Source organism: Falco biarmicus, chromosome 2, assembly GCF_023638135.1.
Source record: "Falco biarmicus isolate bFalBia1 chromosome 2, bFalBia1.pri, whole genome shotgun sequence".
NCBI classification, from domain to species: domain Eukaryota; kingdom Metazoa; phylum Chordata; class Aves; order Falconiformes; family Falconidae; genus Falco; species Falco biarmicus.
Window position 1 is genome coordinate 32,478,433 of NC_079289.1, and position 71,305 is coordinate 32,549,737.

The window sequence follows — 71,305 nt, forward strand, 5'->3', positions numbered from 1 at the left end:
CAGAAATTATACTGCATACATATAAACCTGTATTTATGTACAGACATAGAATCAGAGAAATAAAAGCACTGGGTGGACATAAAAGCTGCCATTTGCTTGACTGGAGCTCCTGCTGGGTAGTATGAACTCAATGTCCTGCCCATTAACTTAAAGGGGATTTTTTCACTGCCTTCAGGCCAGGCTCAGCAAGAATATTCCATGGCAGCCGATAGGGGAAAACTTGCCAACTCCATTGCAAGATCAAATCCAGAGATCCTTAAAATAATACTGATTTTAATTAATTATTTTTATGCTAACAAAAAACCTCAAAACAACAACCAATGTTTTAAAGTAGCAAATTTACGTTACCTTTTTTACACCAGTACTTTCCTTTTCAGTTTAGTTGTAGTACAGATGATCCTACCTAACGGAGTACTTACAGACAAGGAAAAATAGTTAACCATTAGGGTATTTATTTTGCATACAAATATTTACAGAAAAATACTTATAAAATTAAGTATTCAAAGTTTAATTGACTTCAAAAAAGCTTCATGCTTTTATGTTATAAAAACATATTGCCTTTACTGTGCTCAAATTTACTATTCAGATCTCTGGATTTTCTTATAAGAGCTTTCTTTTGTGCTTCATCAAATCGATTGACTTTGAGATCCTGGTCTCGGTCAAATGGCCTTCTTTCTTGAGGTTTGTTCTTTTCTTCAAATGCTTTGCTCTTTAGCTTTTTCTGATGCATGTCCATGAGAGATTCTGACCTCTTTGACTCCTGGGAGAGTGGGAAGAAGGAAGAAGAAATAAAGTATTACAAAGTATCAACCACATAGAAAATCCAAATGGAAAGACTGGAATCGGGAAGGCTAAAAATTCCAGAAAAAGACAACAGCTTAGTAACTGGAAAATAGAGTGATAAATTTACACATGCTTTCTGCTCTGTGTATGCTAATCTTATCTACACTGAATAAAATACTAATAATTCAATGATGTTAAAGGTACCCATAAAGTTGTTGAATATCCGCAGTGGAGGTAAATTATAAAATAATGCAATAGAAATATGAAAGTTGCTCTGCCATTATTAGCAGAGACAAATGAAGACAACAAGAGAAATATCTCAAAGTACAGGCCTGGTTTCTTACATGCTTCTCCTAAGCATCTGTTTTCGGTCACTGCTAGGGGCAGGAATGAGCTAGATATCCTTTCAATCTTACCCTCATGAACTGTTGTTTTTAACGTCTGCTCATAACTTTTCAGTATTTGAATAATCTGTTGCAAGACCACAGGACAAAGCCACAGGTTTGAGCTAAATCATGTCTTTTGTGCTATGTTAAGGACTTTAGTTGCATTTATTAAAGAGTGTGATCCAGCCCAAATACAACATAAAACTTTTGCTGATTTCACACAGGAGATAGTCTTGTGAGAACTAATCTATGTGCCCCTCCTTTGCTCGGGTAAAGCATACTTGTGTTTCCTTAATCAGTTTCTCAGACTCTCAAATCATTACAAACCAGCCAAAACATCAGTCCAAACCAATTCTCTCATCATAAAGAGCAAAAGATGAGCAGCCCTGTTTTCTCTTATCTGAGAACACGAGATCTTTATCCTGAAGGTTCATCTTCCTTCACTCCCTGTGCAAAAACTTACTTCATCACACATACAAATAATTATGAATACATGACATAAGAAATGATGCTCATGGAAAAATAGGAAATGGACAACACTTCTTCATGATGTAACTACATCAGTGTTGACAGAACTGCACCAGAGAAAGTATAAGGCACCAGCACTGAAAGAATTAACTGTAAGAAACTATTTTAAGAGTTAAAGCTCCTGTTCAATGAAAAGTATCCTTGATAAAGGTCAGTGCAGGAAGAAACAGGAAAGGAGAGAGCAAAAAACTTTAAAAGAAAAAAACCAAACACACACAAAACACCTGAAAATCAGAAAAGAGCTGATTTAAGAAAAACCAAAACAAAACCTAACAACCCAAGAAACATTGTTCTTAAATAAGATATCCTCTTCAATTTTTCTTGAGAGAACTCTATTAACCTTAGAAACAGTAAAGGCCTATATATGTCTTATTCTGGCAATGGTACAGAGCAAAACCTGTATTTTTACATTAAAATTGTTCTATTCTACTCACAGTAACATAGACAATACAGAAAAAATTTAAGACATTATGCTAACAGCTCTGGATTTACAAGGCTCTAAGTCAAGAGGGACACGTGATTTCATGAACTACAAATAAATTATTTAAACTGTCAGATAAACTTCAATCATGTAATATAAGCCAAGGCTGCAATTCTCAAGTTAATGATACTCTCAAGAGACCAGACTGCCTTCCATAAGACTTCAGGCCATGAATCAGGGAAGAACTGCCACAAACGCCTGCAAGGCAGGCAACAGTCCGTATACTCTGGTGGATGGGGTTGGCAGACAGAAAAGCGAGATGGAACTTGACATGGAGTTCAGACTTCTAGTAATCAACATCTGCCTATGAAAATTATTGCCTTCTGCAGAGACTTGAGAAAAATTTAATATAATAAAGCTGTTGTAATGAGCAGTTGATGTAATTAATTACATGGTCTAATTAATGCATCAATCCGCTTAGCCCATCAAGCTTATTTTGGGTTAATGCATACTTTGTCTGAAAAGTTAAACCTGTACTACTGTTCTGTTCTTGGGATGTTGGTAATTTGGTGAAGCAAGCTAATATTTGAATTAAGGTTGCCTGCTCCCAGCAACCATGTCCTGACATGAGGATGACTTAAGGAAAACACTACCTAAAACTGGGACAATATACACAAATCCCAGTTCTGTCACATTGTTTTCAGCAGCAGCTGGAGGACCCAGTCCTGCTCTTGTTGAAGTGAAATGTTTTAATGACTTAAACAGCAGTAGGTTTGGGCACTAAAAGGGAAGACTATAACAGCATCACCATGGAAACCAGCAGCCCTGGAAATCAGAACCAGAAGAGTGAAGAATTAAGGGAAACGCAGGAAGAGGAAATATTTTGCTATTACACTTACATTGTATGAAGTCACCTGCTCAACAAGTCTCTTTTCTCTCCCAGATAATACAGTTTCTTCATTATCCTTACAGGTTGACTTTTTTGCCTCTTCTCTTTCCTGATAAGTAGAAGAAATCACATGCTATAACAATCACAGTGTCTGAAGTAAAAAGCAGGGAAATCTATATTTATTTTTTAATTAAATCTGAAGGGTAGAGGCCACCAGGTATTTTTTGCTCAAAGAAGAAACTGGACACACTGTAATCGTGAATTACACATTGGACACACTGTATGTAATTCAATGAGCTGATACAGAGTACCAGATTACTGTAGAAAGGAGAGGGAATAAATGATTATTAATGCAAATATAAATCATTATTTCCTTGCTTTTACCTTTAAGCCTTGAATTCATAAGTTTTGACAACAAAGAAAAATCTGGGAAAAAAAAATAATCACCGAACAACTCGGGGTATCTTTGTTTTCACATACCTGCTGCCTGCAGGTGTATATGAATGAATAAACACTCACCTTGGCTTTTCTTTCTCTGTCAGCTGGAGTATCTGTCCAAATAGATCTATCACCTGATTTGTCATCAGCTCTTCTCTTGAATGTTCTTGGGCCAAATCCAAAGCTTTTCAATTCAGGTGGAAGTTCTGTCATCCATAATTCCCTGGTAACTTGCTTGGATTCATCCTTTACAAAAGAAATAGGGGCAGGGGGAACAGTAAAAAAAGCATAATCAAAAATTGCTGTCTGAATTTCTTGGCTACCAGCAGAAATCATGGATTTTTCCTTGTCTTGACAACCGCAAACACTGAGCATCCTGAGCAACTGCAACTGTGTCACACAGAAAACAGGCAAAGAAAAACAAATACACTCCAGCAACAAAATACTGGAAATAAAGAAATCCAACTTACGCTGTCTGCTGAAGTAAGTTTTTCCTTCATTCTCTGAGCTCTGCGTTCAAAGTCTTTAGTCACATCAGACTCTACTGGTCCTTTTGCAGGCATTGGGCCTATGAGATTGTCTTCTTCCTCACTACTATCTGTAACCTTCCAAAAATAAAACATTTCTCTCAACCATAGTGCTAAGACCATCAAGGAACACTTTAGCTTCATAGGATTAGAATGACTTTTGTCTGTAAGAGCCCACAAACCTAACACAATGCATCTGGCAGTCACACAACAAAAACCTGGATTAACACTCCAGATTAGAGCTGCTCCAACACTTTAACATGGATACTTAAGTCTCCATGTTTTCATAAACACCATCTCTTGTCTGAGGCAAAACCGCTGGTAAACATAGTGGCAGCACAAAGTCCTGCTACTTTACATCTGTGGCCATATGCAAATCTGAAACACACAAGCATACATCTTTGATACTTTGGGGTTTACCATCATTATTGGACGTATTTCCATAATAAGGATCGCAGTTTCACATGACAAGACCTGTTTCAAGCTCAGATTCTGTAAGGATGCTAGAAAGATGAACATGCAAGCTAGAGTACAGTGGTATACATGGTTCTACACTCCTGGGTGCATAGTATCTGCCAGTCTGCTCTCTTGGTTCTGACATTTGCTTCTTCGAACCCTTTTGGCACTGCATTTTAAGCAATTATTTGGAGGACAGCTCAAAAAAACCTAGTTTGAAAGGGACTAGATGTTAACAATAATCTCTGTGGATGCCAGGAGTTGTACAGAAATCTCACGGGTCCCTCCAAGTTAAAACAGTACAGACGTGGACAGAGGCAGGACTAGACAGAAAATGGCGATGCCACAGTGCCCTGGAAGCAAAACTAAGGTGCCCAATATCTACAAAAGTGAAAAGAATTAGCTACAGCCTGAATGTGGGCGATGAAGCAATGGGAGTAGGATGACAAGAAGGCTGTATACTCAGGAAGCACAGAGCTTTACTTGAAAATACAAGGTGGTGGCGAAGAAGTTTTAAGTGAAGGGTGAAGAAGGTGGGGGCGAATGGCTTGTTTTTGTCATGCCAAACTTTGGTTATCAGGCAGACAGCCTAGAGAGAAGATAAGGGCTCAAGAGCAATGAGCAGCGTAAAAACATTATTAGGAGCCTTCCATGTAAAGTAAGGCACCTGAGGCAGAGGTGATCAGTGGAAGATGCAAGAACAGAGCACAGAACCTCACTAGAAGTCAACTAATGGGTGCACAGGGGACGCAGGATGAGTGAAAGGAGGAGGAGAGCAGGAACGTATCCTGCTACACTGAGTTCAAGCCTAATACTTCAGGCTGCTCGCAGTTGGCACCCCACTGCTGTTGAGGGATTTGGGCTAAGGAAGACAGCAGGTGTGAAATAAGCTACTTTACTCCTATGTGGGCCACTTGCTACAGAAACTGGCATGCTTTAATGACACTGCTCTGAGCTAGCTAAGCCAGTTGGCCCTGTCTGCCTCTAGGAGTCAGCAAAGGTATAAATAGTGGGGAAGGCAAGCTTCAGGTAGCTAAAGACACGGCTGTGGACCACAAGGTGCAAGAAGCAGCTTAGCAAATTTAATGGCTGTATGACCAGTTGCATGAAACTGATCTGAAAGACTGAGGAGGGTGAGAAACAGCTGGTCATTTATAAACACCACCAAAACAAGGTGGTAATACCAATTTCTCTCATAATTTTTCTCAAAAACATTTACATAGTCAAGCTTTCACTCATTATCTACCACTGCAATATTGCTTCAGCTTTTAGAGAATGGGGTGACTGCATTCTCTCTCTTTTTTAAAAGGAAGGAAAGAGCTGGTGGGAAAGAGGAATAACTGTCTTGAGAAACCAAGGCAGAAGACCACCATCCTCTCTCTGTGTACAAACAAATAAAAAATGCAAAGATATGATTTTCATGATAAATTGTATTGTAAAGTAGTTAAGGATGAAAGACAAATTCCATGTTGAGTTTTAATTGAAGAAGCATGTCTCATTTCCTTTCTCATTAGTCTTAAGTTCAATTCACTCCATTACCACCTACCTCAAACAAGATGAAATTAAACAAACATTGAGAAATACTGCCTTCAAGTTTGAAGGGGAAATCAATATAAAGTGAAGAATCAGCATGGAATAAGCTGCCTCTAAAGATGTACTAGAATACAAAATAAATAAATTAAACCAAAATAAACAGAAAAATTACTCATCATGTTCAAAGGTAAAAGATTAGAGTATCATTAAGAAGAGGAAAAAAATAAGGTAAGATAAGTTCTGTAGTATCTGTAACAAAGCTGAAGCTAGATCTATTTAGGACAAAAGAGACTTTTTTGTTTGTAAAATACATAAGCAGATCAGTTTTGACATTCCTGCCTCAAGAGATCTGTCATTATGATAAATTGCTTAATCATTATTTGGAGTTATAAGATGACAAGGATCTTAAAAATGTCAGACTGATTCTTCATGAAGGATTATGACAACACTCGCTGTAGGAGGCTGAAGAATGATGTACTTTGCAACTACTAATCAAAAAAGTGAAGTTCCAAAGCAACCTTTGCCTCATCCCTTCCTAGCATGTCCCACAGTGTCTGGAGTTAAACTTAAAACTTAAGTATTTTAGAAATAAACAGAGTAACTGTTAATTCTCACAAGGAATTAATATTCACTATACCATAGCATGAGAGAGATCTAATTGCTTAAAAACTGGTATCCAGCACCATTTTTCATGTCTTAGGGTATCCTGCCTGGGTTAAGTGGTGCTGTTCAAGAAGGATGCAAGCTTCTCTAAGTCATTACTCCCCATCTGCCAGCCTGCTGCAGATGATTCAGATCCCTCAGAATGATACTACAGGCCCATGTTTAGGGTGCTGAATCTTCCCCATACTTCTAGCTGTATTTTATCACACATCTTACTCTTGAATGTTCTTTGGTAGTACATATAACCACAGAATAATATGGATTACACTATAGGACTTGCAGGTTAGGTAAAAAACTAGGTTTCTACCTAGTTTTTTACCTAACCTGAGAAGAACTGTCAAAAAACACAAAATACTGCATCAGTGTCACTGTTCTGCTCTGCCTTACTCCTAGTTACAGGTATCATCTTACTATTGATACAAACAGTTAGTGATACTGTAGCGTCATTCTTGATTGCGTTCTTTTGAATAAATGTATTTAACACATTCACTAATAAACATTTTAAAAGAGTGAAGATATGTGAAATATTCAATCATTTTGCTCCCTTTTCAGCAACAGAGTAAAAGCTTGAATTACAGGTAAATATTTTCATTCTAACAGGTTGCGTTACTTCTTTGACATCTTCAAAAAATCTGAACTTTGCCAAGATGTCCACTCGTGAAGGATGTCACACCAGAAGAATGGAAAAACATTGGGAAGAATTACTGTGACTGCAGTTTAGGATGCCTAGATCTCTTGCACTTGGTGAGTGCCTCATATGTCTAACAGCAAAATCACAACAAACCAGACCAGCCACCTTCTTTTTTTTAAGGCTTATTTATGCTTCAGTATTTGACTCAGGCAAAAATATGCCAGACACTTTCTGGTCTAAAATTAAACTGTGATGCTGAAAAGTATGTCTAGTAGACTTTTTCAGGCTCCTACTTGTTATAGCATTTCAGATAGACTGTACTAAAACAAAAAGTCTTCTGTTTTCACAAACCTGGGTACGGAACTCTGATGAAAGAGATGGTCCTATGGAACATCTGCTACTCCCAGTGTCCTGCGAAGGTTTCCTAAAGCCAGGTGGTAATGCAGGACCTATAATGGGCCTGAGGGGGAAAAAAAATAATTATCTTCATTTTCAGTTGAGGAGGAAAAAAAGGAAGTAACATAACCAACAAGGACAGTACATTAAATGATAGCCTTCTACTATTTGCTGCAGGGAAAATTAAATGGATTAATATAAAAATAAAAATCAAATGTTGATAAGAAGCGATTCTCCTTCCTCCCCATACCAAGTGTGCCCCCTACACACACACTATAAAAATAACTGAGTAAGAGCTTCTCTGTCTTCCAGGAGGACCTCTGCAGATAGCTGGGGTGCAAGAAAACTGGGGAAGTTGCAGCATGTAGTCATGGAAATCCACTTTTTTCTTCCCTACCTTCCTTCACCAGATTCAAGAGCAATGAAAGGTGAGAGGTCAAATATATGCTACTTTTTCTCTAGCAACAAAGTCAATTTTGTTCATTCTTGCTTTGCACCACAGTTTCACTGTCCTTCAATAAACAGAATCAGTGAACTGCTCTGATTTCAAGTTTATTTTCCCTTGGAATGGGGATGGGAGAAGAAAAGTTTTGTGATCCCAGGCAACTTCACTGATTTGTTCTTATGCAACAGCTCTGCAAGCAGTATAATTCAATTGTCTCCAGGAGCCACAGAAAGGTGAGAAACGCTTTTCAATGGTGAAAACAGTTCAAAGCACACTAGAAACTGTGCTTGCAGTACTGAAAAGACTTTTGTATACCATTTCCTCTTAATAATCTAGCATCATATTCTTTAAAGCTAATAAAAGCTAATTAAAAACTCAAGTAATTATCACCTAAAGAAATAGCCAAGTGACAGCATCCTCACAATGTATCAGCAGAGACTTCATTTATTACTATCTTCCATTTGAACTTTAGGGAAATAAAACATAACACAATGTAAACTGAATTATGCTAATTATTGTCTTCTACTAAATCCCTCATAATCTAATCAGTACAGTCCTGCTGTAATGATATTAATGTCAGCATTTGAAAAGGGGAATTAAAAAGCAGAAAGTCCTGCCAGAAAGCCAACCACAGACAGACAGACAAAAGCAATAAAACTGAGCTCAGGCCAGGACAAGGGCACTGGTGAGGTTTCAAACCCAGGCAAGAGGTCTGGGTTGAATCTGAAGTTCCACCCCCACCTAACTGCTGCAAAAAAGAAACAGCTTTTATTTTCCTCTTCTCCTTTCTGAGTGCTTTCTCGTTGAGATGATATTTTAAATTCCCAATATAATTCAAAGAGATTGAATTTAAACCTATACAGATATGTCCAAAATAATATTTTATTTTAGTACACAAATAGCTTTATTTTGCATGGAGAGACAGTTAAACCAAACTATAAAAAAGCCTTCTGCTAAAATATACAAGAACATCTATGTTGTGGGCTGTATCTGTGCAACTTGTGAAAAAGAGCAGATCTCAAATACTCTGCCTTGCTTCTGTCACAGCTCAAAGGCTCTTCCAAAGAGTAGAAAAATGGTTCCTATATTCATCCCTCCCACACTTTCTATTTCTATGCTTTTTTTTTTTTTCTCTCCACATGAAAAACCCTGTTGCTTGGGTCTTTCCCCAGCAGCGCACAGCCAGTGTGATTCTTGACAGCCTCCTGGATGTCCAAAGGTTCCCTGAAAGGTGAAGTGAATCTAAATAAAACTCTGTTAAACACATTTTGCTGCTCTGGGTAGCTTTGGTACCTATCTAGACACATTCAAAAACAACCCCCAAACTTACAATGAATTAAGCTTTAATTTAAAAAATATTGAATTTCATATATGGCAAAGAATGTTTCTCTGGTTTTGGGCTTGGGAGTCTTTGCTAATGTGTATTATAAAATAGGCATTTCAGCATTCTTCTGATGTATAACAAAACATTTTTTAGGATAACCTTTGCTCTTTACCTTGATGTGCGCATACCTCGGGAATATCTGAGTGCTGCACTTGTGTCTAACATTGTTAGTTAAAACATAGTTATCTAAACATTGCTGGTTATCAAAGTTGAAGGAAAACAGTTCATACATGTATTTTATGCTGGAATTATTCAAACAATTTTTAACAAGCTGCAAATTGGCACACGAGCTGCTCCTAATCATGAATATGTTGCTTTGACAAGTCTGGAGAAGATGTAACAGAACGAATGCTTTTCTAAAAGAATGAATAGGTCACACAGAGCTAACAAACAGTTTGTCCATATATTGAAACAAACAGCTTGCATTTGTTTCAATTATTTGTGGCTAGCTCATCAGCAGCAATCTGCTCAACACTCAGCAGTGCAGTGGGGACACGGTTAACACACTGTGTCTATACCCTGCACAGCTTACACGCCTCAGTGTGTCAGGACAACTAGACTACCAGGTGTATGGGGGTGGCAGACAGACAAGGCTCTTCCCACACATCACACCTTTCCCACCTATTCAGGGAATCAGGCTGGGTGCAAAACAGCTCTGCTCAATCTGCTTTCTCCGTGTGTGCTAGGAGCGGTTGTATGGTGAGCTAGGACAAAAAACCCCCGACAAACTACCAAGTGCCTTTTATTGCTTTAATCTCTTACACTCTGACACAGGGCAGACTCTTGCCTCTGAGTGTTACCCAACATTTTGGAAATAAACTGCTAAGTAGAAATAAAAGTTGGGTGAACATACAAAAGACTAAGATTATATGATGGGTGACTGCCTGTGTCACTGCTCATCTCTCTAACCTTCAAACTACAATTTGCCTCTTTTCTTCCTCTTTTTCTTTTGCACACTTTGACAAAACATTTTACCACAGGAGTATTCATGTCAAAAATCAAGAAAGCTACCCCTGCCGGTATTAAAAGGTACAAGCATTTATTTGCTTTATTAGAGATCACATTATTTTTAGTGACTTCTTAAGTTTTATAATTAAAATAACACATAGTGCATATGAAACAGAAGCGAAAAATATTAGTTACTCTTGGGACCATCAAAGCACCAAACAAGCCCACTGAGCATGATACCCACAATTATAAAGTTTGTTGATTACAGCAAAGCGTAGTTAAACAGACACAAAGAGGATACTTCCAAATAAGCTTAGTTAGATAAATTCTTGTTTTCCTAACTGCTGCCAAGCATCATAAAAATTTATCCAAACTAAAAAAAAAATATTCAACTTTAAAATTTCCTTTGAGATGGTATACTATACACACAGCTTGACAAAAAATTGAGTCCCTTTCCTAGAACTGAAAACTCACACCTGAGAGGAAGGTATTAACTTAATTTTATCTACCAGCTCCCTATTGCTCTGAGGAAAATAATAGTGACCGATGGACTCTCCCGTACCTTTCATCAATAGGCATCCCCTTGGAAGTCCCAATTTAACTACAGATCATAACTTCAAATTATAGAAGGAAGTGCACAGATTAATGTAAAGACTAGAAGGCTGCAAGACATGGCTAAAGTCTGCATAGAAAATCCATAAATATTTTTTTGGGGAAGTATTTTATAATTGTGTGTAATCAAATGGAAAGCTTCCTGACAAAGGCTGTAAATAATGCTTATTTACTTACACCTGACAGCTTGCTTTCCAGACATAAACAATAATCCTTGGTGCATTAGTAAATTACAATTCCAATAATCTGCACTGTATTGCACCACACAAAAACTTACTGCCCTACTCCCTCACAGTCCAGAATGAACTATAGAACTATGGGTCCTTGTACTGTAATTTGTTTTTTCTGCACTGATCTGAGACCTATCATAAGAAATGGAAGAAATCTGACATTAAAAATACAAATCGGACAATTCACATTTTTTCTTTTTCTCTCCAATCTTCCAACCAGGACTAGGAGGGCTGTGTGTTCTGTTTCAAGGGAATGCTGTTCCTATTCTCAGGATGTGGAGGAAGCAATTCTAATCATCTGAATCCGAAGTGCACAATTGAAGTGTTCTGTAATAGTGCTACAAAATATTTTATCTAAAATAATTGTGTTTTAAGGAAAAGCACCTGAATATAATTCCATTTTTATTACCTCTCTGGAGAATCATCCTGTTTTTTAAACCCAGGAGGAAGAGCAGGCCCAAAAAAGCCATCATCATCATCTTCCTGAATTCTTTTTGGCTTTCTGCAAATATAAAGATTTCGCTTAATAATTACCTTGACATGCATAGCAATTATCTACATTTAAAAAAGGAAAAAAAATATGTAAAATTATTTCAGACAGTCTTATGTACTAAATATCCTGCTGTTACCAAGGAAACAGTGCAAAAGGATCCAAAATAATTTGAAGCAATTAAAAAATTGGGAGCATAAGCTTCAGTCCAAAAATGCTTTGACATTTAAAAAAAATTAAGAATGCTTTTGCTGTAAAAAGAAAAGTAATATTATGTTGAATTACCATTTTCTAGTCACAAAGTAATTTTAAATTTAGCACACTTCTTTCTCCATTTTTATACAGTCTGCATTTTGACTAGTATTTTTCCCCGTTCAATTTTAATTAACTGAAAAACTGTTGAATAAGACAAGAAGAAAAAAGTGATGAAATTACTCTAACACTCATTAATATGGCATAACGCCCTCCACGTCCCTTATACAAGCCCTAGCACAAACACACACAAGTTCATAACACAGCAATTGTGAGTAATCAACCTCGCCAAATGCGAGTACGTGCAGACTCCTGTTATTTGCTGAACAATTTGGATTTTTTCATCAGAGTTGACTCAATTGAATGCATAAATTCATGCCCAAAAATACTTCTTATGACCTTCCAATGAGATGTAGTAATGAGACACAGGGCAAAACTCAAGTACCAAATACTTACAGATGTGGTAAGTGGTATCCTTAGTATAAACAAGCAGAACATTAAGGATTTTATTACTTTAATTGCAGAACTAAAACAAAACATGTAACTACAGCAATCTGGTTGCCTTACATAACTTAATTCAACTGTCAAACAGGTCAGCTGAACATTCTTGATTTTACACAGGCTTTACCCTTTTTCTTTACAGGGTTTACTTTTTATTTCTATAATACCATCCCTTTCTCACAATTTATAGACACATTTCATTTGTAATACAACATAAATATACAACTAATCTAAGAACATACTCACTTGGGTGCTGGATCTCCTTCTGTCTCCTCTTCAGAATCTCTGCTTGTGTCTCTGGGTAGAGGAAGAGATTCCAAGTCATCATCACTGTCAGGAGTTTCTGAGCCACAGCTGCTTTTATAGCCTGGAGGCAGTGCTGGTCCTGCAACTGAACATTTCAGAGTTATCTGGGATACTTATTAAATGTTTCAAATAAATATGATCTATCCTAGCATTCCCAAAATACCTATCTACCTGGAATTCAATTTATTCAATCATTGCTTTGTCTAGCATTTAAGAACATATTTAACAAACTGCTAGAAGTAACTTTTTTCAGCTCCATATTTCAACGAACAACCCCACCCCCCCCCACCCCCCCAATTAAATTAGTACATTACTAATCCATTACTACAGAGTGTCTTCTGGAACAGGACTAGAAAACCTTGTTTCATCTAACAACTGATTTACAACACATGTATTATAAACCGGTATACTTAAAAAGAAACTACCACCTTAATAAAGCATTTGAAGCTTACTAGTGAAGAGTCACATCACTTGTATGTACACAGCATGGGAGACCATAGGTTAGTTAAATTTGATCGCCAGCCTGCTTTAGGAATGGTTTAATGATTAAGGTTATTCCCAGTTCAGCTAAGCACGAGCAGCAGGCACAGACTTATGTCCTCTGCTGAAAAAGATGATTTAGGCATTCAGACTTGGAAGAATCATTGCTGTCAGAAGGCCGGGGCCGTGGATGAAGCTTCCATGTTCCAGTCAACCCTTCAACCTCTGAAGCATCAGAAGGGGACAGATATCTCAGCAAAGGAAAAAATCAGACCCTAAGACTGCTAACAGGTCTGAGCTGTTTCTGGCACTGTTATTCACCAGCAGGCACAGCCCTTTGTACACTTATTTGGATACAGTACCACATACACTGTGTCCAGAAGCAGCTTAGCCACTGATCCTAACAGCAAACGCCCCCTAAATGAGACATTTAATACAGATACCCTCACAGGCTCAATCAACACAGAGCCACCTGGAGTAGGCAAAGACCAGCAATGATCCCAAGATAAGAGGCCTTCCCAGATCCAGGGTAGTGCATGCAGGGCCAGCACCAGTTGACACACACAGCATAAACAGCTGTCCGATAAAATGGAGATCAATCATTTTGCATCCTGAAACACAGGCACCATTCCTCCTTTTAATATTTCAAGCCTTGAGTCCAAGACTGACAGGACAGAAAGATGTTTTGGAGGGAAAAGACATTGTTAGCTTTATGAATAGTCAAGGATTAGATGAAAAGATGAGATACAATAAAACCACATAAATGAAGGGTACCAGAAAATTGCACTTCCAGTTAAAGAGCTACAACTTTTTGATGGTGCAAAATAAAACCTGATACAGATTATGGTTCCATTGTTAGCTGACAAAAGCTAGGCAGAAATTGAGTCCTTCAAGTGAGCTTCATAAAGCTTTTACTCATCTTTAGCACATGACACAGAACAAGGACAGCTTACTAGCTACAAAGCAGCCAGACAGATCTGCCACGTGTTTTGTTTTCTGTTTTAATGGGAAAGGCTTAAACCAGGACACAAAAAATCCATTTCGGCACGAAGTAGGAAAAAAAAAATAACCCACAACACCCCAGCCTATAAAGGTAAAGTAAGTTCAAGATGAGAAGGAACAAACAGATGAATGATAAATAAAAATAAAGACTGGTATCAAGAAGTCTCCCATTTTGGTATGAGAAGCACCACTGGATAAAAAAACCACTTAAAAACCCGACAAAACCTGCACAACAGCCTTCTCCAGCCACCTGGTGCCCTGATACCATAAAAGCAGAGCTTCATTTGGTCTGAATGCAGACAGACAAAAGAAAGGACTTGGAGTGAAAGAAGCAAACTGAGATGCAGTTTGGTAAGTCTGATACTGCAGAGGAAGAGAGAAATAGGGATCAGCTTTGTGAGCTGGAAAGAACTAGTAACCAAAACTATCTAAGGAAGGAGACTGGCCCCACTGACACGTTGTCCAGCATCAGGGCTAAGATATACGCTTTCTATCCCACCTCCTGTCTGTTACGCTGGCACAGCCATTTGCATGGGCTATGCAATAAACTGGATCAGGGAACTTAAGAAGTATAAAAATAACACTGCAAAACCCAGCACTACCCTGAAGGAACTGTTTGTTCGTGGAACTGCAGCCTAAGCAGGACAACCAGAAACAAAGTAAGAGTCAGACTGGTTCATGAAAGGAAAATGGCATTTAAAGCCTTGGGAAGAAACAGTCATTGAACCTGGTGAAAGAAGTGGATGGAAGAGAAAGCCTTGGGAGAATAGGGATTAAAAATTAATTATGATCATGGTACTGACTGAGACTAATAATCAGCACAGGTGAGGATACAGTTATGGATTAGGTTGGGGTGGGGAGCCACAGTGATTAGTAGAGAGGAAGGGATGGGAATTGCTAAGCATAGATTCTGGGAGCAAAGAAAGGGAAGGGTAAGAAGGGAGGCCAAGATCTGATGGGAATGAAATTCCCTGAAAGCCAATGAAAAGTAGAGATACAGACCAAAGGAGGAATGGAGGAGAGGTCAGTATCAGGAAACTAAAACCAACGAGGTCAGGAAGAGATATGGACGTACCAATGACAGAACAGGAAAGTGAGGAATTAACCAGAACTGAGAACAACTCAGAGCAGGACAGTGGGATATGAAAGTGTCAGAAGAAAATTTTGGGGATGGAGAGGAGAGAAACAGAGCCAAGGATATGTCTAAAGTCAGAATGAATGTTTCACAGTTGCTAGAAGTGGCCATCCTACCATTGTTGCTCTGACTTGCTCTCTCCATTGAGCAGGCTCTGGTGACTATCCACCTGAAAATTAAGTCAATTCAACTCAGAATCCAAATGGAAAACTACTTTTTGCTTTGTCTGTTTTTGCTAGGTTAATCTCTGCTGTATTTGGCGATTCTAAGCAATCTACCATGCCATCAGACAGGCACTGGGAACCTCCAAGGACAGACAGGAGTACGGCCTTTCACCTTCAGCAACAGCGACAGATCAACTCAGACATATCACATCAATGCCTCTGTACTTCAACAAATGGGGCCTCAATGCTGAAATAGCCAAAATCTCTTCTGTATCTCTGGTTAGTTTTAGCCCTTTCCTAGTATTTCTCTCCTGCTGGTACAAGGACAGCACAGAGGCAGGGACAAAAGGGCCAAAGGAAGTAGAAGTCTTCCAGCAGGAACACATTTAGGCCAGCTTCAAAGCATCATCATGAGAAAAAAGAATCAGGAGATGAGTGCGTCCCATAGGTTGGGCAGTGCAAGCTGAAGAAGGAAAGGTAAAATATTTGGCAGGGTTTGAGCTTTTGAGTCTGTCCAGCTATCACTTGCTCCCAATTCTGGTCATGATTAAGGGTCACAGGGTTCAAGGAGCAGCAGTTCTCTGACACCAACGGACATTTGTATCTCCTGACGAAGTCCATTTCAACTCCCTCCCTCTGTGCTGACCTACAGGTAGAGCAGCAACTGGCAACTGGCACTTTATCTTAAGTTACTCCCTTATCTTCCGAGGCAGGGATGCACAGGGAAATGAACAAGGCAGCTTTTAACTCCACTCACGTTTCACAATACAAAATACCACACATCAACATCAATGTGATTACACAAGCTACAATTACTACATTTTCAGTTTTTCTTCTTTTAACAAAAAAAAAAAAAAAAAAAAAAAAAAAAGCAAGAATTTGCATGCTACAAGTTACAACAGAGCTCTTATGTCAGGGGTTGGAACTAAATGATCTTTAAAGGCCCCTTCCAACCACAACCTTTCCGTAATTCTGTGTTATTCATATAAAGATGAAAGAAATACAAATTTACGAATGGATCAACAGACACTTTTTTTTCACTACATCTAGCATGGCAGTGTCATATCCCAGATGTAAGACAAATGCTTATCTGACTGCCAAGAGGGCAAACCACATCCTGGGGTGCATCAAACACAGCATAACCAGCTGGTCAAGAGAGATGATCATCCTGTGTATTCAGCATTGGTGTGGCCTCACTTGAGTACTGTGGGCAGTTCTAGGCCCCACAATTTAAGAAGGATGTAAAGGTCCTTGAATGTGTCCATAGGAGGGCAACAAAGCTGGTGAAAGGCCTGCAAGGAATGTCCTGTAAGGAATGGCTAAGGAGTTTGGGCTAGTTTAATTTAGAGAAAAGGAGGCTGAGAAGTGACCTGATTGCTCTCTGTAGCTGCTTGAGGAGGGGAAGTGGAGAGGGAGGTGCTGATCGCCCCAGTATCCAGTGATAGGACATGTAGGAATTGTTCAAAGCTGCACCAGTGTATGTTCAGACCGGACATTAGGAAGCACTGCTTTACTGAGAAGGCGGTCAAACACTGGAACAGGCTTCCAGGAGTAGTTAACATGGATTCATCAAGTGAAAATCACGCCTGACCAATGTGATAGCCTTCTACGATGAAATGACTGGCTGGGTAGACAAGGGGAGAGCTGTGGATGTTGTCTACCTTGACCTCAGCAAGGCTTCTGACACTGTCTCCCATAACAACCTTATAGGCAAGCTCTGGAAGGGTGGGTGAGATAGGTGGACAGTGAGGTGGGCTGAGAACTGGCTGAATGTCAAGAGCTCAGAGGGTTGTGATCAGCAGCACAGAGTCCAGCTGGAGGCCTGTAGTCAGCGGTGTTCCCTGGGTCAGTACTGGGTCCTATCCTGTTACATTTATTCATCAATGAAGGGACAGAGCGTACCCTGAGCAAGTCTCATGATGATACAATACTGGGAGGAGTGGCTGATACACCAGAAGGCTGCACTGCCACTCAGCAAGACCTGGACATGCTGGAGAGTTGGGCAGAGAGCAACCTAACAGAAGTTCAACAAAGGCAAGTGTAGGGTCCTACATCAAGGGAGGAATAATCCCACGTACCAGCATGGGCTGGGGCTGACCTTCTGGAGGGCAGCTCTGCAGAGAAGGACCTGGCAGTTCTGGTGAACAGCAAGATGCCCGTGAGCCAGCAGCATGCCCTGGTGGCCATGAAGGCCCATGGGATCCTGGGGTGCATTAGGAGGAGCATGGCCAGCAGGTTGAGCGAGGTGATCCTCCCCTCTGCTCTGCCCTAGTGAGGCCGCATCTGGAGTGCTGTGTCCAGTTCTGGGCTCCCCAGTTCCAGAGAGACAGGCAACTACTGCAGAAGGTCCAGAGGAGGGCTATGAAGGTGATTAGAGGACTGGAGCATCTCCCTCACTAGAAAAGGCTGAGAGAGCTGAGCCTGTTTAGCCTGGAGAAGAGAAGACTGAGAGGGGACCTTATCAATGCATATAAATATCTTCAGGGCAAGTGTCAGGAGGACGGGGCCAGGCTCTTTTCAGTGGTGCCCAGTGACAGGACAAGAGGCAACAGGCACAAACTGCAGCACAATAAGTTCCATCTAAACATAAGGTAAATTTTTACCCTGAGGATGGCAAAGCACTGGAACAGGTGGCCCAAAGAGGTTGTGGAGTCTCCTTCTCTGGAGACATTCAAAACCCGCCTGGACATGACTGTGCAACCTGCCCTAGGTGAACCTGCTTTAGCAGGGGCTTGGCTAGATGATATCCAGCGGTTCCTTCTAAGCCCAACCATTCTGTGATTCCTAGAGAGGTGGTTGATGCCCCAAGCCCGTCAGTGTTTAAGAAGCCCTTAACAGCATGTTTTTTAACTTTTGGTCAGCCCTAAAGTGGTCAGGCAGTTGGACTAGATCATTGTCATAGGTCACTTCCAACTGAAATAATCTATTCTATTCCCTTATCTTATAGTTCTGAATGAAACCTTTTTGACAGAATTCTCAGAACAGCTGCTCAAAGTCCTACTTTCTGCTGTTCAGAGGCGGAAACAATGGAAGTAGAATAAAAACCCCAAGTGTTCTTACAGAAAAGCAAAGAGCAGTGCAAATATTGGTGAGACCACAAGGAAAGAAAACATAGTGGAAAAGCTGTTCAGCTTTAAAAGGGGAAGTATCCCTTAAAATAACTAGAATATAAAAGAAATAGTTGCAGAATTACTTCTAGGCCCATTCTGTCTCAAGACCCGGCAAGCGTTACAGTGCAGAAGATGCTTGTAGCAGCCCCACCACACAATTTTGCCACTCAGAACCTCCAGGTGCTGGGATCCAACTAGAGCTGTAATTCTGTACAACAAAGTATGTTACAACAAAGTACTTGCTCTCTCTTCCTTCTCTACACTGCAGCAGTATGCCTTGTGTTGAGCAGGTACACTTACTTGTACCAAGCTGTTGTATGTCAGGAAACATTTATAGAAGTTATAAAAACAAATAAACAACCCCTAATAGCTGGGTTTTGGTGTGTTTTTTTTTGTTTTGATTTTGTTTTTTCTTTTTAAAGGCAAATAAATTCCTTCATCCACTTCACACACAAATCCCCAAGATCTGCCAGTGTAACTGTAGTGCTATGGAGCTGACGTACAGTGAGACAGAATGTGAACAAACTAGGCTGAATGACCTAGACTACATACTGCCAAAACACTTGATATCACGAAACCACAGCCTACTGATAAATGTAACTTATTTTGTTCAGTGGATTCACACACAGTATAGATACTTGCGATGTGTAACAGGACATTGTTAGAAAGAAAGTGAGTAAGCCATCGACACAAACAGGAGTAGGAAAGGCTGCATCAGCTGAAACTAGCGTGTAGTCAGGGCTTCAGTACAGAGCTGAGCTGCCGACCCGGAGCTCGATGTTGCTGTAGTGCCAGCTCTCTCTTCCTATTGCTCCCTCTTCTGGATTAAAAAAATGAGAAGAGCAGACAAGCACAGCAAGCCATTCCCATCGGAGCTGCTTTGTTTAGAATAACTGAATGGAACAGTGCCAGAAACTGAACATATTATTATGAATATAACATGAACCTGGGTTAAAGGCAAGGAGTACTAACGCTCAAACTGCTACTTCCAGAGATACTATTAACACAGAACACGTAAGAGTCCAAGTGGGGGAAACTGCTCCACCGCAGGAGAGCCAGTCTGGCTGTCAGCTGGTCTCGGCGAGGTCCCACTTCTGCCGTGCCCCCTGTGTCAGCATAAGAGACCCCGGCGACCCTGCTGGCAGGCGAGTCACCGCAGCCCCGCCGGGCGCCAGCCGCCTCCGCATGCCGAGGAAAGCGACCGAGAAACGACAGGCTCGTGAAGCGTTTTGCTCTGACAAAGGCCAGCAGGCCGCAGCCGCCTGCCCAGCGGCCCTCCCTCCTGCCACCACACCGAGCTACTGAAGAACTCAGGCCGAAGAGCACATGTAGAGCTGGAGCAGGAAAATCATCAACGGATCGACGCAGTATTTTTTAAAAAAAAGTTTTAGACCGTCTCCTATCGATAGCACCCCATCAGGCAAGACCTTCTACTTCTGTTCCTGTTCCTTAAGAAGCCGCTGTAAGAACGGCTCGCGACGCTCAGATTCACGCAAACCCGCCGCGCAGCCACGTCCCCCCGGCCTCGGGAGCGGCCCCGGGGCCCCGAGGGGCCACGCTCGCCCCCCGCTGCCAGCCGCGCCGCCTGAGGTGAAACACGGGGGGCGCCCCCCGCCGCCGGGGACCGGGGACGGGGCGCAGCCGCCCCCAGCCCGCGCTCTACCTTGGCTGAAGTCCTCATCCGGGTCCGCCTCGGCGCAGCGCGGGAAGCCGGGCGGCAGAGCGGGGCCGATGAGCTCGCGGGCCATGGCGGGGAAGGGGCGGGGAAGGGGGCGGGGAAGGGGGCGGGGAAGGGGGCGGGTGGGGGGCACGCGGCGTCGCGCCTGGCCCGGGGTGGCGGCGCAGCCCCTCCCTCCCGCCCCGTCCCGCCCCGTCCCGTCCCGCTCCGCTTCCCCGCCCCCCGCCGCCGCGCTTCCGGTGCTACGGAATGACGCAATCGCCTGCGCTGGCCGGGGTTGATAAATCGCTAGGCGAGTGGCTCAGGCCTGGAAGTGACGTCTTTTCGTAGCGGCTGCCGGTGCGGCCCCACGTGGTGGTGGAAGCGGGTCGCGGAGTGGGGGCTGCGTCCGGGCCCGACATGAATCCTTTCGCCTGGTACCCGCCGCCCCCGCCGGGGCTCCCCCCGCCCTTCTTCTGCCCGCCGCCCCTCTGGGAGCCCGGCTTCTGGACGCCCGCCGGGCCCTACCCGCCGCCTGGCAGCTACCCGCAGCCCGCCGAGAGCTACCCGCAGCCCGGCAGCTGCGCGCCACCCGCTGCCTGGAACCCGCCGGCCTACGGGGAGCCGCCGCAGGGCCCGCACGCTGGTGAGGGGTGTGGGGCGGGCGTCTCTCGGGCCCGTGGGCTCCTTCCCATCCCTTAACGGCACGGACCCTGGAGCTTTCCCTAAGCCTTGGAGGGTGGGTGGGGGACTCTCCCTCCTTCCAGGCATGTTCGTGCTGGTCGTGCAGGCCCGTCTCGTCTCTGGCGGGCCCACCGAGGTAGCAGGGGGTGTTGTACCGGCTGCATGTGTGACTGGCTCTTTTTTTTTTTTTTTTTTTTCCAAAGGTGGAAATGGTAATTTCTCCCAGAAATGGCAAGGCAAGCAAGCTCCTGGGTTTACTAAACATCTTCCAGAAGAAAATAACAAGCCAAAGGTATGAACTGGAGTCCCCAGTGCAAGAAAGACATGGATGTATTAGATTGGGCCCAGAGGAGTGCCACAAAAATGGTCATAGTACCGGAACCTTTCTGCTGTGAGGAAAAGCTGAGAGAGCTGGCATTCAGCCTGGAGAAGAGAGCTCTGGGGAGACCTTATTGCAGCCTTTGAGTGCTTAAAGAGCACCGAAAGAAAGACGGGAACAAGCTTCTTAGCAGGTTACCTGTAGTGATAGTATAAGGAGTAATGGTTTTAAACTAAAAGAAGGTAGATTTAGTTTGGAGATAAGAAATGTATTACGGTACAGGTGGCAAGACACTAGCACAGGTTGCCCAGAGAAGCTGTGGATGCCCCATCCCTGGAAGTGTTCAAGGCCAGGTTGGGTGGAGCTTTGAGTAACCTAGTCTAGTGACAGGCGGCCCTGACTATTGCAGGGGGTTGGGACTGGATGATCTTTAAAGGTCCCTTCCAATCCAAACCTTTTTGTCATTCTGTGGTGGTAGCAGGTGTGTGAGATTTGCCCCATGGTACCGCAGAGACTCCATACTCTTGTCTAATGTGACTGCCCTTGCAAGAGAGCAGATGGATGACAATCAGTCTGCAAATCTTGTGCCTGCTGAAAGAAAGATACACTTCAACCAAATCCTAATACAGGTTTACTTTAGAAAAGCCCTTGCTGTGGTGATGCCTGAGTGCCTAAATTAGATTAGTGCTCTTATATATTATCAGGGCCAGACAGCCAGATCACCCTGATGTGTGTAGTGGGAAAAAGAAGGATCTCTGCTACCCTATGAGCTCTTACATGTGATGTGAGAACAGGCGTGGTCTGACTTTGTAGGGAAGATACCCAAGGCTGTAGCCTAACTCACTTCCTAGCCCTCAATAAATCTGTGCCAGCCTGGTGTGTTTGCAGAAGCGATAATTGAGGAAAAGGTGGTAGTGGAAAGAGTTGAGTGCAGGGCGCTTTGTTTGGAAGGTAAGGGATTTGAACTTCACTTCCATGTTATGTTAGCTTATCTTTGAAGCCTGTTTTAATTGACGGTTTTATTAACATAAATATTCATGTGTTTCACACTTAATTAAAAATATCTAGTAATCTTGTTACTGCAGCCCTGAGATGATTTCTTGTTTTTCTTTCAGACCAAAAAGAAAAAAGAGCCTATTTTCTCTCATTATTGTGATACCTGTGACCGTGGCTATAAAAACCAGGAGAAGTATGATGAGCATGTTTCACAACACAAACAGGTTGATGAATTTAGCTTGTTTTATTTACACTTTGATTTTTAACTTTCTGCCTGATAAGTAGTTAGCTGTAGTCACTTTTTGAATGGAAGACTTGGCAAAGAGATTCCAGAGCTACAGAAAGTGTTCATAGGGGTTTTTTTCTGAATGCTCTGTGTAGGGGAGGTCTCAGTTGTATGTTTGGTTTTATTGTTGAAGTAATCTTTTTTCTCCTGATGTATTACAAAGTGGTAGGAACTACTTTGACAGTATAGCATGTAAAATTTTTGTGTGAAAAACATATTTCAAAAATCCACTCCTTTATTGCAAAGAAGTATCAAAACTTGAAATTGGAGAGTCTTGTAAATCTTTCTTTTAGGTTAACTTCACTTTATCTCCAATTATCGGATACATTAGCTTCACTGATTATGTTGAAACAAGATTAAGTTTAGAAGTACATTATCCCTTCTTACTGTTTTGACAATCACATTTGTTTTGAAACTGGGTAGCTTAGAAGTGCTGTATAACTAACTGTACAGGTGTCTGGCACCAACTTTATTTGAAGTGTGCTTGAATACTTGTTTATAATTGCATGATCTGGTGTGTCTTAAGTTCACTTCCTTATCTTGCAGTGCACAGAAGAAGGTTGCAGTTTCAGCGCACATGAGAAGATAGTTCAGATACACTGGAAGAATGTAGGTATCTCCCCAGGCCCAAGATACAAGTCTACGCAATCTTTACTTTAGTCCCCTTTTCTCATTCTTCAGAGGCTTGCTTTCATCCTGAAAGGAAAACGTATTGCTTCTGAGTAGGATCTGTTGTAAGACAATATTGTGGATGAAAAGATGTTGAATGCTATGACTTTTTCTTAATGGATTCATTTTGTTATTGCTGTGTACAGTCTCACCTCTTTTGGAGATGAAACGGTGTGATACTACTACAGTTGACAGAATTATGCTTTTTTCTTTTTCCTTATGGGTTATTTCCTTCCCCTTTTAAACACCTATGAATACTTTTTCTTTAGGCACATGCACCTGGTGCTAAAAGAATAAAATTAGATAGTCCAGAAGAGATTGCTAGATGGAGAGAAGAAAGAAAAAGGTAAGACTTGTGACCTATGAATTTGTTGTACTATATTTTCCCAGTGTGATCATTAGATGACAGCTGAAAGGCAGCAGCAGCATATACTTGCCACGGCTGCTCCTTTGACTCCACAGAACTCCTGCATGAGTGGCCTGTGTCAGAATGAGCCAGGAGAGTGTGAGCTGCAGAGACTATAATCATTTGCATTATTATAGTAGAAGGCAAGATATCAACTGAGAAAGAAGTAGCTTTCCCACACATTTGGTTTGGTACCACAGCTTAGTTGAATGACTTGATTCCTTTTAGTCTGATTGCTGAGGTATTTTAGGTCACAAAACTGTGTGTGCTTGGTGATTTTTTTTAATAGCTAAGAAACCTGGAACTATTACACTGACTGTAATCTTAACACATCCCAATGTGTGCTAATTTCTACAGCTTAAGTTGTCCCAATAGACCCTCAACAGTGAGTTTTCCTAGTTTTAAGGAACTTTGTGCATCGCTTGACACTTTTCTGCTGAAAGAGAACAGAATCCATGAGTGATGCTGTCTCAGGTAGTTTAACTGATGTTGTGCCTAGGGTGCAAGGTGAAGTTCCCATGTAAGCAGTATTTCTCATTATTTTTCGTTCTGTGATGTGAGGTGGTATAACTTTTTTTTATGGTTGACCAGCACTGAAGTGTTTAAAAATTCATGCTGTACTTCCATAGACCTTTTCCACTTTTTTTTCCTGAGTTGAACAGGTTAAAATCCTCCCTTTCCCAGCAGGTGAAAGATGCTGTAGGTTGTCTTCGCTTCTGTTTGTGACTTAGAATATAGTTTTGCAAGTGAATGATCAGTACGTGGGTTTTGTTTCCATGAGCAAGAGTCCTATATGCAGTGTGAGAAGTGCAACAAATTTAATTTCAAGATCACTGGCAAAGAGCTAGGGGAATGTACAAGTAATCTGTTTGGGTTTTTTTATTAAATTAAAATAAGCACAGTTGTGTGATGCAGTCTTACGGATGAATCCAACTTAAATTTTTGTCACAAAGTAATGTTAAAGCGTTCTTGCTTTGAACCTGACTTCCCTTAACAAATTTTTACACAGTGGCTTTGTAAAAAAAGTGGAATGTATGGTAGGAGATTTTTTTAATACTTTCCATCAGTTTTTGCTGTATTGAGAAGCAAAATTCTTCCCCATGTAAGTTCATCCCTGCAAGTTTTACCTTTCCTTTGGACATGGTTTCAGCAAGGCAACGGGAAGTCTTACCACTGTGTCAGCACATCTCAGCAGTCAACTGTTGCACCTGCTGTTCATTTCTTAAAAATCAAGGGAATCTGTAGGCTCCTCTCTTTTTAAAAATGGCTGTTCTTGATGAAGAAACAAAATTTTTTCTCCTGTGTTTAAAATGCCAGTTAACCAGAAAAAAATTGCTTGTGGTCTGTTCAGGTATGGTTTGGTGTTAGATTAGTTTTGGTTCCAGGTTTCCCTTTTATTCTTTTATTGAAAAGATGACTCCAAGGCTTGTTTTTTATTTGCTTTCGGTCTATGTGTTGCTGTCCTCCCCTTCCCCCAACAGTGATGCTTACATGTCTTTATCACTTACAATACGAAGCATTACCAAGATTAGCAAAGCCCAAAATGTCCTTAGATTTGTCTTTCTGGTGGCCTACACTTTATTTTGTAACAGTAGCTCTGAGGAAAAGCAAGAATACTTGCGTGCAGTCTTTCCTACTCAGTTTTAACTTTTCATACACTCTGGGGGATGTTTGGGAGAGTTCATGTCTAGTGGCTGATGCTAAGGTTTAAGTGTGGAAATTATGTTTAAGGTGTGTGTGTCAATACCAGCTCTACTGTACAGTAAAACATTAGGGAAGCAGGAACTGAATGTATAGTCGTGTTTTAGATGCTGTTTGCTTGAGAAATAGGTGCAGCCAGTCAAAGCAACTTGTATCTGCAGTTAATATTAAGGATGATACTCTGCCTGAGATTTTTTTTTACTGAGTTTCTAGAGGATCTCATGGTGGGTATTGTTGGTTTTCTGCAGATGAATGTAATTTGGCTGTGTTACAACATTGCTGAAAGCCTTTGTTCACTACAGCAGAGTGAAATCCATGGAAATAAGTCTTGCCGTCACGATCGCCAACCGAAAGAGGCAATACGGGGTTAGGACCTTCTAAGCCAAGGCCACTAGATGGAGTAATGCTGTGGACTATTTCGGTACCTAGTTCTTCTGTGGGCATCTTAACTATAAAGGATGAGTGTAGAATGACTACCTGGGTGGCTTTTGTTACTCTTTGTACACCAAGGTAGCTGTACTAACATCCTTTTTAAAAAAAAAAAGTGGGAGAAACCCAGCTGAAACTTTTGTGAAGCTTTAATTGGGTCACCAGCAAAACATCAGTTTAGTACTGAAGGTTTGTTGTTGACTCGCAATAAACATTGCATTGTACAGGAAAAAAAGGACACCAGAGGGAGTCTGAGCTATTAGGCAGTTTTGGTTTATGGTGACAGGAAAAAGCCTTTTTCTTTCCAGAAGCTCCAGTTAGAGCTAAGAATGAATCTTTTTAGGTCATTAGTAGTTTGTTTCTAATTAGGTTGCAGTGATTTAGCATGTGTGTTTCCATGCTGCATCCCTAACATTCCTGTCCTTGTTCTTTCAGCCGTTATAAATAATTGCTTACAGAGCTAGATTTTTCTTCTTAATTAGCTCTTGTGTTGCTCAGTTGTGTATCCCACTTAAAGTCATTTAGAAAGAGCTTGTGTTTAAAGTGCAGCCTTACTCATGTAGAGGGAAGAGAAAGGGGAGAGCTGGTAATGGGTGAGCATCTCTGAATGAAATATGCTGGGTCAGAATTATGTTTTCCTTTCTGATTCTGTACAATGCCCTGTTCATTGCTGCAACCAGCATATGTGCTTACCTAAAATACTTTTTAATGGTTTGTGGCCCATTGAACCTGCTGAGTGAGGCAATCTAAGTGAAGAGCAATACAGATAAAGTTCCCCAAGATCTCAGGGCTTCCCTATGCTTTGCAGTTGGGTGGTTGTGAAGTCTGACATCAGTTCTGGTGATACAATTACTTCTCCTGTTTTGATTTGTCTTTCCCTTCCAAATAAGTGTGCTGTTCTTAGCATATTTTTTCTTAAACATGAGCTTAAAGGGAATTTTCTACAGTACATTTCCATAATGTGTCAGAATGGGGTACTGCTGTGTTCCCTTCTTACCAAGTGAGATCTGGGTCCTGCTAGCCCATCTGTTTCTAACCAGCTCTTCTTGAGCAAAGATTATTAGAAAGAATGTGGCAAGGTTGCTGTGGTGTTAAACTGAATTGTTAAATTTACTTTTCCTTAGTTCCTAATACAACACCATAGGATTTTCTTGATCTTGTGTATCGCTTGTAAATTCTCCCCCACCTCCCCTCCCTTCTTTAATCTGTTGAGGGCTTTGTTGTTCAGTTAGGGATTGACAGCTGTATTTCCTTGCAGTGCATCTCGTAGGCTGACATGTATGTAGTGAATGAAGGCCAGTACTGTCAACCACACCACTTTTAATTAATTTGTGGTTCTCTGGTTGAATAATGATAATCTTAGAGTTGCTTGGAATCTTTCCAGAGTTTCATTCATAGTAGTTAAATATGAAATAAGGAAAGTAATTTCTTAGCACCTGGTAAAAGTAGAGACAATGAAGCAAAGTAGAAGGAATGTGTTGGTAGATCAAGGTGAACATAGATACAGTAAAGTTTCTTCTAAGCTGCAGGGATGTATTGGCAATAAGACTGCCTCAGCTAACATACGATAAATTCACGCTAGAGATGCAATGCTTGGTAAAGTGCCAGGGAGTCTAAAATGATGATTTTATCAGCTCTCTGTTGGGCCATCTTTTTCCCTTTGGGCTATCCATGTCCTCCTTGCTGTTGGTTGTGTGCATGCAATGAAGACCAGCTCAAGAAATTGAGGCAATTTGATCACTGTGCTGTTCCTATAAAGATAAACTTGTATAGCTTTTCACTCAGAAATTTATTGTGTAAGCTGCTGTAGAGACAGGTTTTTCTTCTGTTAGACATTGGTAAAGCTCTGTTTTTCCACTTCTTGCTAAAAGCTAGTTCACTGATATTTATGTGAACAAGATGGAGTATGCTGGCCTATAAAGCATGTATGACTCCTGCTAGTGCACTCATTTATTGGAAAAAAAAGTCTATTCACTAAGGCACATGTTAGTGATCATGCTCAGTGCCATCTCTGGAAATTTAGGGTATCCTTTACCTATTGGTGTGTAAGTAATATACTCTTATTACCAGAAAAATGGGTTTTCAGGCTATTAACCTGACAATTTATACTGAGGAACTTCCAGTATGGATTATAGAAGTGTCTGTGGTTGGAAACTGCAGCTGCTGTGAAATGGGGCTGCGTTCTTGGGCAGTACTGGCCCCTCCGTGAAATCTGCTGTGCCAGATCATTACATCCTGGTTTAACTCCCTCTTACTGTGAGTTGTGTAGGCTCATAAAGCCTTTGTGGTGACTGATGAAGCTGTCTGTACTCAAGCTCTGACAAGTTGTTTGCAGGGTTTAGGTGCTGGCATATTTCTACTTCACTGATGTTTGTAGGTAACGTCTTAAGAACCTCATATTGTTAGGGGAGGAGGAGGAGGGCATGCCTTCTGAGAAGGATTCAAACCCAAATCAGCTCTTCAGACTAACACATACCCTTTTATGTGCAGAGATTCAGTATAGGCTCTTCCTTTTGCTTTGTCACACCTCTGTCCAGAAACAGTCTTCCTAAATGTTGTCTTCCTGAATAAGAATTCTCTGTATCAAAAAAAAAATCCCCTCTTGTTGATTTTTGACCTCTATTGAGTATTTTGTGGCTGTCCTTAGATAGTGAAGTTTGCAAAGTGTGCCGTAAAGTTGTATTTCAAGACCATACTGTTACCATTGTAGACGTCTGCCTCCACTTAGGGTCCGGTTGAATTTTGTTGCCTCTGTGGGCAGAGCTAGCTGATGCTAGGAGGCGTACAGACCTCTGTGCTGGGGCTGCGGTACCTGACCAGTTGTGGAGTTGCATTGGAGCTGGTACATTGGGGTGGATGGGTAACTTTGGTCTGCGCCTATCTCATCCACTTGCTCTTTGTAGGGACAGCTAGGGTTGGCTTGGCTAGGTCACACCAGCTGGGCTTAGCCCAGACGTTGTTGCATAGGAGAGCACCTGGGGGAGAAGTGAACTCAGTCTACCTAGTAGTGAGGCTAGTGACCTGTGAACATCTAGAGCTTGCTGCCTGACAAGCCCTTAGATGGAAAAATAAACTAGCAGATGCTCGTTTGCTCGCTGTGAATGAAGCACTGCACGTGTGCTGTGAAAATAGGTAAGTTTTCTGTGTAAGGTAAAGGCAGTGAGTAAAATGCTATTTTACTTGAGAATAATTTATTTGAGAAGAGCTGGAGAAAAAACCCCACAGCTACTTCAGGTGCTCTCAGATATGCTTTTGCAGCAATACTTGGACTTATGGCCTGAGCTCTCCTTAGCTGTTAGTTACTGCCTGTGTCAACTGGAAGGGTGGTTTAGGAGAAATCTGTCTGTCTTGGCGTTGAATCGAACTGAAAGTGTTCGTGGAGTCCATTATGGTGGCTCAGTGGAGGGAGTGGTAACACATAGGAATGAAAGTGGGAGGCAGTGACGTCTCAAACCATGTTGTGAGAGCGTGTCTGAATATGTCTTTAATCAGCATAACTACAACAGCACTTTGAAGACTCCTTTGCTCTAGGACTAAGGGTCTTCCCTTTTGTCTTTTTAAAATAAAAATTTCTAGCACAAGCTTGAGGCTTTTTTTGAGCATAACTACTTATTCTATAGCTTGCTCTCCTCCAGTGAGCCTTATTACTGTGAAGGAAGGCACCTTATCCTAAAATTGTGTACAGGTGCCAAGCACGGGGGTCTTTGTCAACACAAAGCTCTTGTGCAATGAATTATTTAATCCTGCTTGCTGTGTGCTGGGAGTGTTATAACATGGATGAACAAATGTAGCTAACAGGAAAGAGTGGAGATAAAACATCACACCCCTGTGCTCACTTGAACTGTATGGTGGATTTCTGGGAGAAATCCAATGAAAATCGACACTGACAGCCTGTGTTCAAATCCTCTTAAAGGAGAAAAGTTCTGTAGTGTGTTCAGGTGTCTATTGTAGGAAATGCTTCTCATGTTTTTGCCTTGGTATGTGGTCAGGCTGTATTGCATTGGTGTGACATTTAACGTTCATGTTGTAAATTGGGGAAGATGCATGTGATAAGATTAAATATTTAAAGAAAGATATGTGTCCTTTTTGATACCTATATTTAGGAGGCAGTTGCTCTAAGTTTGTTACTCTATTTTAATAGACTTATCAAATATTTATAATTTGTGTTTCTATCCAGAAGCTGGAGTGTGTGTGGATGCATGTGTTTATCATTTACCTCCTTTATCGCAAAGCACTGGGATTTAGCTAGCTAATGTTTACAGGGCGACTAGTGTAGCCATTTTGGGGCTTTGGTGGTAACTTGCAGCAGGCTTTGCATGTTAGAACCAGCATGGGGTTTGTCTGTAGGGAGGGATGGTGAGGGAGGTGTGGGGAATGGAAGAGAGGGATGGTTTGGGAGATGGTTATAACAGTAGATTTGTTTTGATGTGCATGACTTAGCAATTTTTCTTGAAGCTGCAATGAAAAAGGGGCAGTAACTTTGAACTAGAGGTCAGTGTGCAAGCACAGTACTGAATATTGCTCGAGAGGAAACTTGGATGCTTTTCTTGAACTGTCACATTAAAGAAATCTTGTGCACCCAGAAGCTGTTCTTATAAGCTTTTTTTTGCTATTCCAAGAACTCAGCAGTTGGTTTGCTAAAGGCATGTTGTACCTTTTGAGATAATTCAAATAGTCCAATTGACGCACCATAAAAAGTCACATTGCAGGACGAAATAGTGCTGTTATGTGCAGGGGTAGGCAGAAGGTCCATAAGTGTTACTGAACTGTTCGTTTGTAGCTTGTTTGATAGTTTTGTAGATCTAATTGTGCTAATTTGGTAGGCTTATTTATTTATTTGATCTGAGCATGTAAGCGTAAGTGCACTAGGGTTTCTTTTCCTCGCTAACAACTTTTTTAAGAAGGAAACAGTCTGTTAAACTTCCACAAAACATCTTAAAGTTTTATTAACATTTAGAGGATGCTGGTTTGGTAAAGGGGGAATTTACAAAGAACAGTGAATCACTTACGAGCCAGTAATTTTTTTTTCTTCTAGAAATTATCCTACATTTGCAAACATCGAAAGGAAGAAGGCGATGCAGATAGAGAAGGAAGAAAGGGGAGAAGTACTGACTACCCAACAGTTTGGGTAAGTGTTTTGAAACAAGCTTGTCACTTTCCTGCTAATGAGTTCAGAAGTATCCTCTCTTAGTTTGTTTTCCCAGCACTTACTGCTTCTACTGTACACATGATCTAGCTACCCTTTAACAGAGGACAGGTCATTTGAAAAAACTGCAGATGTAATGTTCTTTTGTTTACAGTTCTTCATAGTCCACTTTGGTTAAATTAAACAATAATTGTATTAGAAATCAGAGTGGTGAATTCTTGCTGAATTCTGCACTCTGGCTTGTTTGAGAGAATCACATTCTAGTGGCCATTCATTAGATCCGTGTAACCTTAGTCTCTGAAAAAGAAGTAATGGGGACAGAAGTCAAGCAACATAATGAATCCATGTGGTCTAATCCTTTAATGCCTGAAAATGGCATTTGTGAGTGGATTTGTCGTCTTACTCTCTCCTTTCAGATGATAAATCAATAATCAAGTGAAGAGGGGAGGGAGATTTAACTTTATTTTTGTAACTTAAGTAGTGCTGTTTTTTTCTTCTACCCTCTATCATTTTGATCTGTCTGCTACCTTTGTTCTGAGCCTAATACTTAGTCCTTTTGGATTTTTACCTTTTCTCCCTTGTATTGTGAATTGCTTTCCAGTATGGTCTTTGTTCTTTTTTTCTCCCCCTCAGTGTCAGTGTTATGTGGACCCAGCTAACTTCATTAGCTGTACTTTAAAGCCTGTGGGAGGACTTCTTAAAAAAAATGTTGTTGTGATCCATGCTACTAGAATATCACTAAACTAGAAAAACTGAGCTGGAAGGCACAAGTGAACTCAGTCCTAAGGGGCTCATGCTAAAATCTATTTGCTGCTGCATGGAAGTGAAGCTGGAGCTTACCTGGGATTAGTTGAGTCTTTTTTTTCTTTTTTTTTTTCCTTTCTATAGGGGATGACAGCAAACAAAATAAAACTTGCACCATGGTGAAGTGGTTGAACTAGGGCAGAACAGGATTCATGTCAGGCTAGTATAATTTTAGTGCAGCATGTGCTTCAGAAGACCCAGCACCTACCTACCCCCTCCAGCTGGTTGCCTTTCGTGACTTTGAAAGGAAAGGTATATAAAAGACTGAAGTAAAACTTCCTTCTAAGGATATAAAGTTTCAGAAGTGCTTTGGGCCCAAGGAACCAAACCTAGACACGGAAGCTAAAGCTGCACACATGTAATACTGTATTTGGAGATTGTTATGAGCAAAGAGGAGTTTTTCTTGTCACAGAAACACAACTGGTGTCTACCAATTTATTTGGTGGCTCTTGTGGCTGTGAGTTGGATGCATTATGTAGTCTTAAATGTCCATCAGCAATTCCATACTATTACATTTCTAGTAACTTCATATCTGGAAAATTGTTTGGAAAAAAAGCCCTTGAAATTATAGGTTGTTTGCTTTCACTTAGTGACCTTTAACTCTGGTTGATTCTAGAAATCTCCACCCCCCTCCCCTGAGCTGCTAGCACTATAGGCTTGATGAACTCTCCAAAAAGCTGTCATTTCTGCTTTGTATGTCAACAGTAAAGATTCTCAAATTGGTGCTTATCTGGCAAATTTACTGATGTGTGAGGCAAAAATAGAATACAGCTTGTTCTCTGCAAGCTGTACTATTAAAGCAAATAGCTAAGTAAGATTTAGAAAGGATTAGATACTTAACGCTTCTACGGTGCTTTCCATTTGTGGTTCTCTGAAGTGCTTTACAACTGCTAATTCTCACTGTCCCCACATGTGAGATTAGAGATGCAGAAGGACTGCCTTAGTAGTCTGTCTGGTGTCTTGCAACAGCTGAGTTAACAGTGCATGGTGCTCTATCCAGTCTGAATGGGAAGTGAAGAGTAGTATATCTTTCACAAGAGGAAGGGCAGGTGCCAGGCTGACATTTGTTGGGATGTGTTTGTGACCTTGGGGGTTTCTTTTTAGGTGTTTGAGGCCTCGGGGAAATTGGAATGTTGTATTTAACCCTTGGTCAAGGACAACACCTCTAATTCAGCCTTTATTTGTTCAGTGTCTTCTAGGTTATACAACAATACCCTAAATTTTGAGCCCAGTTGTACAATTTCAGAAATGCAATTCTGTGCTCGATGGAATTGAATTATGGGAGCTAATATTAGTCCTCTTTTGTGGGTGAGAGACTGATGCTCATGAAAGTGGTGGCTTGCCTTGTGTGCCACAGGAGCACTGGTGGATGGCACTATCCTGGCTGAGTGACCAGTGTTAGACGCAGTCATGAAATGACTGGAGAATGGAATGAAATATCCTTTGTTGTGATATAAAGCCATTTTAAATGCTATTGCAGGTGCTGTTCTCTCAGGAAGGACCTAATTAGGCTAGAAAGGATCAGAAGAGAGATCTATTGGTAATGGGAACGTTTCTGTACAAGCAAAGTGTGTGGCTTGGAAGGGCTGCATGATGGCGGTCTAGAAGAATTACACAGGTGGGAAGAGGTGAATAGATTGCAGTTATACGCTGGTTCTTGTAACTTGGGAAGGATGGAGGTACCAAATGACTATTTTAGACACCAGAATGAAGGCAAACTGAAAGAGATCCTTTTTCACAAATTATTAATACCTTGCTGCAAGATTTCAAGTGTGCCAGACATTCACACTGCATCCTGCAGCACGAGATGCAAAACCATCAGTGTCTTGGGAGCATCTCTAGTCAGAGAGGGTCTCTGTGTGGTACACCATGGAAAAGCAGGTGAGAAGAAGGGTGACCATTTACCCTGCTTTTGTGCTTTTTTTTTCCTTTCCTCGCCTGTTTCACTGGCTGCTTATCAGTGACAAGGTACCAGGTTAGAAATACACCTGAGATTGCTTGCATATGCATGACTAGACCCAGGAAGAAGTTTCAGGAAGAAGCTCTTGTCCCAGTATGGCATTATATGGTTGACTAGGGGTAGCAGGACCTCTACCATGTATGTAGATGAGGCTGAGGGAGAGTACTGGGCAGAACAAACCGTGGGGCTCATCCAGGACAGTAGATCTTCTGTGTCTTTTGTGGTTGTCTTGTTCTGCTGAATTAAGTTTCTGTTGCTTGAAAAGAAGTATTTTCAGAAAGCTTAGGCTGTCCCTTCATTACTTGCTTTTTTTTTCTAGGTCGTACCTATTCTTCTCTATGTAGACTTTGACAAGAGTTTAAGCTCTCCAGGTACCTTCCTATAAACATGTTTTGTGGTTATAGGGTAACCTGGAAGATTATGGAACCAGCATGCTGTGCTGTTCCCCTCGTTTAGAACTTGTTATTTTGTTTCAGGTTTTTAAAAATCCATTGTCCTGATCAGAAGTTTTTTATTCCTTTTCCATTGGAGTGAAAGATATGAATGGCATGTTAGTTGGAGGCAAAAGCAGGCAGTCATTGTGACTGATGGTGTCAGGTGGCTGAATGGATTTAGTGCAGCAAGATCCTTCTCTGAGCTGTAACTGGAAAAAGGAGACTTAAGCAGTGGAAGTATGTTTATTGTAGGTGCTTCTCTTTGAATTCCATGTTCCTCCTGTTTTGAATGACCTAATTGCTTAAGTGAAGAGAATATTTGTTAACTTCCTAATGTGAAATGAAAACAGTGTCCTCACACTGTAGATCAAGGAGCTTGCTTAGCCTGTGTGCCCTTTGCCTTTTTAAAAAATAAAAGTAATGAACTTCAAACTCTTCATTTATGTTCCAGCTTTGTCACATTGCACTGCCAATGAGATGAGCTGTGACTGCCTGTCTGGTCTGTCACCACATGTTAGCTGAGCTGGAGTAAGTCCTGGCATCATGCTGTGTCACTGAACCTTAAATGTGGGCCTGAGCGATTTGGTTACATCAGTTGATTTTATTCTCATAGCTTGTCACTTGTATGAGCTTTGTGTTTCTATTCTCCAGCAAAATGAAGGGGATGTGGAAACCTCCAGAAAATGAAGAGAAGTTTGGGCAGCGAGGAAGGCAAAGGAGAAGACAAAGGCACCCGTTCTGGAAGAAATTTAGAAAAAATGATGGTGATCATAATGTACATAGAACTCAAAATGAAGCCAATGGACCAGAAAACAGCATGTGTGAAAAGGAACATGAAAACCAGCATGCTTCAGCAGCTCAGCCCGATGTGAAGGACACAGATCCTCTGAGTTTTCTGGCAAACAGTGATGTTGGTAAGATGAAGGAACTTGGAGAATTATTTTTAGTAGTACTACTGAAGTGATTACAGATATTTTGTGTAACTAGGAACTTCTGGGGAGAGCTGGGGATTTCCAAAACCGTGTAAACTTTGTCCTTGATTGAAAGAGGGCTAACTGTGTACGTTTAAAATGGGGAAACTCTCTTAACAGAAGATTGATTCAAAGCTTTACAGTATTCTTGGAGAAGAATACTGGGAAGCCTGTTGTCACGCTTATTTCCTCATTGTTACTAACAAAAATGCTCAGGATTGCTGTATTGCGGCTAGAATAGTGCCAGGGCCAACAGGGTTATGAGCTTTGAATGTAGTCCAACATCCCTGTGCCTAAAACTTGCACTTAAAACTTCCTTTTAAATGGAAATTTCTACTGAAACATATCCCGATTCAGGACATGGTCTTTGAAGGAAATTCCTGGTGTAATTATTGTAAAAGAGTTGGTCAGTGCTTTATCTAAAATGGGGTAAATGCATTTTGGGGAGCTTCTGTCCTGGTAGACTTGGCCTGTTATGGAGGAAAATATCTCAGTAGTCTAGAGGACTTAGAGATACATGTATGTGTCTTACTGAATTCGTGTCCACATGTGCACTTGGCTGAGATAAGTTTTGGAAAGAAGCTGAAGAAAAATTCTGATTAGAAAGGCTGACACAAGAACGTTTAAGATACTACCAGCGTTAAGCACTTCTACATAAACTTGCTTGCAAGCCATGTTAATTGTATTATAAACACAGGGAAAATCTAGCAGACTACTTTTATGTCTGTCTTTTTCTCTGAGAATTAGGAAGCATTAAATTTTATTCTCTTGTCATCAGAAAATGTTTATATGAATGGGAGAAGATGCTGGGAGACAGGATGTGTGTCTTGGATTTGAAAAATAACTACTCTGGATACTTAGTTTTCTTAGCTTTGTATGTTTTGAAATATGTTACTAGTTTTAAATCGGTATTATGTAACTAATCGAAGAGGGTTTCTGGGCTCCTAATGGAGCACCTCAATTTATCTTTAACAAGTACTTTGCCATAATAATCTTATTTTACCTGTAATCTCCTGCCTAGGAATGCTTTTTTGTGCAAAACAGCTGGGAGAGGCAGCACAAGGAAAGCCCTTTGTTACATAGGGAAGTGATGCTGTAGTAACATTATGAAGGAGAGGAGAAGAAATAGCTTTTGCTTACAAGTCAGGATTTTGGAAGTGCTTCCATAAAGTTTGTGTGCAGCATTACATGTTCTGATGTAAGTACTGTACAGTAATCTAAAGAACGTGTACCATCTTAGGTTGCTAAACTGTGTGAAATAAGAAAATCTTTATAAAGCCAGAAGAAGAATTAAGTACATCAACAATCAAGTTATTTTTTGAAAAACTGTTAAATTACCCATTGTGGTTTTGAAAATAACAGTATTTAAAATGTGAAAACAAATACATTTCCTTGTATGAGTTAAGTGAATTACGTAAAATGTCAGTATTTTTCTTCTCATTCTGTTTTTTTTCTGTATTATTACTTTTGATACTCTCCATATGTGTGTGTTTTCTGAAGTATCGCTGCTTAGGTTTTTTTGGTGAGCATGTCTTGTTTCCACATGCTGGCAGCAATATAAAATCTCCAGATATAACTACTTATAGTCAGCAGTGTTGCAGTACTCTTAGTATATGGCATGTAAGCTGACTTATACTCTAGCTATTTTTAGTAGCAAGGCTAGAATGCATCCCCTGGAAAGATGTCTGATGCTGGGTTTTTCCGCTTGAAAACGTAATCTTCAATTAGTGGGAACAAGAACCCAGTATCCCTATGCAATTTGTTTATTCCACTAATCTCTGCATGTTGAGAAACTTGAGTATACTTAAATATAACTCTATTTTCCTGCAAGCGCTTATGTTCTACTTCATGATAAGAAGTCTAATTATACCAAAGTACAGCTAGTAACTTGTTATAATAGATGGAAAAGGAATGTAGTACTTGCTTATTACATATTATTAAAGCCAGTTGCTGGTTTTTTATACTATTGAGAAATATAGTCATAACAAACACAACGTAACTAAGTAGAATTATTTAAAAAATCCTACAACGGAAGTCTGTGATTTTACTGTACAGATACATTTTGTTGGATATTTAAACCTTTCTAACAGCAGCAGCCCTTTCTCTAGAGGGAATATATTTTTGCATAATGCATTCACTTCAGTTTTGTTTAGTGGCTAGTTCCTTCAAAGCTAAGAAATTGAATGGGAGATGATAAGCAGAAATGAGGTAAGGTGATGAGCCTGCCAGGTGTAAAATTTTGAGGGATCTACTAACTAGAAAGTTGGTTGTATTCAGTAGTGCATAACACTTTCTCCACATGTTACCGTCATAGAGAAAATGTATTCCAGTAAATGTGTTCTTCCAATTTCCTGAAAAGCAATTTAAAAGTAATTCTTTAAGTTTTGAAGAAAATAAAAAAAAAGGCACCCAACTACAATATGCACTCAGCATTTTGCATGAGATAGAAAAAAGCAGCAATGAATCAAAATAATTTGAAGTAAATGCTGGTTTTATCATTGTTAAAGTATATGCAAGTGCTGTGTGTTCTCCATGAGGAAAGTGCACTGTGTTTAGCATAAGCTTCCAATGTAATTGCAAATTGGCATGATTTAGTAAATGAGCAAGAGTCAACCTTTCTCAAAAAGACCTCAAAGTAAAGAGGCAGGTATTTAGGTAAATATCTCTGTATTTTTCTAAACTGTTTTACTCAGCAGCATGAGTGCCAGTGAATCAAATTGCCAATTGCTAATGCTATTTAGAAGAGAATAGAGAAACGTTTGTGATTTCAAAATAAAAAATCTCAAAAGTGTTTATTTTGGTAAAATCTTCTTAAGGAGGCAGCTTTCCTATGGGGCAGGCTTAGACAGACAGGGAATAAGAGGGCCCAACTCTTTTTGTGAAAATAAGATTGCAACTGGTCTTTTTCTATAAGTCTCAACAGGCTGGTTTCTCAGAATGTTACTAGTAGTGGGGAGTTTGTATGTATGTGTATATATGTATGAAACTTGTGTGCAGGTGTATTGCTGGAAAGCATTTCCTAGTTTTCCTGCTAACTCTAGCACTGTTCACTTGAGTCCAGGATTTTAGTGCATATAGATTTGTTTCAAACTAAAGCCATCAGTTTTGCATGTTTATTTTCAAGGAATCTTTCTCTGGTAGGGCTCTTTTTTCCTACTAGCCTCAATTTCTGCATTTTTGGTCCACTTGGCTCCTATCTTCCCAGTATTCTCTTTTGGGGTAGTTTGAGACTGTAATATCTTGCTTACTTAGGCATGTTCATAATGCTCAGCAGGGATTTAAGTATCGGACAGTCTGAAGTACTGCTGAAAACCAATCTTCTAATTTGAAGCCTTGGTTCTCAATGTCCCTTACAACTTTAATATAAAAAAAATTCTTTGCTCTTCAATTCTCACTTTGAATGAGCCTAATTCTCTTTCCCTCCACCTCCCTTACCAGCTTTTGAATACTTCTCCCCCACCCCCTGCCTCCGCAGGACTACATCCAGCAAGACTTCAAAACGTGTTATGAAATCCTCTCTCTCTCTTTACCTACACTTGATAATAAAACCTATAATTATGTTTGGTATGTGAAGAAAGAACCAGAAAGCCCAAGCTGTTGTTCAGGAAACTTTTTGCTTCTGTAGCTTTGCTGGCAGGACCGCAAACCAGCGGTGAGACAACCTTGCAGCTGAATGCCTCTAGAGGGTAGGCAAATGTGGGGTTTTCCTGTCAGTTCATGGTGCTGAGCAACAAACGGTGCCTGGTGTTGGGTTTCTGTAGTGATGGGATGGGCAGCTGGCTGTTGTTGTAGGAGTATTGGGGAAAAAAATTCCTCTTGCCTTTTCTTTCCCTGTAGAGTCTGACAAGGATGAAGCAGCAGCTGAAGACAGGAGGCTGGGATTGACTGTTGTTCCCAAGCAGGTCACCTCTGCCCTGAGTTCATTGTCGGCCAACTATGGCAGCGCATCTGACAGTGAGCCTGAAGGTGTGTAGAAGCGCATCCTCTGCCCTTCTCCCCTCCCCTTCTACCCTGCATCACTGCACTGGTGTGGACTGCAAGTAATGATAAAACCTGATTGCAAATTACCCTTCTTTGGGGAGGGCTGGGGACTTAACCTCTCCTGTATCTCCTCTCCTTTGCCCTCTCTCACCCCGTTGTCCCATCCCTGTGTATTTATAAATACAGCATTTGTGAGAGCAGTAGCTCTTTACAGCTGCGTTCCCAGCTGCTGAAAGCTGCAGGCTATCGGTCAGAACCTATGCAGTACTTACAATTTCTTGAGAAAAAATGTAAAAGAAATCAAAGGTGTTGCAGAAGAAAATATAGCATGTAAGCTGTGGCTTACATTTAGCAAAGATGTTAAAGTAACCAGTAGTTCAGTGGCTTTATCTTTGAAACTCTTGGCTGTGGAGATGCCTTTTGATTTCTGGCCTCTCTGCCACTGCTGTAATTCAGAGCTGCCTGGTACCTGCTGATTTTTACGCTTATACAAGTAAACAGACAAGCTTGTTAGTTATGCACGGGGATGTTTTTGCAGTCCATGTACACATTCTTTCCAGTTTGCTTTCCGTGACAGTGTATGCTAGTACTGCTGTAAGCTATGCATAAAGACAGGCTAGGACGTGTAAAAGGGTATGCTGTTGTTCTGCTCCTCTTGTTTCCCCATTCCTCCCTCCTAGTTTTGAGCGTTAGCTGGGGTTACTGGGTGAGCCGTTACTTGTTACCAGTATGGTGATAGCTCCCAGTCTCAGAGAAGCACCTGGACAGAACACTGCATTTGTGGAGGCAGTTGCTGCATGGGGATGGCCTTGTCCACTTGCCCTGTCACACTAATGCCTTCTCCCTCCCCCACTGCCCCAGTTCTACAGCATACTTTAGAAAGCCTCAAACAGACTTTCCTGAAAGACTGGGTGGAGTTTTTCCCCCCATCTTTGCCTTTTCTCAGCAGCATGCCCTGGGTTGAAGTGGGGGATATAAAATGTCTTTGGTTAGGGTGTGTCATTGAGTTTCCCAAGCCTTTTTTCCTTTAGTTGGGGGGTGGGTGGGCGTGGGGGGGTGCGGGAAGCAGCCTTGCTTCAAATCATGTTTGAATAGTGCCAGGAAAAAGCTGTTATGCTCACCCTAATTTCCATGTCTTTAAGGGCTTTTTCCACAAAGCTGCTGGGTGTTGAAGTAAGGCTTGAACTCTCTAGTGCGTAGATTTTGTGCTTCTCTGAGTGTATCCATCAGTGTATGGTAGAGAACTGCTGCTACTTCTTGTTTTTGCAGGTAGTTACTATGGCTTACTTGCCTTAGGTAGCCTACCCAAAGTTACAGAGAGCATCTGGCAGGCAGGGGATTGAACTTGGGCATCCTCTGCCCTAACTGCATCATGATTTTCTCAGCAGCCAAATTTGCAGCAAACTATATTGTGAAGTGGAAGCAATGTACTTGCTAAGTGATAACAAGGCTGCAGTTTAAAAAATCTTGTTCAGCTCGTACTACTTCTACTTTTTTGTATTGCAGAATTTAAATATCTTGTTTTCCTTTCTGTGAATGTTTAGAGATTATTATTTTAAAAGAAGCCCCAAACTCAAACCAAACAAAACCCACCCTTCCTCTAAGTAAACCTTGAACATCTTCACATCAGGTTATGTGAGCAAGAATAGTACTAACAAACTGCCAGTGCATGGAGATACAAGCACGTTAAAGAAGCTTTTAAGTTTGAGATGAAAGTGTGTTCTTTTTCTTTAAGAAATCTCTGTCAAGACTGCAACAAAAGCTGAGAAAAACCAGGCTGTGCTCAGAAATACACCGCAAACTACTTCTGTTACTTGGAGTCGAAACTGGAATCAGAAACGCTCAGAATATGCAGGCACAATGTTAAGAAGCTCGAATTCAAATGCACGTCGCCCCAGAAGGCCTGATAACTGGGGCAAGAAAACATTACCTCTCCTTCCAAAGCGCCGTCCAACTCTTCTGGAAATGGTAAGTCTTAGTACTAAAACAATGCCTCTTGTGCAGGATTAGCACTGTTTGTGAGTGGTTCTCTTTGCTGTGGGAAGTTAGAGCAGTCTGTTAGCAAAGGTCCCGTCTTAAAAATAGCCAGCGAGCATTTCACTCAGAGAAGGTGTAGATGGCTTAAATAAACAAATAGAAATACCCTGGGGTGCATTCAGGTAGTGACTGATGTCAAGCTCATAAAGTGAGCAAGAGGTGACAACTTAATCGTGTGCCTAAAATGAGCTGCACAAATGACAGAACCTTTATTCCTTCCTCTCTGCTCCCTGTGGTAGTATCAATTAGGTTTTTGTTTGTGTGTGATCCCATCGGCCTTACTCTGATCTTCCTTAGCTTTCAGCTTTGCTATTCAGCTGCCTTCCTCTGATTGAGGAGCACACAAGTTTTTCAGATGCAAAGAGATCTTGTTGATAAGGCTGCTGGTGCCTTGAACTGTGGAGTGGTGTTGAGCTGCAATCTGTAGGGGTATGTGTGTTTCTTCTCTGTAGACATGTTTAACTCAATCTGAGGAAGTGATAGCACGGGTACCTTGAAGAGCAGGTTGGTGTCTTACAGGAGCAAGAAGAGGGTTGTAGGGGTGAGTCCAAGGTGTTATAAGTCTGTTCTGAATAGCAGTGCAAAGCATCTTATTTGGAGGCTTGGTGACTTGCTTTAGTATAAACAAAACTTCGAAGCTTTTATTGCATTTAGTGTTCAAAAGATTATCGGATAGGTAGATTACCCTTGTGGTTCTGTAAATAGCCAGCGAAGAGCTCCTCCATCAAGGGAAGACTTGCTGTGGGCGGAACACAGCAGAAAGCAGCGTGCCACTGACATCAGGGCTCTGAAACGACACAGGACGTTTAGGCAAGAGGTACCTGATAAAGCATATCCCAAGCTGCAGATGTAGGAGAAATCCCTTGATAGTCCTTTTAGCATGTAGTACTGTTGCTGCCAAGAATTAAAGCTCCTAGTGACTGAAAAGGAAGTATTTGCCCTTTGTGTAGCTCCCTAAGCATGCAGTTGTCTATCTCTTGCTCTTCAAAGCTGTTGGTGATCCAGAGTCCTCACTGCTTTGAAGAAAGTTCGATGAAGTCCCACATGCCAAGAGAAGCTGACAGAATATTGGAAGCCTGAATTGTAGCTTGCCAGTATAGTCCATTTTCAAAATAGCATTTTGGTGGGTTTTTTTTGCCTTTAATAGTGCTCAAAACTGTTGTTAAAGGGCATGTACTGTAGCTGTGAATTGCGGGGGGAGTGCCTGAGATTCACAGGTAGGCTTCCACTGTTGCAAATGGTCAGCATATAAAACTTCAAGGAAGCAAGGTTGAAATTTTACAGTGAGGAGTCACTGTTGAGAATTTATCCAAAAAGCGAGGAAGTAGAACTGCTAAGAAAAGGATGTTGTGTCAGTGAAATGGTGCTGTAAAAAAATAATATGAAAAGGGAGGTAAGAGAATAGCAGCAGACGTCTATTGGCAGTCATTTGGCAGTAAGCTTGGGCACTACTAAAACGTGTTTATTGTAGCCATGCAAAAACAGTAATGTGTGTTTATTCATTTTGTATGCTGACAAAATAAAAAGCTTGTGTAGCATCACTCCACTGAGATCCATCCCTGCATTAAAAGATACAATGCAATGATACAGTCTCGATAGGGTGATGGGGCATCCCATCTGTGCCTTTATTTGGCCATTTGGGAATTAAGCAGTTTCTGTCAGTCCGGCAAAGAGAGAACATCACTGTGCTGTTCCATCTGCCCTAACATGCACCTCTTAATTCAGATGGGAGGTTTCTGAAGGCCTGTTCTGGGTGTCAGGTGCTTGTAACATCTCTTAGTAACTAGTCTAAAGAGAAACATGCACTTTAAAGTGGCTGATTAAACCACTGTTGAAACTTAGAACAAAACCAAGAAAGCTTATTTGTGACATTACAAGCCAAATTTAGCTAGATCTTCTGCAATGTGTAATACAGATCTCCCGCAAATGATCAGATGGTTACAGATTAGCTACTTGCTTTAAACTTGTTTGTTCAGAGTACTAGATTCTGCTGACACTCAATGACAAAAGGTCCTTTAGTCTTCTGGCTGATTTCTTTTCTTTAATTTTTTTCTTATTTTAAAATACCAAAATGAACTTCAGTGAGGTTAAAGGAGATGAGGGAGGCCTCCAGCACTTTAAGCTACTAGACTTATGTTGGTGGATTATAGCCCAAACCAGTTATTGCTATTTAAATCCGCAATCTGGTACCTGATATGAAACATGCCCTTTCCTTGTATTTATCTTTTACTCATAGGGATTTTCTAATTAAAAATGCATAGGATATTAAATTACAGATGCAGTATAACCTGGAAAGTGTAAGAGATGTTAATAGACTTGCTATCCTGATGTACTGGCATGCATGGCCTACTATTTGTGATATGAGAACATTATCTCGTGGGTCTACAGTCAGGTAACTGGGGAGGAAATTCCTAATATTCCAGTATGTTCAGTGACATTCTCCATCACCTGAGCAAACTGAGACTGAAAGCTTAATCCAAAGGTACCATCAGATTTGTTGGCTTGTTCTACCTGCCTTAGTGTGTTATTGGCACTGAGTGAGCGGTGCTGGAACGTGCACTTTGGGCACGTACTTTTCATCCTTTTCAGTGATAGTCATGTGCCAGTACCATAGTGAATCATGACTAATGTGAGCCTCTATCACTAGATGTGGTGGTTGGCCACCAGCCTGCGCTGCTCTAGCAGCCTGCTGCTGCCCAGGAGGGCAACTCCCTCCCTGCTGCCTCCTCCCACCTCTTCTCTGCTATGCTGGGCCTTTTGCTGACACTAGTCAGGTTTTGACATGTGTGCCCCTGAAAAAAAATGCCTGAACAAACAATAAAAAAAATCCCAGAACACCTGACTGCTTGCTGCTAATTGTCAGGTTCATTTTCTCCTGGCTGGTGAGATGAACTGATATAGTAAGGGGTCTGATTAGCCCAAGCTGGTGTGAGGGAGGGGAATGAGCCCTTGGATCACCCAGCTCAGCAAGCTGCATAGTAGTGCTGTCAAACATGCTTGCTGGCTCTGCCAGAGTCCTGGTCAGTCAGTGGAAAGGCACGAAAGGTGGGAATATATGGCTTTCCTGTTCTGTGTCTGGTAAGGCAGTCTCCTGCTCTGTGTCCAGGACTTGTGTGAGAGTGCCAACTACTTAATTTTAGAGATGTTCAAAATCACTGAGTAGAGCCATACATCTTGCTAGGCTTGTATCAGCTACAAAGCCAGAAGCAAATGTGTGTCAACTTCTTTTCTTTCTTTCCAGTTACTGGCCCAGGACATCCGACATGAAAGGAATGTGATTTTGCAGTGTGTTCGATACCTCATCCAGAACAACATGTTTGGACTTAATTGTAAAACAGAACCACAAGCTGAATCAGAGACTGAACAGTCCACTACAACCACAACAGAGTCTTTGATGGACAAACTTGATGAATCTAATCATTCTTGTAGCTCTGACCTTCAGTTAGCAGGAGGAGAAGATGATACATTATTAATAGCCCAGGGTGAGAAAGTGCCCATGGATCAGACTTCACAGATTGTTCATGTGGCAGATGAGGACACATGGGAAACCCCATCAATTCAGTGTGAAGATGCAGTGTAGAATGGATGTCTGTTGTGGACAATAAAGCACAGGCTAACATCTTCTGCCTGACTCATACTGGTGTCTTTCAAAAAGCAAAATAAAATAATCATTTAAGTACATCCTGAGAGCCCTGAAACCACTTTTCTGATCGGGTCTGTCTGAAGTGGCAGTTTCCTTGTGAAAACAGCATCTGTGTTGAGTAATTGCATTTCTCCATGGCAGAAAGGCAGCAGTGGCACAGAGTATGACCTTCCCTAGAGTAGGTGCAGATTGTTGCTTTTGAGCTTCAGAGCTCTGTTTTACCTCATTGTGAAATGTGTGTCAGTCCATCACCAGAGCCAGGTAGTCTTGCGGTAGGATGGGTCTTCCTTGTGTGAAATCATGGTCTGCCATGTATCTGAGCGTCCAAAAGTGTTTCGGTGTACTCTTGAAATGACGATTCAGTTAACATTTTTTTCCACAGCTGTTACTAATACAATATAGCTAATACAAGTGTAATACATCTAGTATGAAATGGAAGATACAACTGACCTGGCTGTAAAAGTACTGCTTGTACCAGGAGTCTCCTGCTTTCTGAACTAGTTTGTTAATTGAGCAGAGAAACAGGAGTGAGGGTGCAGACTGATGTGAGAAGGCGTTTTTAAAAAATTAACAAAGTAACTGCTTGCATCAGTGCTAGGTTGCTGGTTGACCTCGGGTACCCAGCATTAAGCCTTGGGCCTTAACTGCAGTTACAGTCATTGCCTGACAAATCTTAACTCTTGAAGAAAACTCTTGGTATTAAAGTTTAGAAGGCTTACTAGGAGTTACTGGTTTGTAGGCTTACCAAGAGTTACCGGTTTGTCCCTTTTTAATATGCATTGGGAATTTATTAGTTTGCCTTCTGGAAGAATGTCTTCCTTGGTACATTATGGTGCTCCTACAGCATCCTGTGGTTTATCACCCCCTACCCCCCCCCCCCCCCGATCTGTGCATACATCCATAGTGTTGTGAGCACTAAAAAAGCATCAGCCCAGGTTTAGAAGCAAGTTTAGTCTTGATTACATTGTGCATTTGTTTGTCAGAATCCTTGTCAAGGGCAGATGCTAGTTTGTCACATTGACATTGAAAACTGAAAACAATGCCATGAAAATATTCTGAAGTGGAGGTTTTGACAAAAGATTCTGCTCTTTGTCTTTTAGTCATGGCTAAATGTTGGAGTTAAATCTTGGGGACTGATTTTTTTTTGGTGGTTGTTGTTGTTTGGTAGAAGTCTAGCCTTCTATTCCACCATCTAAAATACAGGCTCACATGGGGTTGTTTTGTTGCCTAATAATGATTTTCTTTCCTCTAGTTCCTTAACTTGTGCCATACATCTCATTTGTGGTGCACAGAAAACAAGAAATAGTTGAAAATTCTGTCCCACTGCTCTGCTATTTATAGCTATGACTGCATATTGTGTTTGTAATGCACTGTCTAAATTTATGGAATTATATAAATATCAACACCCTTGTAAAAGTTGTGTCTCAAGAATATATGTGCAGAATAGAAGCACTGATCATAAACATTATATTTCTAAGGCAGATGATTCATTCTTCCCATGATGATCCCACGAGCCATTTCAATCTCATGGACTTTCTTAAGGCTCTTACAGTTTTACTGCAATGAAAATACCAGCGAAGGACTCTCAGCCACGGAGATCTGGCACTCGGACAGAACGTGATTTTTGGAGTGGAGTGGTACCAGTGCTGTTGAAAGCATGGGTAACAGCTGCAGGAAAAGAAATGGATGTCTTAGGACTGCTACTAAATTGCACTTTAAACAACCCTTAATGTGTTTCTGTCCCTATTGAGTTGATGGCAGAGCTTTCTTTGATTGTGTGCTAACCCTGTGTTTTAAAAAAAAAAAAGGGGGGAGGGGACCCACCGAAAAAATCCCCAGAAGCAGAAAAAAACTTTAACCTGAATTCTTTATGATGTTGTCATTATGGACTTAAGCATATTAAACTTTCACACAAAACCAAAAACTGTCAGAAGAAATATATATTAAAAGTCTGATTCAATGTAGATGGGAGGAGGTAGGTTTCTTTTGGGGCAAGGTCAGTTTATGGCATGCATCAGGCATTTTTAACCTAGGGCTTGCTGCGTACATGCAGAATTGCTGCTGTTCTCATATTGAACCATTTCAGGCATGTGGAGGCATTTGCTGCAATAATGTTAAACTCTGAATTGCAGTCTTGATCAATGAGTGGAAGGTCTCTGCCCCTTCCTCTCACCTACTTTTCCTGTTCTTCCAGGCTGTGTTCAGACATCATATACCCCTTCCTGCTATTCAAGAATGTGCTTAGTACTTTGGATTCAGCCTTAGGATAAGAAAGCTACCACAATGACCTTTTTCTGGTACTATCAAATGCCTATAGGCTTCTCTGGTCCCTGCAGCTTTCCTGCTCTGTGTTAAGAGGGGTGGGTTTTGTTTACTCCTTTCTAATAAGACGTGTCTCTGTGTCTGTGTAAGAAGAACCTGTTGCTTCTGACACACTGCAGGAACCAAAGTCTTGATTAAGCTTTGTGTAGTTTTTCACTTTCTCATTGTTTTGGTGTAGGGTGGTGGGTTTGTGGTGAGGTTTTTTCAAGTGTTATTAGGAAAAAAAATAAATCCTACTTCTCAGGCTTTTGACTCACTTCAGATAAAAATATTTCAGTGACAACCTTCACACTTCTGAAATTTTATTTTTATCTTCTAACTTGGCTACTGAATATGTAATTGTGGGTGTCTAGTTTAAATTTGGTACTCCTGGGCTTTGGTCGTTTTTTTTGTTTTAAATCCATCTCACCTACTGAGCTAGAACAGTTGAGAGAAGAAAAAAATACTAAAATCAGGCTTTACTCAGTCGTGGTGGTGCAGCTTAGGCAATCTAGGCTTCCCTGTGAACAAAATCACTGACATTACAGCACAGCTAGCTACTCCTGAGATGAGGGTAAGGGAAACAAGTGGTGTGCATTTCTAACCTATGATTTCTTGGTCAGAGAGGGCTTTTGCAACAGATTTTGTGTGTTGACGTTGCAGTCCTTGCATTGGGAGCATAGGGGATAGGGCGGTTTGATTAGCTCTGCTCCAAAGGGAGGTGCTGTCAGGGCTGGCTCCAATCCTCTGTGTCATCTCCTTACAAGGGGTGTCCCTCTGCTCCCTCTGTTCCTGTCACCACTAGTCCAAGTCATGCGGTGCAGTCGTTATTCAGGAATAACAGTCGTAAAGTCCTAGCAGATCTTAAGTGTTTGAAAAGTATTGAGGCACAAATACAAACGCTTTGGGCAGGTTGTTCTGTTAAAGGCAGAAGTCTGGGCTAGAATTCTGTATTCCCCAAGCTATCTAGAAGTGGCAATCTGTCATACTGTGGACCGGTGTCATCATGAGGCTACTTCTGAATATCGTTAAAAGCACAAGACAATTGGAGAGAGTTCCTGAGGACTGTAAGGAAAATGAATACCAGTTCAGGAGGATCTGGAGACCTAAAGGTCATCAGCTTCACCTTGACCTCAGGAAAGGTGGTGGAACAGATGAGCCTGGAAACCATGTCTAGATGTAGTAAGGCCAAGAAGGTGTTTGGGCTTAGTCAGCATGGATTTATGAAGGAGAAATGCTTGATCAACTGGCAGGTCTTCTACAGTGAGATTACTTGCTTGGTGGCTGGGGTGAGGGCAGTGGATGTTGCTTGTAGCTTTAGCAAGGCTTTTGATACTGTGTCCTGTAAAATCCTCATGGGTGTGGTGTGGGCTAGTTAGGTGGATGCTGAGATAGATCAAACATTAGCTGAAGCGTGGGCTCAGAGGGTTGTGATCAGTCACCAGTAGGCTGAGGGAGCTGGTCCTTTCTCTCTCTTCAGCACTGGTGAGGCACATCTGGATTGCTGGGTCCAGTGCTGGGCTCACCAGTACAGGAGAGACGGGGACGTACTGGAGCAACTCCAGTGTGGGGCCACAAAGATGATGAAGGACCTGGAGCATCTTTGGGATGGGGCTGGGAGAGCTTGGAGAGGAGAAGACTCAGGAGGGTCTTATCCATGTGGATAGATACCTGATGGGAGAAGTAAACAAGATGGAGGCAGGTTTTTCCCAGTGGTGCCCAGGACTTGAGGCAAGGGACAGTAATCAAAATATGGGGAATTTCTTTTAAATACAGGAAGAAACATTTTTACTCTGAGAGGGTTCAAACACTGGAATGGGTTTCCCAGAGAGCTTGTGAATGTCCTTGGGGATAGTCAAAACCTGACAGGCTGCAGCCCCCAGCAGCCTGCTGTGGCTGACCCCACTGTGAGCACTGGATGGTCTCCAGAGGTGCCTGTCAGCCTCAGCAGCCCTGGGACTCTGGGCTAAACTGGATGTGCTGCTTGAAATTACTTCCCAGTGTAAGACACCTGCCTTGGAAGCGCTGCCCCTACTGAAACGACTGAGCAGTCAAACCGTGCAGGCTGCCCGGCCCCTACAAAGCTGACAGGCTGCTTCAAGTATTGAAGAGAAAGTCCAAACTTGGCATCCATGACAATGGACACGATTCCATGGCCTATGTTTGTCCCTAGTGTTTGCCTTTGCATGACCTTGGACTTCAGGTCCATGCATCAGTTTGCAGACCGGGATGCTAATTACAGTGCTTTTGCTTCCCTTGCGATGCAATTTGAGATGGATGAATGAAAAATGCTGCATCTAAGTGCTGTGTTTTGCTGTTACTGGGTGAGGTGAGAAAGAGTTGTCAGGCTGGTATCGCTGATGCAGTCGGGGAGTGCTCAGTACCTGAAAGAAACTCCCACTCTCCCTACATCTCATCACTCTTCTGGCTTATGCTGTGTGACTTTTCCTCATTTGTCCTCTAGTTTCTAAATACACTCTTCAGGTGGAAGCCCTTTTTTGGTTAGACAGCTTTTTTGGCTTGGTATAATCTTTCTATCCTTATTGTATATTTAAAGGAAGCTGTATAGGCTCTGTATGTGCACGGGCTCTTGTATGAAAGCAATACGAGCTCAGAAAAATAAAGCTTCTGTTGAGGTGTATCTGACATGCTGAAACCCCTAAGTAGTCATAGGAGCAGTTGTTGTTTTGGGTGAGGGGAAATTCAGTAGACATTTCAGCTGAACATTTTTCGGGTTAACTGTTGTCATAGAATCGTAGAATGGTTTGGGTTGGAAGGGACCTTAAATATCATCCAGTTCCAACCCCTTGTCACGGGCAGGGACACCTTCCACTACACCAGGTTGCTCAAAGCCCCGTCCAGCCTGGCCTTGAGCACTGCCAGGGATGGGGCATCCACAGCTTCTCTGGCCAATCTGTGCCAGTGTCTCACCACCCTCACAGGAAAGAATTTCTTCCTAATGCCTGATCTCAATCCACCCTCTTTCAGTTCAAAGCCGTTCCCCCTTGCCCTATCGCTACATGCCCTTGTAAAAGCCCCTCCCCAGCTTTCCTGTAGGCCCCCTTCAGGCACTGGCAGGCTGCTATAGTCTCCTGGGAGCCTTCTCTTCTCCAGGCTCAACTTGGTGTCGTTGGCAAACTTGCTGAGGGTGCACTCAATCCCAGTGTCTGTGTCACCAGCAAAGAAGTTAACAGCAGTAGCCCCAGTACATACCCCTGAGGAATGCTACTCATCGCTGGTCTCCACTTGGGCATCAAGATGTTGACTGTAACTCTTTGAGAGCGACCATCCAGCCAATTTCTCATCCACCAAGCGGTCCATCCATCAAATCCCTGTGTCTCCATTTTAGAGACAAGGATGTCATGTGGGACAGTGTCAAATGTTTTGCACATGCAAATGCAGAATTAGCCACTTTTCCCTTATCCAGCGATGCTGTAACCCCATTGTAGAAGGCCACCAGATTTGTCAGGCACAATTTGCCTGTTAACAATCACCTCCTTATTTTCTATGTGCCTTAGGAAGATCTGATCCATGATCTTGCTGTGCACAGAGGTGAGACTGACTGGCTATAGTTTCCAGAGTCTTCCTTATTTCCCTTTTTAAAAATGGGGGTTATGTTTCCTCCTCTCTGGTCATGGGAACTTCACCACACTGCCACAACTTCCAAATATGATGGATAGTGGCTTAGCAACTTCATCTGCCAGTTCCCTTGGGACCCACAGATGCATCTCATCAGGTCCCATGGACTTGTGCAACTTCAGGTTCCTTTGATGTTCTCAAAACTGATCTTCGATAGTGGGAGGTTCTTCATTCTCCCAGTCCCTGCCTTTGCCTTTTGAAGCTTGGCTGGTGTGGCTGGAGTACTTGCCAGTGAAGACTAAGGCAAAAAAGTTGAGAACCTCAGCCTTTTCTATGTCTGAGGTAACCAGGTCTCCCGTTTCCTTCTGGAGAGGGCCCGCTTTTTCCCTAGTCTTCCTTTTATTGCCGACATACCTATAGAAGCTTTTCTTGTTGCCCTTGATGTCCCTGGCCAGATTTAATTCTACCAGGGCTTTAGCTTTCCTAGCCTGATCCCTGGCTGCTCAGACAGTTTCTCTGTATTACTTCTAGCCTGTCTGTCCTTGTTTCCGCCCTCTGCAGGCTTCATTTTTGTGTTTGAGTTTTTCCAGGAGCTCCTTGTTCATCCATGCAGGCCTCCTGACTTTTTTTCCTGACTTCCTCTTTGTTGGGATGCTTTGCCTCTGGCATCACCATGAAGACACTGATCTGGGTACTTTTGGAAAATGAGACAAGAAATTGGCACAAATGCAATATGTAGTCGGAGGAAAACAGCAGATTTGTTTTCTCTTTGTTGCAGCAAGGTAGATACCAAGTTGTTAAACCTGTTTCCCCCACTCCAGTCTCTCCACTTACTTTATAAACACGGGGTGATCTGCCTGAATAATGGAAGTGTAGCCTTAGTTTTGGGGAGGCTGAAAGAAAATTGCCACCAATATTTGTCTGTGCTGGGCCACTACTCCTGTGACCAGCAGGCATCTGTTCAGACTGGGTGCCTTTTAAACTCTGCTTCCTCGGCAAATGGTTGGGGCGAAAGAACTAGATTTCCCACTGGGTTGATTTAGGGATGGATCTGGGCAAGCAAGGAGTTCCAGTGATAGCCTGAAACATCCCCAAGTATGCCAGTTTGTAATAATTTCAGAGATTTCTTTCTAATATGTCTGAGCAGAGTATAATATTTTGGAGACATTCGTTTTAGATTGGTGAAACCTCTTTTTTCACTTGGGACAAAAGCATTCTGTTTCCATTTTAACAGAAATGAGGAAGCCAGAATAGATCCTCAGCATGGGAGGAGGTGACCCCCATCCCCAGGCTCCCAAGAGAGGGGTGCCCAAGCGGTGCCCTTGGGGTATGTGTGTCTGGCCAGCCCCATCTCCTGCCTCCTCATGACTTCACTTGACCCAAAGTGCTTCCCTCCCAGTGGAGGAAGAACCAGGCTGCTTTGCTGACTGGCTACAAATCTGAAAGGCTGGACCTCTGTAAAATGGAATTAAAAAAACCCAAACAAACAAAAACAAACAAAAAGCCAGAGGATGCTGGAGGGAGGCAATGTGGTGCTTGGAGTATTCCTGAGCAGGAAGATGTGGGGGTCCACGTCCTTGGGATGATCCCCTCCTGAGCAAGTGCTTTCATTGACTTGCCTCCTAATTAAAGTTGTCTGCTTTCCTCCTCCTCTGTCTCTGACCAGGATGGGGAGTCTGGTCCATGCTCTCCCGCTTGCTGGAGCTATTAAGTAAATTCAACCTGAATTTGAAAATAGCAGTGGGATTACTTAAACCACATTTCTCAGCAAGTTCGCTGTTGCTAAAACTCTTCATCCTGCTGTACTTAAACCTAAACCCTCTTCTTTATTTGCATTTGGTCTCTTAGCCAAGAGATTTTGACTTTCGAGGGCAAGATGTCAGTATTGCACCAGGCAATGTTGGAGGGAAGGTGATTGCATCATACAGCGACCAAATGTTATTGCAGCTTTCTAAAAGTGGAGGTTGTTTCCTAACCTTTCTATTAAAGCCAATTCATTCTGAATGTTGGTGCCTGCCTTGTCTTTTGTGCTATTAGGTGATACTGTTGATACAGATTTTCTCAAGAGATAATGAAATTTGTCTGCCCTTGCACCATGGAAAGCAAATACCAATAACACAGGAAAAAGACTCTTCTTTTATTGCCCTTTGGTTTCACGGCCATAAGCATGTTTTCCATCTCAGTTTCAGATGACCGTTTCTGAGAACCTGGTGCCTGTTAGCCCAGGACCTCCATCCACACACAGGAGGTCATAGCTGGTCTCTGAGCTCCCATGACACCCAAAGGTGACCAGAATCAACACATCTGGTTCTTTCCAAGGAACAAGGGTGGTGTGGAGGGAGCAGTGTTCCACCTCATATATGTATGTATTTTTAAGGTGGATTTAAAAAATGCTTGGGCATAATATTTGAACATAGATATTGGTAAAATAATGTAAATCTCCAATATTATGAGATTAATGCCCTCATATTGGTGGTTCCAGGGCCATACCAGGCAGGTGCCCCATCCCCTTTGCTTGTGGGAAGGCTCCCCACCTTCTGACATGGAGAGTATCCAGGGGACTCCCAGCATAAGCATTTTGCTGGAGCCTCTGCTACGCAGTCAGATGTGGTGTAAGAAAAGCAGTAATGTGAATAGCGATTCTCCTCTTATGGATACAACTGAATCATTGTTGTCATCGAAATTGGAGGTGTTGTGGAGCACAGGCTGTTCTTGGCTGGGGGATTACAAGATTCATTTGGGGTTTAGGGATGGAAATGCATGCAGGGTTTCCTTTTAAAAACCCCGTGCTTAAGTAGCTGTTTTGTTCCTACGCTAAAAACTAAAAAACTCGGGCTGGTGGGCTGCTTTCTGAATTTTTGGGGCATTTTGACTCACACTGCAGCCTGTCACCGGCACTGCAGTGTAGTGGCACGCCGTGCTGCATGCTAGAAATGCAGCTCTGTCATGGAGTTTCTTCCTGAGGGTGATGCAGTGATCTCCTTAATGGAAATACCGGAGTATGCACAGATAAAAAGGTGGGGGCAAGTCACCTGTGGAGGATAACGCAGGGTGCTGGTACTTGTTCCTACCCCTCTGGCCCAAAGGGAGGGGAGCACTGGCTGGGTGCAGGCAGCTCGAGGTTTCAGGGCAGGCACAGACAATGATGCTCCCTCCTGTGAAGCCAAGGATGCCGAGGCATCAGCCCACCGACATGTCTGGGTTGTAAGGCCAAGGCAACATCCCTGTGACCCACTTTGAATTTACCACTTAATTCATCTTCTCCAGCGCTATAAATAATTCAGCTAGAGGCAGTTCAACGGTGATAAATAGGATAATAAACCTGGTACTGCAGCAAAGGCTACAAAGAGAGCAGTGCTTTTTAATTGACTGTTGTGCAGTGACTAGGAAAAACAGAGAAAACTCACTCAAAGCCCTGCGCACAAACGTCACTGAGCACAAGTTCTTTGATGGCTTTGAAGTTTCCTGGAGTAATTCAGCCCTTATCAAAGGACTGTGTTGCATATAATGTTGGAGGTTTGAACCAGAAAATTACTTGTGATCCCAAAGTCTTTGCACAAACTGATTTAACCCTATGTGACCACTGTGAGGGTCCTGTTTTATATCTGGTAGGGTCTCTCCTTGGTCTGTTCCATTAATTCTGCCTCCATGAGATCCTGGTGAAACCTGAAGGCTGTAGGTGGGGAGGTCCGTAGCTCTTGCCACTGAGCCTTGTGCTCAGAGCACTGCGCAATACCTGCCTCTCAATTAAAAGATGTTTTCTTTGTACGTGACACCCAGCACTGTCAGTCGGGTGTCCTTACTGCCCAGGTGTGAGCCAAAAGCAGCAGCGACAGCAGTGGCTTCACAGGGTCAGACCAGGAGGTTGTCCCAGTGACAATGGCTGTTTGAAAGCTGTCCCTGGCTGCCGGTCCTACTCGTGACTGATTGCCACCAACACGTCTGGTTTTGAGGGAAATATGACCTGTGCTGTCCTCTGGGCTACCAAGCAAGTCTTGAAAGCAGGAGTGAGCCAGAGGAGGCTGGAAAGGGTAGCACATCCCTCGGTTGCCGTGTGAGCTCGTGCATGTCTGAGCGTGGAAAATAACCAGGCATGCAGGAGGATGGGTTTTTTGGCAGCAGAGCAGAGGCACAGCATTCCTCACTGTGATTCTGGGGAGATCTGGTTAAAATTTTCTGGCTCACTAGAGCTGCAGTTGGCTCCTCTGAAGAACATCCCGTGTGTTATGATTTTCTGCTCCCTGATGAATGAGGCTCAGAGCTTTAGCATTATGGTTTTTTTGATGTGTGCCTATATTTAGCTGAATTTTTAATGGTCTGCTAGACTGCTCTGTAGTTAGCTAATGAGATCTGGTTCAATAGGTTACTGTGCAACATCCATGTCCAGTTAGACTTGCAGTGGGAAAAACAGGACCAGGGAATCTTGGAGCCTGCGTTTGTACACTGCTTATTCTGCACTGCTCTGGGAGCAGACATTTCTCTGCTCTTTCCCCTGATCCCATCCAACCGTGGAGTCCCAGGGTGGTTTGTGGGAATGGTCTGTTTAATTTTATAAGTCTGGGATTCCTGGTTAGGGTCATGGATGGTGGAGATGTAAGCAGAGAGGAGCTGAGATCCAGCAGAACTACTTCTTGACTGTTAGTGGCTCCAAGGAGTAGTGATAGGAGAGGCTTCTGTAGCCTGTGTCTCGTGCTCCCCTGAGAGCTGGGATTGCTGAGGCGTCTGAAATTTGGTCTGCTTCAACAGGATGTTGGCCACCACTAAGGGAGGCATTACAGGGTATGATGTGGGAGAGGAGGGGAGGGAGAAGAAGGAGACAGTTCAGTCTCCTCAGCCAGCCCAGCTCTGCCAGATGGCTTTGGGAATGCACTGCCCTAGTAAGGGCAAGCAAATGAGAAGGTGCTGACTTATAAATACCCACAATTTCTTGGGAGAAGAGACCCCACAGACAGAAGGGCAGCCAGCCATCAGTTCCTGGGCTCAAGAAGATGCTGTTTATACTAGCAGCCAATGACAGGATCTAAATATGCCTCTAAATCCATTACTCCAACAGTAAGCAGCAAAAGGGTTAAATATAATAAAAACCTAACTTGGCATTGTGTCTTTTCACTGAGAATCACTGAAGTAGAGATTTTCACTCTAAGCCATGTAGTTGAACTCCAGTCACTTGAAGGTCTCAAAATTCAGGCCAGCATCCCCCCAAGGCAGCACTGATGTTTTCTTGTAGCTCTTTCAAATTTGTATTAAAAATGCTATACCTGAAGCTGTTTTGATCAACTGATATTTGCTGTGTTCCAAACAAGAGAGTAAGGTTGCACCCCACCTGCTCTCAGCAAAGTGACACAGTTGCTCGTGCTTTTGGTTTTGTTTTTTTTCCCCTTAATGGTTTTAACTGCATCACCAGGAAAAACTTCATTGTTGCCTTCAGCTTCATGTAGCAATACATCAGAGAAGGAGCATAAATTCAGCAGGCTAACAGGGACAAAGGGTCATGGGACTAGACCTTGGCAGATAAGCTGATGCACAGAGCCTGGTCAGTACCTGGGTGGGTAATATATCACTGCTGCTGCAGAGCGAGAGGCTACCCTCTATTGCAGCTGAAATGGAAACCCCTGCAGTAACGGAGGTGGGGTTTCTCGGATGGATGGTGGTGGGGTGAGGTGGATACGGGAGGGGGAGTCATAGGCACTTGCAAGTGCATGGGTGGAGGAGGCAATGCTTCTGGTTTTGTGTTTTTTTTTCACTCAGGTGAGTCTAATCCCTAAAATCACCTCCTGAACTCAACTAGAGATGCTAAATTCAGTATTAGTCTTCAAATAATTTGCTCTCCTCAATGGATAAACTTTGGCCTCCAGAAGTAGGACCTGTTCTTCTTTGGGAAAAGAAGCCCCAGTATAAGAAGCCAAACCCCTGAAAGAAACCATCACCCCTGGTCTTTCTCCCTGACCAAGCAAACTTCTTGTCCTTCATGTTTTCTGTGGGAGGTGTGCTCACCCTGGCTACATCTTTAGGGGACAGTGTGTGCCCCTTCAAGTATCTTGACTTTGAATTCCTAATACAGCCACCTTGGCTTTCAAAACAAGGGTCCCTTCTTTTGCCTGTGAGGGTGATGACCTTATAGCTTTTGCATTTATGGGTTCTTGGAAATTAAGCTGGAGGGTGTTCTGTCAGCACCACTGTAGGCAAGAAGGTCCGATGGGGTGGTGTTGATGTAATTTGTAATCAATCAAATCATTTTCAAGTGGATATGTAGTGTTTAGATGGGTCATGGCACCAGAACACTACTTGAAAAATTTAGCCTTGGGTCTCTCTTGTGTTCCCTCCACAGCAGTATCTGGCTGGCTGGCAAACCCGCACCCACCCTCCACAAGTCTTCAAGGTTAAAAGTGAGTGCTGGCTCTGGTTTGCAGGTACAAGCATGCCAACAGCTCATGAAATTGTCTTGAAGGCTTTGAGCAATGCTGGTGGGAGCTTTTTATCTCAATGGGGTGGAGACCAGAGCACAGAGGTTAGAGAGCACAGCAAGTGCTGGCAGGCAGCCAGATTTGGAGGGGAAGGGGATACAGGTCAGGGTAAGACACTCCTGGGTTAAAATGCACAGAACCTGAAAAGCAGTCCCTTAGCTCCGGTGGGAGCACAGCAAGACATACTCTGCACCAATACCTTTCTCTAGCAGGTCCTGAGAACAGAGCTGGTTTGAGCTCTGAGAAACTCACACCTGACTGATAAACTAGAAAATCACGCCTTGCAGCCCAAATAAAGGTTGTCTTTATAAATGGGTAGGAGTCTTGGGAGGACCCTAGGGCGGCTGTGGCTTCCTCCTCCCTTCTCTCTCTTGACATTGCCCAGTGCAACAAGTGTTCATGCAAGAGCTGCCGTGTGTGATCTTCCTCCCTCTTTTCCCCACCAGCATTACAGCTGCATCCAGCGTTGTAGCTTCCCCTAATAGCAGCTATAACCAACCCTGTAAATCAGGCTCTGTATTTATGGGACCCAACGTGGAATAACAGGATGAACATATCGGTCAGCAGCCACTTTGAGGAAAACATGCAAATACACCGAAGGGCCCCAGCTGAAAACAGTTTGTACCAAAATCCCGATCATCCTAAGAGCCTGTCTTAATCATGACTTGTGCTTTTGCTGTCTCCGAGTGCAGCTGAGAATCGGCTCCCTCCTCCTCACCCTCCTCTGTTACATTCTCAAAGGGCAACAGCAGCAGCACAGTGAGCCGTGTCTCTTTGCAAGAGTTTGGAAATGAAAACAGTGGGCAAGGCTTCGATTTCCCTTGCTGTCCTCTGTGATGGACATTTGCAAAAGTGTCCTGATAAAAGGCCCTGGCATTCTGCAGAGCAGTGGTGCTGCGCCTGAGGGCTCAAACTTTGTGCTTTCAGGCTTTTAGTCATCAATAAACAGAGCGATTACACGCTCTTTCTGGATGTGCTCTCTCTTCTGCAGTGAAATTGTTTGTTGCCATGGATATCACTTTGTCTTGAGAGACACATAACCAAAATTGATTTAAACAGACCCTCGTGGGTCAATATTTCCATAGGAGTAAATGCATATCTTGAGGCTTCCTAGAACTATTTTACTTGTCCCTCATGCAAGGAGGATGAAGCACCCAGAGCTTCAGCTGGAGAGGTAATGGATGCCCTTGAACTGTAAGGAAAGCTGGAATATTTCGTAAATTATTTTGCCCAAACTCAGAAAGGTAAAAGAACCTCTCCGATCTCAGCAGCTGAAAAGATCAGGTAGAAGTTTCTCTATTGTTTATTCTTGAAAATTTGAAACTACTTCTTCTTGCCAGTCCTAATTTTTTTTTACAAGTGCCTTTCAGTCTGGGGTTTCCAAGATGTGTTGTATTGCAGCTCATAAATGGACTTGTGTTCTGGTGAACAATAGTTGTTACTGTTTAATGCAGAGATTTGATAAAATTTGCTAATGACTGCTGCAGAAAATGGGCAGATCGAGTGGAGAGAAGTTTTCAGTTTCTACCCAGGAGCAAAACTCCCACTCCCTGGCTTATGAATTTCATTAGGTGGAACTAATTAAAGGGATGTTTCTTATTACCAAGATGAGAAGCAGTCCAAGAGGAGTCCAGGGAGGTTTGTACACTGCAGCACAATTGCTCTGCTTTTAAATGCTGCGAAAGCATTGCGTCCTATTTAATTTGACATTCCTTGTGTTTGTTTCTCTTCGTGACTCATAGCACAACACTGGCAGCAGGCCTAGGAAGTAGGTTATGGGATCTGGCGTGGGGACACTGGTGGATTGTATTCCAAGTGTTGTGCTTACATTGCACCACCAGCCATGAGAGCATCCAGCAAACTGTGTTCATACCGCCCAGTAAGCTGGTGGCTTCAAAAATCAGATTAACAGCTGCAGCAGCGGGCCAAGGCAGGCTTGACTTAGCATTTAATTTGCCACATCTATTAGCTTAGCTTCTTTAATATGAAATGATTTTAGCACATGAATAAAAAAGCTCTGCAAAACACACACTTCTAGCTGTCACACTCTGTTTTTAAGCAATAGGTTGATCTCTTCCAGCCTCTCACCCGTCCCCTGACTGAGATGCTGTGCTGCAATCATCAGACCTGCACAAAAATAGGGTGATCAAGTAAGTAATTGTTGACAGAAATTGCACGAGGGCTCTGATTTCACCCACTGATGGGAAATAAACACATTCATTTTCACACTGATGGGGACTTGATGGCACGGGGGGGTTATGGCGGGTGGCAGCAGCTCTGCCTCTGCTCTTCAGCTCTCGATCTCTCCAGTACAGTCCAAGAGCTCAGATCTTCGCTCCCTCTGGCTTAAGCTAATTAAAAGGCAAGGGCATCATGCTGCTCTTGTGGACTCCAAAGCCGAAAACAGTAGTGGTATGTCTTGGGAAAGACTGGGTAGTTTATCTAGCATTGCTGTTAATTTGGTCTTCTGCAGAATAAAAAACTCACAGCAAAACAAATCAAGTGTTTAGGAGGGTCCTTTGGCTTTGCATGGACATTTCATGACCAGTAAAGCCAGAAGGGCATAAAACGCAGGTGGATGCCAGGCTATGTCAAACCCTGCTTCCTTAACCCGGCCCCTCTCTGCAGAAGGACTAGAGTCAGGATTTAGGTTGTCTGTCTTCCTTTGCTGATTTCTTCTGATAGAAGACAGATGATTTCTTGCAGCTCAGTGACAGAAAATGAGTAATATTTGGGGAAAGCACCACGAGAAGTGATAATTTGCCAGCAGAGGAAATAAAAGCATCGCTAAAAGATTCTTGTCTGTAGTGCTGACCATAACTGTGTTAGTGGGTTCTTGTGTCACTTAAAATGGTGTGTGCATTCTGCAACGCAGATAACGAAAGGGGGTGTGTCTGCTTGTGTGTGTTCTGGTGGATACAGAGCTAGGATCTCAACTAAATTAAATTTAGTTTAGATTTGTAAATTTATGGGGAACTTACAAAGTGGCAGGTCAAGGGCAAGGTGCAACATTTGCTCTGGCTTATGAAGATCTGAATACCAACAATAATTTTGAGTGATTCAGGAGTGATTTTTTAAAATATTAACCAGAATTCAGCTAAGCAGTGAAGCAAAAGATAAACTATTCCCTATTGCCTTTCTTGGGACTTGCTTTCTTAAGAAAAGAGTTTCTAAAAAGCAGGCTTGGCCTTCAGGATGACCATTGCAAGGTCAGCAGGAGCAGTACAAATCCAGCCCTTCTAGGGCTACAAAGGAACAGGAGTCTCCTTGTGAACCCAAGGCAGTGTGTACCCATCTTCTCAGGCATTCCTGGAAATGCTTGCTTGCATTTTATTGTGCTCTCAGGCACTCAGGGAAAATTTCAGAGAGTACTTAATTTTCCCTGAACTGAAACCTCCCCTTTTTTATTTTTTGCAAGCTGTAGGTGTGAAACAGCAGTGTTATTTACTGTTGGTAAACTCTTGAAGCTCTTCTGTCCCCTTCCACAGTTAAAGACTCCTATTTTTATAGTTACACAGTGAAACATCCATCTCTGGGGCTGCATGAGTACCGGAATACATGGAAAAAGTGAAACTAAGCAGGCCCATTAATACATTACTTAGGTTTTTGTTTTTATGGTTATTTTGCAGCTTGGAAACAAAGAAGAAAGCCAGTGCCATACTGTCAGCCAGCTGGAGATGGGCCAAGACCTGGAGACACACACACACACACACACACACTCTCACACCGTCTCCTTCTTCTTTTAAATTCTTGACAATTTTTTTTTTTCCAGAGCTTCCTAAACAGCTGTCTGGCTTCCCTTTTGGAGAAGAGGAAATGGAAGAGGGGAGCCATGACCGAGGCTGTCGGAAGCGGTTGCAGACTAGCTGTTCCAAGCGCTTGCCGTTGCAGTGGGCTTTCTGCCCGGGCGATGCTAGAAAAAAGGTCCCACGAATGGTTTCATCTGGTGTCAGAGTGGCAGGTCTTTCTTCTCTGGGGGAGAAATGATGGAAAACACATGATCATTGGAGACTTCCTCCAACTTTGTGTTTTTAAATATATTACACGTTTCGATGATAAGTGCAGTGAAAGGGCAAGCTTCTTGCAACTGTTTGGGTTGTAGAGCAGATTAAGCTTTATAAATGTTGTTACTTTGGTTGTCATATGGTCCAAATCAGTTTAGCGCTGGTAAAACATTGCATTACCCATGAAAAGCAACCTCTGTCTCCAGCCAGGGCTGTCAGCTCTTCAGTGCTCACTCTGATGTTCTCTGTAATAATGTGCTGTTCTCCAAGGCTGTAATTTGCTACGAAGAGAAACATTAGGTAGAGGTCTGATTTATCAATTACCCTGATAAAAATTATGTGGCTTCTCATGGTAGGTTATTATTACTTTTAGAATGAAATTTTGCCACATACTGAAATAATAAACACCATACAATGATGGCTTCCTTTTTTTTTTTTTCTTTAACTTGTGCATATGAAGTCAATTACTTTATCCAACTGAGAGGAATAACTTATCGTCTTTTTTACTCTTCCCTCCTCGTGCACTGCTTCTTCCACCGGGAAAGGTAGTATATCAGCAGGATGCACATTAAAAATGTAAGTGTACTTTTGTCTTGAAATTTTAGCACAAGGTCAGAAATATCCAAATGGAATAACCTGCCTGTGGGGTTGACAACTGCAGCCTGTCAAAACATCAAGCCAAATCCAGTGTTGGTTACTTGACTATAAGAAACACATCTTGATGGTAACATTTCCTCCCCTGCTGAATAGTCTGTTTAAAAAGTATATCTGAAAGATCGATTAATGCCACGTACATAATTTTCCCCACATCAGCATTGAATGGCTACATGAGAAGAACAATAATTAGTATTCCTGCTTTCCTGAGCTATCCATCTGTACACAGTCTTGCTGTTCTGTCTTAATGCACACATCTGTATGTGCATGTAATTTCTGCATGAGAACAGTAACTATAATAGCTAAGCAGTAAGCTCATAAGAAGCTCTGCCTCACCTGAAGGTATAATCCTTTATTTGTGACATCTCAACTAGTTACTACTGGAAAGGATTGTGGCTCCACGTGAGAAATGAGCAGGATCAGTGGAACCTATAAGAGGTGTTTTTCTTCCACACATTAAAATGTCTCTAAGACATATTTATTAAAAGAAAAAGAGGCACTTAGGTGAAGCTTTGCCCACAGGAATGCTCCCGAGTAAATTTGCTCTTGGTATGTCTGGCTTATGTCTGCCTCTGTCTTACTTGGTCCTTATTGCCAAGGAGAAATTGATAAGCTATACAAATTTTAACAAAAATCTGAAATGGCAAAAGGCACCCCATGCTTTAATCCTGTAGAAGTAACAATGATGAATGTCACTTGACATGCTTTTACTGGTATAATAAAAGAAAGTCTTCCCACTAAAAACCAAACCAGGTGAAACAGCAGAGACTCAAGATTTGACCTGGGTTTAGAGCTGGGCAGTTTTGCCCATCCCCTGCTGACCCCGACCGAGAGGCGCTGGCTTGCTCAGGGAAGGGGTGAGGTGACGTGTGTCTGGTGGCAGCGGGGCAGTGCAACTCCCCATCCGGCTCTTCTGCATGATGCAAACCTACAGAACCTACACAGGACTGTACTGGTAATTCCTGATCGTCCTGGGAACCCTTGGAGTATCTTTTAGTTTTTCAGGAAAGTGCAGCCTGCTCCAGTGACCTGACCCCACTCACATCTCATATTATACATACAGGCTTGACCTTGTGGCTTGACTCTGTCTTCAAATGTTTGTGCCTAAAGGGTTGGAATGTAATGCTATACCTTCCCATAGAAATAGGATAGGGGAAAATTTCTTGGAAACTGCTAGAACAAGGACCAAAAATAAAAGGCATCTGAGCAACAAGTGGAACCACATGGACAAGGCATTGCTCTTCTCTGTTTGCTTTTCTGGTTGGTGCTTTTCTGTTGTCCCTTTTCCTCTTCAGGACATTTGTAGGAGGCTATAAATACACAGAGTCTGTGCAATTTCCACTATGGAAATGAGGGTTCCCATGCCCCTGTGCTTGGGATTGAGTGCCAAGGTGTGCACCAGGCATAGGTGCCGTGATGGGGGGCTCTGCTACTGGGCTGCTCTGGGATGCCTCTTCCAGCAGCTTAGGGAAGGGAAAAGAGAAACCTGAGGTTTTGAGGTTGGTACTGCTTATGTGGGCCAAGCGATGGGACTATATAAGGGCTGGGGACATTTGTCCTAATTCAGGATTGTAACATACAGCTATTTTTCCTCTCTTCATCCCTGCCCTATCATGGAAATCCCAGTGTGCCTACAGCAGTGAGTGACTGGGGCAGAGACAGCTTGTTCTAAAACGTGCAGTGAAACATCGTTATGAGACCTGAATTACGCCAAAACACTCAATCCTGGGAAGGCTTCTGCCCAGAGACCCTCCCACACGGCTACGTGAAAAGCACACAAAAATTTGCCTGCGCCTGTTTTCCTGGGAAGACTACTTGTAGCTCTGAGCAAAACCACAAGATTAGGGATAAAATGCAACCTCTGCTGCTTTTCGTGGCCGGGTGCTGCAGCATTAGGTGGTTTGAATTACAGCGCTGGGACGTGGATGGCCTGCGCGGGCATGCCGGGGACGTGCCTCCCCACGGGTGTCATGGGGAAGGTGGTAAAGCACACCATGCTCTTTCCCTCCAAATGCTGAGGCCCCACATCTGTCTGGGGCTGGTGCACACTCATGAAATGAGTTTTACCACTCCAAGCTGACGCCAGAATATCCTCTCTGCTTTGTTTCTGGTTACTGAGCCCAGGGAGAAGCAAACCCAGCCAGAAGGGTGACCCAGCCCTCTGCCTGCTAACTCTGAGCCTGGAAGGTGGTACTAATGAGCAGGGGCTATGCACGGGATGCTGTGACTTGTACAACACCTGTAAAGTCCTCTGAAGCTTGGGGGTGAGGACAGGGAGGTTTTGCTCCACGAATACCTCCTCAGCTCGGTGGAGCAGGCCAGGCAGTAAAAGAAGGCTAAATGAAAAATTATAGGGCAAATTTGACCTCATAATCACACAGAGATAATTTGTTGCTCAAACAGAGTCAGCTGAATATAAACAAGTCTACTATGTGCCTCATTAATTGGAGCTATTTTTCCAGCAAGCCCCACGGAAATATGAAGTGGCTTCACTCTGCAATTTGCGATACAGTTTGCTATTAAATCCATTCAGTTTAATTGTGGCAATGCATCTCATTCTGGAAGCTTTCACAGCCACCCTGTAAAAATAGCAGAAGATGGCAGAAACCAATTCCCCAGCACAGATGTCCTCCTCCATTTGCTGTGTGCTGTTGGAACAGACAGGTGTGCTGGGTGAACCTAAGCTGCGAAGCACAATAATGCTAATAGCAGTGAGAGACATTCTGGGACAAGTGGCTTTCCTCTACCAGTAGCACCACATGGGATAGGAAGTCACAGGTTCTGACAGTTACGGTGCCCTGTATGACCTTCATCCAACTTTGGCTTCCCATCTGTAGTCGCAGTGAACGGACCGATCCATCTGCACAGATATAGTGCCTAATGTTGATTGTATCTGGTTGTTTAATGCACTAATCCCATGACCTCCCAAAGGTGACATCATGCTGGGCTGCCATACAGCAAACACATCAGCCTCTTGTTGACTTTGGCCATATGGTGTCAGAGCAATGAAATAAAAACTTTTCTTATCTTGACATGCTGGGGCTTAAGACAGTAACTTAAAATATTTTTCCATAACTGGGGGTTTGAAGCCTTCTCTTTAAATGTACAGTTTATTTTAATCCATGTGCCTTATATTGGACAGAAACCTATGAGCGGTTAAAAGCCAAAGCTAATTAGCAGCCAGGTGGGCCTGCTCAGCCCAGAGATCTTTGTTCTGGTGACAGAATACTGCCGCTGCATCCCCAGCTGTAAAAGCCTGTTACTTGGCACAATCAAAGCAGACCTGTACACTACTGGAGTGATTTGGTTTGTTGGTCATACTGCATGGATCTGGACTCTCAGCAATCTGAATACGACTGAAAAGGGACCATCCAACCTTCTCAAAGAGCTCCGGTCTCAGTGCTGGCAGGTGGCATGTGGCCAACAGGGGTTAACAGGAATGTGTGTTTGGGAGAATGAAAATAGTTGTTAAATATTTAGGAGCATCTCTCTTTTCCCTTACGGTGATTGCTAGTGGTGCACGGTCACTGTGCTGTGTGGAGGGCACCTGAAGCAGCTTCTGAATGTTAAGGAACCTGTGGCAGATGTTGAAGTTGTGGCTTCACTCACTGCAGTGAGGAGGACAGGTCTCACTCACAAGGGAAGCAACAGTGCAGAGATATCTGAGGGAGAAGGTGCCCAGAGGTCTTATCTGTATAAGCCAAACACATGCACTGTTCAGTGACGATCTGTGAACTTTGTGACATTTGGCAGCGGAGAGCTTTGCCAGCCCTCCAAAGTCCAGCCTTGCCACAGTGGGATGGACAAGAAGTCTCTTGACCGAGACCTTCCGAGTGCTTTCCCTGCACACGTGAGCAGCCCATCCTGGAGAACGTCAGTGCAATTTCACAGTGCATATTTTTCAAGGACACGTACTGTGATGACATATGTCACCCACTGTCATCTGCGCCTGAAAAAATATGGCATTCAAGAGTAAACACTTGGCAGAAACAACAGCACAGGCTCAAATTTAGACAGGAATAATTTATGCTGTGCAGACCCTGGCTTGCTGGAAGGGGGCACGCACTCTGGAAGGCAGGGAAGGAAATGTGTTGCTAATTTTACTAGACAGCTTCTGCCTTCCCCTCCTTTTCATTTTGTAGTTGCCAGCCGCCCTGGTTGCTCTTAAAATAGAAACATCTGATGCCTTGTTTAACTTATTCTGGGGGCCTGCAGGGAGGAGGAGGAGAGGATAAATCCCCTCTCTGCAGTGTGTCGGTTGGCCTCTTCCAGGAAGCCCTGCTGGGAATTGCATCCCAGTTTGGCATCTGCCCCCAGCTTTACAACCCCTTCCCCGCTCTCCTTTTCCCGCCCCAACTTTGTGCCAGGTTGGGGACTTCCCTGTCATCATCCCACTGTCTCACATCCCTCTCCGACACCTCCTGGGCGTGCTGCTGTCAGAGGCGCGGAGCTGGTGGAAACCACCACATAAAGGGGGGGCTTCCCCGTGCCACATGGGCAGGGCACCTGCGCCAGCAGCAGGAGAGAAGCTCAAAGTGGAAAATGGATATTTCAATGTGGCCGAGGCAGAGCTCTCCTTGCATTTCAATGAGCCTGTTATTGTTGCCTGCTTGCTTGCAGTTAATCTCCTCATGTGGTATTAGCTTCAAGGATGGCTCGGTCATGTTGCCGTGCTACTGAACACAGAGTTAGCTGTGAGGGAGGGCAGATTGTGCCTCCAAACATTTTGAGTGCTTCCCGATCCACATGTGATGACCTGTGTAGTTATTGGGGTTCTCCTTATTCCTCCCTTCCATGAGGGATCTCCTTTCTCCTGATTACAGATGAGAAACCCGGCTTGATCTTTGTTTTTCTGAAGGAAATACATAGAGAAAGCCTGAAGGAGGCTCCATGAGACATCCTCATGGGGCGGGGTTTTTTGGCTCCTCTCTCTGAGGAAGATGCAGACAACTCTTAGATGTGTGGAGCCTTCAGTGGTGAAGTGCTTGAGTGCTCTTCATGAGCCCAGAGCTGCAGCGTATCCCTCCCTGGAAGCAATGTACATGCGGTTGAGCACAGTGGAGGAGCTCCAGCCCATGGCACTGTAGCTAGGTACGTGCCACCTCCCTTGTCATCACACTGCATCTGCATCTGCCCCATCCTGTTTGTCCCAGGGACAACCGTGGGACAGTTCTCCAGAGAGGATGCCCTGCTCCATAGGTGACCTGGAGGCCGCTTTTTTTCAGAAGGTGTTGTAGTGCAGCCATGATGTCATTGGACTAAATTCCACCCAAGCCATGTCCTATATAATTTTCTAGTCCTTGTTACCCTGCCAGCTCAGAAGTTGTCCTGTCTTCTAAAATCCTCAATTACAAAGCAACGGGGAACGTAATGGAGCACAGAAAATTCCAGTGAGAAATACATGCAGATGAAAAAAATAAGAAAACTTTCCTGGCAGAAATCTGCTGAGCTTTGGAGACATAAAAAATTTATTTCCTTGATTTCTTTCTCTTTTTATTGTTTAACAAGCTGTTCCCAACCTCATGTTTGGTTACAAGCTGGAAAGTCTGGTCGGGCCCTGGGAATGCAGTCTCTTTGTGCACATTGCTTCTGTTTTTTCATGGCTTTGCAATGAAGGCAGAGGAACAGGAGACAAATACTAAAGTCCAGCCCCAGTTTTATTCCCACCACTCGGTAAAGGACAACCTCAGTTTTGCCAGAATTAAGCAGGATCTCTACAGTCTTGGGAATATTTGTGCATCGTGACCGAGACCTGTAAAGCACTTAGACATCCTAGAGCTGAAATGATCAAGAGGCTTCAAACTACTTAAAAACCAAAGTGATACTAGAATTTTCTATTTAGATAGATGTGACAATAACAGAAGCATGTGACAAGCCCATGCTAGCTCTGCTCCAGGACTGCAAACATAGTTTGGCCATCTGGCACCTGAGAATAGGAAGTTTAAATTGGATTTTAATAATACATTGCACCATCTGATACCGCGCTGACTCAAAGGAAACCCACTCTGCTTACACCTTGAAGATTGCAGCCTATGTTGAATCCCAAAGTGCGGAGGAAATCTGCTGTTTCTTTTCAAAAGGGTGTCAAGCACTTTGCTATTAAGAAAAAAGAAAAAAAAAGACAATAAAAGCAAATGACTTGGGTTTGTCATTTCTCTTTTACAAAGGAAGCGGCAATTAGATGACAGGTGTGTAAATTCCCCGGCAATACTGCTGAACACAAAACCCACACTGATTTGAGTCTGTTCTTAGAAATCCTTTACCAACCCATCTCCTAGAAGGAAATGATCACACTAAACCCATTATTTCCTCCTGAGCTCTGAAATTTTTTTTCCCCTCATTTGTTTCTCCAGAGAAACCGAAAGGTTTGGAGATTGAAAACATAATGATGGCTCTTAAAAGAAACTGACTTTTAAAATTAGAGACTAACACAAGAGACAGGAGAGATAAATGATGGTAACTAGCAAAGTTTGCCACTCCCTCCAAGCTTTGTGGTTTTCTAGCTTGAAGCAGCTGTAAATCATTTCCACCTCTGACCTACGCAAAACATCATCTGTGGGTCACAGGGCGGCACGCGTGGCTTGCACGGCTCCCTTTCTCCTTCCTGGTATTAGCTGGGTAAGGGCTTCAAGCTCTAAATAGCTGCGGTAAATTATTAATCGCATGTGCTCTTTAACTAGCTACCACATGGTTTTCACCTTCCGAACTGGAGCCAGCTTGATTTTTTTCTTCAGGGTGAAAAATACGTCTGGATGCAGCCATGTGGGTTTCTCTGCAGCTTTTACTATGTGTTTGCTAAAGAAGGCTAAAAAAAATTGCTCTGTCCATCTGTCCTCTGTCCTGTTGAAGCTTGAATAGTAAAGACCACAACGGTGCACGTTATTTTGAGGTCTCACTGGGGCTCCCTGCAAGGGCAGGAGCCATGCCTGGCCACCACCATCTCCTGTGGGCTGCGATCCCCAGGCTGTGTTTGGAAGTGAGATGGACCTGGTGTGAAATCGCCACAAAATGTCTCTGTCTAACAGGAGGGATGGAGGTGGACAGGCTGTGAAACAAGGACTATGTTTTCTGAGTGCAGAGCGAGCTGCGGGTGACTATCCCCAATCCAGACATATGGCCAAGCCCAGCTTCACTGGCTGGCAGACCTCGCCACTGGCTGTGTGCTGAGCAGTTGTGAAATGCAGTGATTGGCCACAGGGTTAAAACCTTCTGATGGCGAGAACCGCTGCCCAAGAGGTCTGTGGCTGGGCTGGAGAGACATTACTCCTTGCTCCCTCCCTGCCCAGGCACTTCGACCCTACTCTGCACCATCAGATTTGGCATCACCAAACTCATGGTGCACTTGGTTTGTAAACAAACCAGCCAGACTCCGAGCTGCCAGGCTGACATTCTTCCCGGGCAGTGAAATTAAAATTAGAGCTACTGCTTTGATGTTCCTCCTCTGGTTGTGCATCAGCTGCACTGGCACAAACCCCTGAGCCGTAATGTGGACAGTGCACACAAATGGATGGAGGAGAGTGAAAATGAAGCTATCACTGCTGCCTTTCATGTCACCTCTCAAAGTCCTTGACAGCCAATGCTGATCTGAAGTTAAGGATGGAGCACCTCCATCGCATTTTTAAAGCTAGCATTCTGGTCCTCTCAAACCAGGAGCCTGGCTTCATGCCTGGATTTCTCTGAAATGCTGCCTGTCCCAGGGCAAGCACCAGCTCTGCAGGGAGAGGGTCTGGTCTCTGGTCCATCTTCCATCTTCTGCACAAAGGCATCATGATTCCTGACAGATGTCTGCCCACCTGGTAGAGACCTTCAGCGATGGAGAAACCACAGCTTTCTCAGACAATCTTCTACAGTGCTTCCTTATGTTCAGTTTTAGAAAGCTGTCCATGCCCTAACGTCTAACTTCTCACTTCTACCATTAAGTAATTCTGTTCTCCTCTGACCTCTCCCTGCTTGGTCTACCCATCATACAGTTTGTGCCTGAAGTACTGTTGCCCAAATTGAGCAGTTCAAGCCCACTGAGGGCTTTGAAAGAAGATCATTAAACAGAGAAGAGTGGAATAATTTTGTGTTTTCACATCGGGACACTTGTGTTTATACATCCGGTACAAACTTTATATTTTTACAGCAACAAGGTTTGTTATCATTGAGTTATGCTCTGCCTGGGGTCCACTTTCCCCAGAGTCCTCCTGACCTGGTAATTCCCTGGTGTGATTTTGTGAAGTTTGCAGAACTTCGTGTTTGACTAGTCAAAACCAAATTACACTGTTTTGCAGGGGATTTCTTAAAATAATTTTTTTTCATCTGTACACTAACTTACATGCAACCTCTTCCAGCTTCACATCACTAGCAAATGTCCCTTCTTTTCTGTTCCCAGGTTGTTATTGAAAATGTGGAGTGCCATCAGACTTGGGCCAGAGCACACAGACTGCTGCCTGAATGTCCTTTCAGTCTGACTGTGAGGTGAGACTATGGCACTGAGGGTTCTCTTCAGCTATGATTTTCCAGCCACTCTGGCAACCATCTCAAATAATTTAATCTAGACTACACTTTCCCATCTTTGGAAAGTCAAGATATGTGACATTTACTGATTCTCCCACTATCTTGTTGTGAAAACAAATTTAGATTGGTCTGACATAACACAATTAGATCAGTTTGATGCATGCTGGCTGTTATCAATCTCTTTGTTTTCTTCCAAGCACTTAAAAAATTGTCTGTGAGTTGTTCCAGGAGGGTTCATGGAGGTGAAGCTGAGCAACGTGAAATACATGGAGCCAACCCAACTTCTGCCAGGTGTACCGTGCACAAAAAATGTGGTTTAAGTCCCGGATATTTTTTGTATTTTCTGTGCGTTGCAGAATAATGGGTTCTTTCATATTTAATTAAAGCAATTATCTTTCCTATCCATGTAGAAATGTGCTGTGGAATAGGAGTGTTCAACAGGAAATGGTTGAGCAGCTCTGGAAGCTGGTGGCAAAGCTGAACTTGCCTCCTCCTCAGGCGAAACTAGCCCCTGACTCGCTCACTGCAGGGCTTCTGGGGATGGCATGCTGAGAGGATGCCAGGCTTCTTCTTAGAAGTCAAACAGGGGGATGCTGGGTGCTGCAGGGCTTAAACAGAAACTGAAGCTTTTGCTTCGATCTAATCAGGGTTTGGGTGTCCAGTGCCATGGTTCCGCATTCAAGCTCAGACCTTTGCTCACCTACCTTTCATGCAGTTGTCATGTCATTTCTAAAGAACTGCAGTTGTCCACAAAGAAGGAGGGTAGATCTGGGCCTCAAGAGAGAAAAAACCCTAGATGTCTGAACAATTATTGTAAATGGAGGATCCATGCATGTTTTGGGGTGTGGGGACAAGGAGGAATGTCATAGCTGCCTCCAGCATAGCTGTGATGCACTGACAAGGCTCTTAACCCCAACGGCTTGGTCTGGAAAAAAATGGTCTTGTAGGTAGTATTTCCATTGTCTCCCTTA

General features: G+C 42.8%; 2 protein-coding genes across 2 annotated transcripts; one reads left to right on the forward strand and one right to left on the reverse strand.

Annotated features, from left to right (window-relative positions):
• Positions 1–432: 432 nt before the first annotated feature.
• GPALPP1 (GPALPP motifs containing 1) lies at positions 433–20,515 on the reverse strand. The gene is made up of 8 exons (XM_056327667.1): positions 20,374–20,515; positions 12,760–12,904; positions 11,680–11,772; positions 7,607–7,715; positions 3,916–4,050; positions 3,527–3,691; positions 3,018–3,116; positions 433–760 (listed from the first exon to the last, which is right to left on the reverse strand). Exons 1-8 carry the CDS (start codon positions 20,456–20,458, stop codon positions 542–544), a joined length of 1,050 nt encoding a protein of 349 aa, XP_056183642.1. The 5' UTR covers positions 20,459–20,515; the 3' UTR covers positions 433–541.
• A 188-nt stretch (positions 20,516–20,703) lies between these two features.
• Positions 20,704–44,871, forward strand: NUFIP1 (nuclear FMR1 interacting protein 1). Its single transcript, XM_056327666.1, has 10 exons — positions 20,704–21,013; positions 21,255–21,343; positions 22,486–22,590; positions 23,199–23,261; positions 23,591–23,667; positions 30,893–30,985; positions 34,853–35,115; positions 39,010–39,138; positions 40,889–41,121; positions 44,432–44,871. Exons 1-10 carry the CDS (start codon positions 20,788–20,790, stop codon positions 44,768–44,770), a joined length of 1,617 nt encoding a protein of 538 aa, XP_056183641.1. The 5' UTR covers positions 20,704–20,787; the 3' UTR covers positions 44,771–44,871.
• The last annotated feature ends 26,434 nt before the right edge of the window (positions 44,872–71,305 follow it).

What these genes read in the sequence shown, in the direction of transcription:
- GPALPP1 (XM_056327667.1), bottom strand. Translation starts at nt 20,458, where the DNA reads ATGGCCCGCGAGCTCATCGGCCCCGCTCTGCCGCCCGGCTTCCCGCGC. An exon ending in CAGGATGATTCTCCAGAGAG is followed by an intron (nt 7,716 to 11,679) that starts GTAATAAAAATG and finishes TTTCCCCCTCAG; the next exon opens with GCCCATTATAGGTCCTGCAT. An exon ending in CATCAGAGTTCCGTACCCAG is followed by an intron (nt 4,051 to 7,606) that starts GTTTGTGAAAAC and finishes TATTTTTGGAAG; the next exon opens with GTTACAGATAGTAGTGAGGA.
- NUFIP1 (XM_056327666.1), top strand. Translation starts at nt 20,788, where the DNA reads ATGAATCCTTTCGCCTGGTACCCGCCGCCCCCGCCGGGGCTCCCCCCG. An exon ending in TGGAGAGAAGAAAGAAAAAG is followed by an intron (nt 23,668 to 30,892) that starts GTAAGACTTGTG and finishes TTTTTCTTCTAG; the next exon opens with AAATTATCCTACATTTGCAA. An exon ending in GTCCAACTCTTCTGGAAATG is followed by an intron (nt 41,122 to 44,431) that starts GTAAGTCTTAGT and finishes CTTTCTTTCCAG; the next exon opens with TTACTGGCCCAGGACATCCG.